Genomic DNA, 72,089 nt, shown 5'->3' on the forward strand with positions numbered 1-72,089 from the left:
ATGTGTTGTTCACAGGCTGAATTTATACTGCTGAAATGCTCGCTTCCCTGCTCTCTGGTTTAGATGCGTGTTCCCTGCCTTCTCTCCTCGTCCTACAGCCTTCCAATGAGCTCCACTAGATAGTGTTCAGAATGCTTTATAACCCCATTATTCAACATATAGCTGTAACCCGCTAGACGTATTGAAACGTGCTAAAAACTAGCAAAAATAGCTAGAAAATGTACTTCCCTCGCGTTTTTGTAAATGCGAATTCTGGTGGGTTCCCATGTTGTATGTACTGTGTCCGTGCGTTTGTGTCGAATCCTGACGTTTTTAACCACTGTTCTCCCATACTAGGGAGGGGGGGGGTCAACATCTGCTGTTCACAGGCTGAATGTATACGGCTGAAATCTTCAAGGCATTATCAGCTTTCCTGACTGTTTTGGAACGTGTATTTGCCATCTGTTAATGCAGTCGCCCTTTGTTCATCGTTCCTTCTAGTTTACAGGCTGCACTCCCCTAGTGATCACATTCTTCTCTCCTATGCAGGCTAATGAAGATTACCCCTGCTATCTGCGCAGGGAGTATTAATTCTATTAAAGACTAGGAGGCGAGCATTATGCTTCATCTTCCTTTATTCTACTCTTCAGCAGTTCAACAAACATATACAACCAAATCATGAAAAAGTGTCTTAAAACTAGCAACTTTTCTCTTGTCCCAAAACTACAAAATCCATGAGCCTCTGTAGTCCATGCTCACTCCACCAGTCACAATCCACTTCCTGTGCCTGGACTCCTCCTCTGCTTTTACTCGCTCTGAAAGTCTCTAACTGATCCTCGACAACTGTGCGAAGACTCTCTTGGACTTTTAACTTAATTGCTGAAACAACTCTGGACTCCTGATCCTCTCTGCTCTGTCCTCCCCTTCAGTTATTCTTCTGATCCTCTCCTATGAAAAGAGCAACAAAAGATTACGTTAGGGTGGTGCAAACGTCTCGTACTGATACATAATAAAGCATTGCCATCGTATACACAGTACCAGACCCGGGTGGGAATTTAATGCTCGCCTCCTAGTCTTTAATAGAATTAATACTCCCTGCGCAGATAGCAGGGGTAATCTTCATTCTATGACAAGACTGGAGGCGAGCATTATGCTTGTTCAAAGCTTACCCAACACCGTACTTGCTAAACTCTCCGCTGGCTTAAAGTAAAATTCTTTAAAAGTCCTATCACTTGACCAGTCTGCTGCCAGCATTATCTCATTCAAAGGCACTCCTGCTCTCACGGCGGAAGAAGCCATTGCTCCTCTCACCGAATGCGCTCCATATGTGCTCACATTCAGACCTGCTGCATGCATAACTTCCTTGACCCATCTTGCTATGGTAGCTGATGCAACTGCGTGATAGGGCTTCCTGCGCGCTATTAATAACTGAGTAGTACTTGCTGCTCTATACTCTGCAGTTCTATTCTCGTACTCCTTAATGCATCGTGCTACGCACCATTTCGAATTACTCGGGAAATACGGATAATGTACCGTAGACGTCCCTGTCTTGGTCCTTCTGACTATGGAGAATGTAACTCCCTCCGGACCGAAGGATCGTCTGTTAACATCTAGCGCTCTTACGTCCGATACTCTCTTGCAGGAGATCAAGCATAGCAACATAGCTAGCTTTCCAGATAATTGCTTAAGCGAGAGATATTTATTGGTCGGCCAACCCGCTAGAAGGCGCAGCACTGTAGTCACCTCCCATGTTGTGGTATACCTGGGCTCCGGCGGCGCTTTAAATCTAGCTCCTCTGATGAGCCTCACCACTGCCGGATGTTCCCCTGCCGGGACGCCCTCTATTGGCAGGTGACCCGCAGAAATCGCTGATCTGTACACTCCTATAGTACGAAAAGCTCTCCCGCTCTGTAATAAGTTCGCTAGAAAGTTCAGAATCTCCACTACAGGTGCAGAAACGGGATGAACACCTCTGTCCTTGCACCAGCTTGTCCATTTTGCCCAAGCTGCGTCATAGCTCCTCCTAGTGGATGGAGCCCAGGATTCCGCGATAAGCTGAGCAGCCTGCGCCGAAATTCCTGGCAAGGCCCACCGTTTCCGGATATCCTGCACGCGACTAGCGGGAGTGTCCCTCTCACTCTCAGAGGATGACACGACCCAGCTGGGTCCGTGAGTAGTCGCTCCTCGTCGGGGAGGACTCTGGGAATGTCCGACACTAGTTCCATTAGGGTGGGGAACCACACCTGAGACTTCCATAATGGTGCTACTAATACCAATTCTGCTTTCTCCCTCCGGCATTTCGCCAATACTCGGCTCAACATCACGAAGGGGGGAAAAGCGTAATGCGGACCTCCTATCCACTCTTGCAGAAACGCGTCTGTTCCTAGCGCTCCCGGATCCAGCCTCCAGCTGAAATAGCTGCTCCTCTGCGTATTGAGCCGGGAAGCAAATAGGTCTACTTGCAATGGTCCCCATCTCGTGTTCAGTCTCTGAAACACTGCTGGATCCAGCCTCCAATCGCTGGAATCCGTCAGGTACCGCGAGTTCCAATCTGCTACTACGTTCAGTGTCCCTGGCAGGTACTCTGCTGTCACCGACGTCCCTGATCGTAGGCAGAAATGCCACAGGTCCTTCGCTAACTCTGCCAGCATCTTGGATCTCGTACCACCCAAATGGTTGATGTAGCGCACTGCTGATATGTTGTCCATCTTCAGCAGGACACAAGATTTCACTCTCTCTTTCGTAAAGGCTTTGATCGCGAATGATCCTGCTAGGAGCTCTAGGCAGTTTATGTGTAGACGAAGCTCCTCTTCGCTCCACTTGCCTCCGGTCTGTAAAGACCCACATCTGGCTCCCCAGCCTTTCCGACTGGCATCCGACTCTATTATCAAATCCGGTTTGTCTCCGAATATGGCTCGCCCATTCCAGGCGTCCATATTCTTTAACCACCATTCTAGCTCTGTAATCGAGTCCTGATCCAGCGGCACTTGTTGATGGTATCTCAGACCTAGCTGCAGATGCTTTATTTTCAATCTCTGCAGTGCACGGTAGTGTAGTGGCCCCGGAAAAATGGCTTGGATAGATGCTGCTAGAAGCCCAACTATTCTCGCTAATGTCCTGAGAGATACTTGTCGCTTCTCTAAGCATACTCTGATCTCTCTCTTGATGTCTCTCATCTTCCGAGCTGGAAGTTCTAAGGTCGCCTTCTTGGTGTCTAGAATGAATCCCAGGAAGTCTAACCTTTGCGCTGGTACCGTATCTGATTTTTCTGTGTTCACTAGAAATCCTAGTGAGGTCAGAAGGTCCTGCACCCATCTCGTTTGGTATACTAACACCTCCCGATCTTCTGCAAGCAGCAGGAGATCGTCCAGGTAAATAATAAGCCTTACTCCTTTCTCCCTGATTGCTGCTGATACCGGCTTCATTAGCTTTGTGAATGCCCATGGTGCCGAAGCAAGACCGAATGGCATCGACTTGAATTGCCAGAATCGACTTTGCCAGCGAAAAGCTAGAAATGGTCTGTACTCCTCGCGAACAGGTACTGTGAGGTAAGCGTCCTTTAGATCTAGACGCGTCAACCAATCTCCTTCTCTTAGGGAGTCTCTGAGCTGATGGACGCCCTCCATCTTGAAGTGCCGATATATGATCCAGCCATTCAACTCTTTGAGATTTATCACCGGGCGTACCTTCTCCTTCCTGTGCACTAGGAACATATTGCTCACAAATTTCGGGGTTGTCTCGCATTTCTCTATCGCCTGCTTGGAGACTAGCTGCGCTATCTCGCTGTCTAGCCATGCTTGTTCCGCTTGCGCTAGCTTCTGACCCCGCGGTTCGTATCGCTGCACTGGGGTTTCTATGAAATCTAGTTGCAGACCGCTGACGGTCTGCAGTATCCAGGAATCGCTTGAAAGCTTGCGCCAATTCTCTAAATATCTGCGCGTCCTCCCCCCTACTGGGGGATACATAATCGCTCTCACCTGGCGTAAATCCTTGACCTCTTCCTGATCCTCTGGGCCTTCGGCCTCTTGGGAATCGCCCCCTGGACGGGAAAAAGGTGTCTTGGCTCTTGTTCTCCCAGTACTGTGCCCTGGTGTTCTGAGGTCTTCTCCCTCCTTGGTAACGACCGGCTGCGCGACCTCTGTAGCGGCCGGTCCCTCCAAAAACTCTGCTGGGGAATATCTTGCGAATAGATGCTTGGGCCTTCTCTAGCGATGCGAATGTTCCTACGAACCGGCCCATCTCCTTCCCAAAGGTCTCTCCGAACAGGAGGCCTTGTGCGCCTTCCCCTGCTTCATACGACGACAAATCGCTCAATTTCGAGTCTATCTTGAGCAATAGGCCCTTCCTTCTCTCTGACGCGATGGCACAATTCGCGTTTCCAAGCAGGCAGACGGCTCTCTGAGCCCACCCTGCGAGGGCTTCCGGATCGACCTCTTCTCCCGTGTCCTTCGCCCTCTCTGCGAGGTCCATAATTTTCGCGAGCGGACCTGCTAAATCTAGTAACTTCTCCTGACAGGATTTCCAGGATCTATCAATCCCCTTCCGGAAAGTACATGTTCTAGCTGTTTCTGCTCGTTTTTAGCACGTTTCAATACGTCTAGCGGGTTACAGCTATATGTTGAATAATGGGTGTTATAAAGCATTCTGAACACTGTATCTTGTGGAGCTCATTGGAAGGCTGTAGGAAGAGGAGAGAAGGCAGGGAACACGCATCTAAACCAGAGAGCTGGGAAGCGAGTACATGCAACGCGAAACGGTGCAGGGAGCAGGGACAGAAAGGATGAACGCCTATGAGGAGGAGCAGCTGGTAGTCAGCCTGCTCTGGAGAGGAGAATGTGATCACCAGGGGAGTGCAGCCTGTAAAGTAGAAGGGACTATGAACACAGGGCGACTGCATTAACAGATGGCAAATACACGTTCCAAAACAGTCAGGAAAGCTGATAATGCCTTGAAGATTTCAGCCGTATACATTCAGCCTATGAACAGCAGTAGACGTTGACCCCCCCCCCCTTGTATGGGAGAACAGTGGTTAAAAACTTCAGCATTCGACAACAAACGCACGGACAGTATACATGGGAACCCATCAGAATTAGCATTTACAAAAACGCGAGGAAAGTACATTTTCTAGCTGTTTTTGCTAGTTTACAGCACGTATCAATACGTCTAGCGGGTTACGGCTATATGTTGAATAATGGGTGTTATAGAGCATTCTGAGCACTGTGTATCTTTTGGAGCTCATTTTTTGATTTGAAGGCAGCGGGAAGAGGAGAGAAGGCAGGGAACACGCGTCTAAACCAGAGAGCTGGGAAGCGAGTACTTGCAACGCGAAAAGGGCAGAAAGCAAGAAGGCCTCTGAGAAGGAAAAGCGTCTAAACAAGAGAGCAGGGAAGCGAGTGTTTGCAACGCGAAACGGTGCTGGGAGCAGGGACAGAAAGGGAGAACTCCTCTGAGGAGGAACAGCTGGCAGTTAGCCTTCTTTGAAGATGAGAACTTGATCACCACGGGAGAGGATTGTTGAGAGGGTTACAGAGGGGGAGGTCTGAGATCAGAAAATCCCGAGTATTCCCTGCAGTGTGTAGGGCCAGCGACATGAAGAGTTGCAGATCTCGTAAAAGTCCAGGTCAGGAAGCATACAGGTTCATGTTGAATTCTCCAAGTAGGCGGAGTTGAGTGGTAGGAGGCTAGGACGGAGAAGTCCATCCACTGAGAGAGGAAGGGGGTAGGCAAATAGCCACGGTGAGAGAATGGCCAGGAGAGAATGCATGCAGACAAGGCATTCGTGACAGGAGTCGGCCTGCAAAGGAAATCAATTTACTACAGGAATCAAGGATAAGCATTGAGATATCACATCTCATGCTATAGGAAGGGTCTCAGGATTGGAATGGGAAGGACTTAGATATCACATATCATGCTATAGGGAGGGTCTCAGTTTAGATATTAGAAGCATTGAGATATCACATCTCATGCTATCAGAAGTGTCTCAGGATTGGAATGGGAAGGAGCTGGATATCACATCTCATGCTAAAGGAAGGGTCTCAGGTTTGGAACGGGAAGGAGTTGGATATCACATCTCATGTTATAGGAAGGGTCTCAGGTTTGGTATAAACATTGAGATATCACATCTCAGGCTATAGGAAGGGTCTCAGGATTGGAATGGGAAGGAGTTGGATATCACATCTCATGCTATAGGAAGGGTCTCAGGATTGGAATGGGAAGGAGTTGGATATCACATTGGATATTCCCATCTCATGTTATAGGAAGGATCTCAGGTTTGGTATTAGAAGCATTGAGATATCACATCTCATGCTATAGGAAGGGTCTCAGGATTGGAATGGGAAGGACTTGGATATCACATCTCATGCTATAAGGAGGGTCTCAAGTTTGATATTAGAAGCATTGAGATATCACATTTCATGATATCGGAAGGGTCTCAAGATTGGAATGGGAAGGAGTTGGATATCACATCTCATGATAAAGGAAGGGTCTAAGGTTTGGAAGGGGAAGGATTTGGATATCACATCTCATGTTATAGGACGGGTCTCAGGTTTGGTATTAGAAGCATTGAGATATCAAGTCTCATGGTATAGGAAGGGTCTCAGAATTGGAATGGGAAGGAGTTGGATATCACATCTCAAGCTATAGGAAGGGTCTCAGGATTAGAATGGGAAGGAGTTTGATATCACATCTCATGCCATAGTATGGGTCTCAGGTTTGGTAGAAGCATTGGGATATCACATCTCATGTTATAGGACGGGTCTCAGGATTGGAATGGGAAGGACTTGGATATCACATCTCATGCTATAGGAAGGCTCTCAGGTTTGCAAGGGGAAAGAGTTGGATATCACATTTCATGTTAGAGGTAGGATCTCCGGTTTGGTATTAGAAGTATTGAGATATCACATCTCATGCTATCAGAAGGATCTCAGGTTTGGTAAAGAAGCATTGAGATATCATATCTTATGCTATCAGAAGAGTCTCAGGATTGGAATGGGAAGGAGTTGGATATCACATCTCATGGTAAAGGAAGGGTCTCAGGTTTGGAAGATAAGGATTTGGATATCACATCTCATGTTATAGGAAGGATCTCAGGTTTGGTATTAGAAGTATTGAGATATCACATCTCATGCTATCGGAAGAATCTCAGGTTTGGTATAGAAGCATTGAGATATATCATGCTATCAGAAGGGTCTCAGGATTGGAATGGGAAGGAGTTGGATATCACATCTCATGCTAAAGGGAGGGTCTCAGGTTTGGAAGGGGAAGGATTTGGATATCACATCTCATGTTATAGGATGGATCTCAGGTTTGGTATTAGAAGTATTGAGATATCACATCTCATGTTATCGGAAGGATCTCAGGTTTGGTATTAGAAGTATTGAGATATCACATCTCATGCTATAGGAAGGGTCTCAGGATTGGAATGGGAAGGAGTTGGATATCACATCTCATGCTAAAGGAAGGGTCTCAGGTTTGGTAGAAGCATTGAGGTATCACATCTCATGCTATAGGAAGGCTCTCAGGATTGGAATGGGAAGGACTTAGATATCACATATCATGCTATAGGGAGGGTCTCGGTTTTGATATTAGAAGCATTGAGATATCACATCTCATGCTATCGGAAGTGTCTCAGGATTGGAATGGGAAGGAGCTGGATATAACATCTCATGCTAAAGGAAGGGTCTCAGGTTTGGAACGGGAAGGAGTTGGATATCACATCTCATGTTATAGGAAGGGTCTCAGTTTTGGTATAAACATTGAGATATCACATCTCTGCTATCGGAAGTGTCTCAGGATTGGAATGGGAAGTAGTTGAATATCCCATCTCATGTTATAGGACGGGTCTCAGGTTTTTTATTAGAATCATTGAGATATCATATTGCATGATGTAGGAAGGGTCTAAGGATTGGAATGGGAAGGACTTAGATCTCACATCTCATGCTATAGATAGGCTCTCAGGTTTGGAAAGTGAAGGAGTTGAATATCACATTTCATGTTAGAGGAAGGATCTCAGGTTTGGTATTAGGGGCATTGAGATATCACATCTCAGGCTATAGGAAGGGTCTCAGGATTGGAATGGGAAGGAGTTGGATATCACATCTCATGCTATAGGAAGGGTCTCAGGTTTGGTAGAACCATTGAGATATCACATCTCATGCTATAGGAAGGGTCTCAGGATTGGAATGGAAGGAGTTGGATATCACATCTCATGTTATAGGAAGGATATCAGGTTTGGAATAAACATTGAGATATCACATCTCTGCTATCAAAAGGGTCTCAGGATTGGAATGGGAAGGAGTTGGATTCCCCATCTCATGTTATAGGAAGGGTCTCAGGTTTGGTATAAGCAGTGAGATATCACATCTCATGCTATAGGAAGTGTCTCAGGACATCTCATGTTATAGGAAGGATCTCAGGTTTGGTATAAGCATTGAGATATCACATCTCTGCTATCGGAAGGGTCTCAGGATTGGAATGGGAAGGAGTTGGATATTCCCATCTCATGTTATAGGAAGGGTCTCAGGTTTGGTATTAGAAGCATTGAGATATCACATCTCATGCTATAGGAAGGGTCTCAGGATTGGAATGGGAAGGACTTGGATATCACATCTCACGCTATAGGGAGGGTCTCAAGTTTGATATTAGAAGCTTTGAGATATCACATCTCATGATATCGGAAGGGTCTCAGGATTGGAATGGGAAGGAGTTGGATATCACATCTCATGCTAAAGGGAGGGTCTCAGGTTTGGAAGGGGAAGGATTTGGATATCACATCTCATGTTATAGGAAGGATCTCAGGTTTGGTATTAGAAGCATTGAGATATCACATCTCATGCTATCGGAAGGATCTCAGGTTTGGTATTAGAAGCATTGAGATATCACATCTCATGCTATCAGAAGAGTCTCAGGATTGGAATAGGAAGGAGTTGGATATCACATCTCATGCTAAAGGGAGGGTCTCAGGTTTGGAAGGGGAAGGATTTGGATATCACATCTCATGTTATCGGAAGGATCTCACGTTTGGTATTAGAAGTATTGAGATATCATATCTCATGCTATAGGAAGGGTCTCAGGATTGGAATGGGAAGGAGTTGGATATCACATCTCATGCTATAGGGAGGGTCTCAGGATTGGAATGGGAAGGACTTAGATATCACATATCATGCTATAGGGAGGGTCTCAGTTTTGATATTAGAAGCATTGAGATATCACATCTCATGCTATCGGAAGTGTCTCAGGATTGGAATGGGAAGGAGCTGGATATCACATCTCATGCTAAAGGAAGGGTCTCGGGTTTGGAACGGGAAGGATTTGGATATCACATCTCATGTTATAGGAAGGGTCTCAGGTTTGGTATAAGCATTGAGATATCACATCTCTGCTATCGGAAGTGTCTCAGGATTGGAATGGGAAGGAGTTGGATATCCCATCTCATGTTATAGGACGGGTCTCAGGTTTGTTATTAGAATCATTGAGATATCATATTGCATGCTGTAGGAAGGGTCTAAGGGTTGGAATGTGAAGGACTTGGATATCACATCTCATGCTATAGATAGGCTCTTAGGTTTGGAAAGGGAAGGAATTGGATATCACATTTCATGTTAGAGGAAGGATCTCAGGTTTGGTATTAGAAGCATTGAGATATCACATCTCATGCTATAGGAAGGGTCTCAGGTTTGGTATAAGCATTGAGATATCACATCTCATGCTATAGGACGGGTCTCAGGATTGGAATGGAAGGAGTTGGATATCACATCTCATGTTATAAGGAAGGATCTCAGGTTTGGTATTAGAAGCATTGAGACATCACATCTCATGCTATAGGAAGGGTCTCAGGGTTGGAATGGGAAGGAGTTGGATATCACATCTCATCCAATAGGAAGGGTCTCAGGTTTGGAATGGGAAGGAATTGGATATCACATCTCATGTTATAGGAAGGATCTCAGGTTTGGTATTAGAAGCATTGAGATATCACATCTCATGCTATAGGAAGGGTCTCAGGATTGGAATGTGAAGGACTTGGATATCACATCTCATGCTAAAGGAAGGGTCTCATTTTTGGTAGAAGCATTGAGATATCACGTCTCTGCTATCGGAAGGGTCTCAGGATTGGATTGGGAAGGAGTTGGATATCCCTTCTCATGCTATAGGAAGAGTCTCAGGATTTGAATGGCAAGGAGTTGGATATCACATCTCATGCCATAGGAAGGGTCTCAGGTTTGTTATAAGCATTGAGATATCACATCTCTGCTATCGGAAGGGTCTCAGGATTGGATTGGGAAGGGGTTGGATATCCCTTCTCATGCTATAGGAAGTGTCTCAGGTTGGAATGGGAAGGAGTTGGATATCACATCTCATGTTATAGGAAGGGTCTCAGGATTGGAATGGGAAGGATTTGGATATCACATCCCTTGCTATAGGAAGGGTCTCAGGATTGGAATGGGTAGGAGTTGGATATTACTTTCTTGCTATTGGAAGGGTCTCATGTTTGGAATGGGAAGGAGTTGGATATCACATATGCTATAGTTAGTGTCTCAGGTTTGGAACGGGAAGGAGTTGGATATCACATCTCATGTTATAGGAAGGGTCTCAGGTTTGGTATAAGCATTGAGATATCACATCTCTGCTGTCGGAAGCGGCTCAGGATTGGAATGGGAAGGAGTTGGATATCCCATCTAATGTTATAGGAAGAGTCTCTGGTTTGGTATTAGAATCATTGAGATATCACATCGCATGCTGTAGGAAGGGTCTAAGGATTGGAATGGGATGGACTTGGATATCACATCTCATGCTATAGGTAGGCTCTCAGGTTTGGTATAAGCATTGAGATATCACATCTCATGCTATAGGAAGGGTCTCAGGATTGGAATGGGAAGGAATTGGATATCACATCATGCTATAGGAAGGGTCTCAGATTTGGTATAAGCATTGAGATATCACATCTCATGCTAAAGGAAGGGTCTCAGGATTGGAATGGGAAGGAGTTGTATATGACATCTCAGGCCATAGGAAGGTTCTCAGGTTTGGTATAAGCATTGAGATATCACATCTCTGCTATCGGAAGTGTCTCAGGATTGGAATGGGAAGGAGTTGGATATCCCATCTCATGTTATAGGACGGGTCTCAGGTTTGTTATTAGAATCATTGAGATATCATATTGCATGCTGTTGGAAGGGTCTAAGGGTTGGAATGGGAAGGACTTGGATATCACATCTCATGCTATAGATAGGCTCTTAGGTTTGGAAAGGGAAGGAGTTGGATATCACATTTCATGTTAGAGGAAGGATCTCAGGTTTGGTATTAGAAGCATTGAGATATCACATCTCATGCTATAGGAAGGGTCTCAGGATTGGAATGGGAAGCAATTGGATATCACATCTCATGCTATAGGAAGGGTCTCAGGTTTGGTATAAGCATTGAGATATCACATCTCATGCTATAGGACGGGTCTCAGGATTGGAATGGAAGGAGTTGGATATCACATCTCATGTTATAGGAAGGATCTCAGGTTTGGTATTAGAAGCATTGAGACATCACATCTCATGCTATAGGAAGGGTCTCAGGGTTGGAATGGGAAGGAGTTGGATATCACATCTCATCCAATAGGAAGGGCCTCAGGTTTGGAATGGGAAGGAATTGGATATCACATCACATGTTATAGGAAGGATCTCAGGTTTGGTATTAGAAGCATTGAGATATCACATCTCATGCTATAGGAAGGGTCTCAGGATTGGAATGTGAAGGATTTGGATATCACATCTCATGCTAAAGGAAGGGTCTCAGGTTTGGTAGAAGCATTGAGATATCACGCCTCTGCTATCGGAAGGGTCTCAGGATTGGATTGGGAAGGAGTTGGATATCACATCTCATGCCATAGGAAGGGTCTCAGGTTTGGTATAAGCATTGAGATATCACATCTCTGCTATCGGAAGGGTCTCAGGTTTGGATTGGGAAGGAGTTGGATATCCCTTCTCATGCTATAGGAAGTGTCTCAGGTTGGAATGGGAAGGAGTTGGATATCACATCTCATTCATGTTATAGGAAGGGTCTCAGGATTGGAATGGGAAGGATTTGGATATCACATCTCTTGCTATAGGAAGGGTCTCAGGATTGGAATGGGTAGGAGTTGGATATTACTTTCTTGCTATAGGAGGGGTCTCATGTTTGGAATGGGAAGGAGTTGGATATCACATATGATATAGTTAGTGTCTCAGGTTTGCAACGGGAAGGAGTTGGATATCACATCTCATGTTATAGGAAGGGTCTCAGGTTTGGTATAAGCATTGAGATATCACATCTCATGTTATAGGAAGGGTCTCAGGATTGGAATGGGAAGGATTTGGATATTACTTTCTTGCTATAGGAAGGGTCTCATGTTTGGAATGGGAAGGAGTTGGATATCACATATGCTATAGTTAGTGTCTCAGGTTTGGAACGGGAAGGAGTTGGATATCACATCTCATGTTATAGGAAGGGTCTCATGTTTGGTATAAGCATTGAGATATCACATCTCTGCTATCGGAAGCGGCTCAGGATTGGAATGGGAAGGAGTTGGATATCCCATCTCATGTTATAGTAAGAGTCTCTGGTTTGGTATTAGAATCATTGAGATATCACATCGCATGCTGTAGGAAGGGTCTAAGGATTGGAATGGGATGGACTTGGATATCACATCTCATGCTATAGGTAGGCTCTCAGGTGGTTTGGTATAAGCATTGAGATATCACATCTCATGCTATAGGAAGGGTCTCAGGATTGGAATGGGAAGGAATTGGATATCACATCTCATGCTATAGGAAGGGTCTCAGATTTGGTATAAGCATTGAGATATCACATCTCATGCTAAAGGAAGGGTCTCAGGATTGGAATGGGAAGGAGTTGTATATGACATCTCAGGCCATAGGAAGGTTCTCAGGTTTGGTATAAGCATTGAGATATCACATCTCTGCTATCGGAAGGGTCTCAGGATTGGAATGGGAAGGAGTTGGATATCCCATCTCATGTTATAGGAAGGGTCTCAGGTTTGGTATTAGAAGCATAGAGATATCACATCTCATGCTATAGGAAGGGTCTCAGGATTTGAATGGCAAGGAGTTGGATATCACATCTCATGCCATAGGAAGGGTCTCAGGTTTGGTATAAGCATTGAGATATCACATCTCTGCTATCGGAAGGGTCTCAGGATTGGATTGGGAAGGAGTTGGATATCCCTTCTCATGCTATAGGAAGTGTCTCAGGTTGGAATGGGAAGGAGTTGGATATCACATCTCATGTTATAGGAAGGGTCTCAGGATTGGAATGGGAAGGATTTGGATATCACATCTCTTGCTATAGGAAGGGTCTCAGGATTGGAATGGGTAGGAGTTGGATATTACTTTCTTGCTATAGGAAGGGTCTCATGTTTGGAATGGGAAGGAGTTGGATATCACATATGCTATAGTCAGTGTCTCAGGTTTGGAACGGGAAGGAGTTGGATATCACATCTCATGTTATAGGAAGGGTCTCAGGTTTGGTATAAGCATTGAGATATCATATCTCTGCTATCAGAAGCGGCTCAGGATTGGAATGGGAAGGAGTTGGATATCCCATCTTATGTTATAGGAAGAGTCTCTGGTTTGGTATTAGAATCATTGAGATATCACATCGCATGCTGTAGGAAGGGTCTAAGGATTGGAATGGGGTGGACTTGGATATCACATCTCATGCTATAGGTAGGCTCTCAGGTTTGGTATAAGCATTGAGATATCACATCTCATGCTATAGGAAGGGTCTCAGGATTGGAATGGGAAGGAATTGGATATCACATCTCATGCTATAGGAAGGGTCTCAGATTTGGTATAAGCATTGAGATATCACATCTCATGCTAAAGGAAGGGTCTCAGGATTGGAATGGGAAGGAGTTGTATATGACATCTCAGGCCATAGGAAGGTTCTCAGGTTTGGTATAAGCATTGAGATATCACATCTCTGCTATCGGAAGGGTCTCAGGATTGGAATGGGAAGGAGTTGGATATCCCATCTCATGTTATAGGAAGGGTCTCAGGTTTGGTATTAGAAGCATAGAGATATCACATCTCATGCTATAGGAAGGGTCTCAGGATTTGAATGGCAAGGAGTTGGATATCACATCTCATGCCATAGGAAGGGTCTCAGGTTTGGTATAAGCATTGAGATATCACATCTCTGCTATCGGAAGGGTCTCAGGATTGGATTGGGAAGGAGTTGGATATCCCTTCTCATGCTATAGGAAGTGTCTCAGGTTGGAATGGGAAGGAGTTGGATATCACATCTCATGTTATAGGAAGGGTCTCAGGATTGGAATGGGAAGGATTTGGATATCACATCTCTTGCTATAGGAAGGGTCTCAGGATTGGAATGGGTAGGAGTTGGATATTACTTTCTTGCTATAGGAAGGGTCTCATGTTTGGAATGGGAAGGAGTTGGATATCACATATGCTATAGTTAGTGTCTCAGGTTTGGAATGGGATGGACTTGGATATCACATCTCATGCTATAGGAAGGGTCTCAGATTTGGTATAAGCATTGAGATATCACATCTCATGCTAAAGGAAGGGTCTCATGATTGGAATGGGAAGGAGTTGTATATGACATCTCAGGCCATAGGAAGGTTCTCAGGTTTGGTATAAGCATTGAGATATCACATCTCTGCTATCGGAAGGGTCTCAGGATCGGAATGGGAAGGAGTTGGATATCCCATCTCATGTTATAGGAAGGGTCTCAGGTTTGGTATTAGAAGCATTGAGATATCACATCTCATGCTATAGGAAGGGTCTCAGGATTGGAATGTGAAGGATTTGGATATTACATCTCATGCTAAAGGAAGGGTCTCAGGATTGGAATGGGAAGGAGTTGTATATGACATCTCAGGCCATAGGAAGGTTCTCAGGTTTGGTATAAGCATTGAGATATCACATCTCTGCTATCGGAAGGGTCTCAGGATTGGAATGGGAAGGAGTTGGATATCCCATCTCATGTTATAGGAAGGGTCTCAGGTTTGGTATTAGAAGCATAGAGATATCACATCTCATGCTATAGGAAGGGTCTCAGGATTTGAATGGCAAGGAGTTGGATATCACATCTCATGCCATAGGAAGGGTCTCAGGTTTGGTATAAGCATTGAGATATCACATCTCTGCTATCGGAAGGGTCTCAGGATTGGATTGGGAAGGAGTTGGATATCCCTTCTCATGCTATAGGAAGTGTCTCAGGTTGGAATGGGAAGGAGTTGGATATCACATCTCATGTTATAGGAAGGGTCTCAGGATTGGAATGGGAAGGATTTGGATATCACATCTCTTGCTATAGGAAGGGTCTCAGGATTGGAATGGGTAGGAGTTGGATATTACTTTCTTGCTATAGGAAGGGTCTCATGTTTGGAATGGGAAGGAGTTGGATATCACATATGCTATAGTTAGTGTCTCAGGTTTGGAATGGGATGGACTTGGATATCACATCTCATGCTATAGGAAGGGTCTCAGATTTGGTATAAGCATTGAGATATCACATCTCATGCTAAAGGAAGGGTCTCATGATTGGAATGGGAAGGAGTTGTATATGACATCTCAGGCCATAGGAAGGTTCTCAGGTTTGGTATAAGCATTGAGATATCACATCTCTGCTATCGGAAGGGTCTCAGGATCGGAATGGGAAGGAGTTGGATATCCCATCTCATGTTATAGGAAGGGTCTCAGGTTTGGTATTAGAAGCATTGAGATATCACATCTCATGCTATAGGAAGGGTCTCAGGATTGGAATGTGAAGGATTTGGATATTACATCTCATGCTAAAGGAAGGGTCTCAGGTTTGGTAGAAGCATTGAGATATCACGTCTCTGCTATCGGAAGGGTCTCAGGATTGGATTGGGAAGGAGTTGGATATCCCTTCTCATGCTATAGGAAGGGTCTCAGGATTTGAATGGCAAGGAGTTGGATATCACATCTCATGCCATAGGAAGGGTCTCAGGTTTGGTATAAGCATTGAGATATCACATCTCTGCTATCGGAAGGGTCTCAGGATTGGATTGGGAAGGAGTTGGATATCCCTTCTCATGCTATAGGAAGTGTCTCAGGTTGGAATGGGAAGGAGTTGGATATCACATCTCATGTTATAGGAAGGGTCTCAGGATTGGAATGGGAAGGATTTGGATATCACATCTCTTGCTATAGGAAGGGTCTCAGGATTGGAATGGGTAGGAGTTGGATATTACTTTCTTGCTATAGGAAGGGTCTCATGTTTGGAATGGGAAGGATTTGGATATCACATATGCTATAGTTAGTGTCTCAGGTTTGGAACGGGAAGGAGTTGGATATCACATCTCATGTTATAGGAAGGGTCTCAGGTTTGGTATAAGCATTGAGATATCACATCTCTGCTATCGGAAGCGGCTCAGGATTGGAATGGGAAGGAGTTGGATATCCCATCTCATGTTATAGTAAGAGTCTCTGGTTTGGTATTAGAATCATTGAGATATCACATCGCATGCTGAAGGAAGGGTCTAAGGATTGGAATGGGATGGACTTGGATATCACATCTCATGCTATAGGAAGGGTCTCAGATTTGGTTTAAGCATTGAGATATCACATCTCATGCTAAAGGAAGGGTCTCAGGATTGTAGGCTCTCAGGTTTGGTATAAGCATTGAGATATCACATCTCATGCTATAGGAAGGGTCTCAGGATTGGAATGGGAAGGATTTGGATATCACATCTCATGCTATAGGAAGGGTCTCAGATTTGGTATAAGCATTGAGATATCACATCTCATGCTAAAGGAAGGGTCTCAGGATTGGAATGGGAAGGAGTTGTATATGACATCTCAGGCCATAGGAAGGGTCTCAGGTTTGGTATAAGCATTGAGATATCACATCTCTGCTATCGGAAGGGTCTCAGGATTGGAATGGGAAGGAGTTGGATATCCCATCTCATGTTATAGGAAGGGTCTCAGGTTTGGTATTAGAAGTATAGAGATATCACATCTCATGCTATAGGAAGGGTCTCAGGATTGGAATGGGAAGGACTTGGATGTCACATCTCATGCTATAGGGAGGGTCTCAAGTTTGATATTAGAAGCATTGAGATAACAAATCTCATGATATCGGAAGGGTCTCAGGATTGGAATGGGAAGGAGTTGGATACCACATCTCATGATAAAGGAAGGGTCTAAGGTTTGGAAGGGGAAGGATTTGGATATCACATCTCATGTTATAGGACGAGTCTCAGGTTTGGTATTAGAAGCATTGAGTTATCAAGTCTCATGGTATAAGAAGGGTCTCAGAATTGGAATGGGAAGGAGTTGGATATCACACCTCAAGCTATAGGAAGGGTCTCAGGATTGGAATGGGAAGGAGTTTGATATCACATCTCATGCCATAGTATGGGTCTCAGGTTTGGTAGAAGCATTGGGACATCACATCTCATGCTATCGGAAGGGTATCAGTATTGGATTTGGAAGAAGTTGGATATCCCATCTCATGCTATAGGAAGGGTCTCAGGTTGGAATGGGAAGGAGTTGGATATCACATTTCATGTTATAGGAAGGGTCTCAGGATTGGAATGGGAAGGACTTGGATATCATATCTCATGCTATAGGACGGGTCTCAGGTTTGTTATTAGAATCATTGAGATATCATATTGCATGCTGTAGGAAGGGTCTAAGGTTTGGAAAGGGAAGGAGTTGGATATCACATTTCATGTTAGAGGAAGGATCTCAGGTTTGGTATTAGAAGCATTGAGATATCACATCTCATGCTATAGGAAGGGTCTCAGGATTGGAATGGGAAGTAGTTGGATATCACATCTCATGCTATAGGAAGGGTCTCAGGTTTGGTATAAGCATTGAGATATCACATCTCATGCTATAGGACGGGTCTCAGGATTGGAATGGAAGGAGTTGGATATCACATCTCATGTTATAGGAAGGATCTCAGGTTTGCTATTAGAAGCATTGAGACATCACATCTCATGCTATAGGAAGGGTCTCAGGGTTGGAATGGGAAGGAGTTGGATATCGCATCTCATCCAATAGGAAGGGTCTCAGGTTTGGAATGGGAAGGAATTGGATATCACATCTCATGTTATAGGAAGGATCTCAGGTTTGGTATTAGAAGCATTGAGATATCACATCTCATGCTATAGGAAGGGTCTCAGGATTGGAATGTGAAGGATTTGGATATCACATCTCATGCTAAAGGAAGGGTCTCAGGTTTGGTAGAAGCATTGAGATATCAGATCTCTGCTATCGGAAGGGTCTCAGGATTGGATTGGGAAGGAGTTGGATATCCCTTCTCATGCTATAGGAAGGGTCTCAGGATTTGAATGGGAAGGAGTTGGATATCACATCTCATGTTATAGGAAGGGTCTCAGGATTGGAATGGGAAGGATTTGGATATTACTTTCTTGCTATAGGAAGGGTCTCATGTTTGGAATGGGAAGTAGTTGGATATCACATATGCTATAGTTAGTGTCTCAGGTTTGGAACGGGAAGGAGTTGGATATCACATCTCATGTTATAGGAAGGGTCTCATGTTTGGTATAAGCATTGAGATATCACATCTCTGCTATCGGAAGCGGCTCAGGATTGGAATGGGAAGGAGTTGGATATCCCATCTCATGTTATAGTAAGAGTCTCTGGTTTGGTATTAGAATCATTGAGATATCACATCGCATGCTGTAGGAAGGGTCTAAGGATTGGAATGGGATGGACTTGGATATCACATCTCATGCTATAGGTAGGCTCTCAGGTTTGATATAAGCATTGAGATATCACATCTCATGCTATAGGAAGGGTCTCAGGATTGGAATGGGAAGGATTTGGATATCACATCTCATGCTATAGGAAGGGTCTCAGATTTGGTATAAGCATTGAGATATCACATCTCATGCTAAAGGAAGGGTCTCAGGATTGGAATGGGAAGGAGTTGTATATGACATCTCAGGCCATAGGAAGGGTCTCATGTTTGGTATAAGCATTGAGATATCACATCTCTGCTATCGGAAGGGTCTCAGGATTGGAATGGGAAGGAGTTGGATATCCCATCTCATGTTATAGGAAGGGTCTCAGGTTTGGTATTAGAAGCATAGAGATATCACATCTCATGCTATAGGAAGGGTCTCAGGATTGGAATGGGAAGGACTTGGATGTCACATCTCATGCTATAGGGAGGGTCTCAAGTTTGATATTAGAAGCATTGAGATAACAAATCCCATGATATCGGAAGGGTCTCAGGATTGGAATGGGAAGGTGTTGGATACCACATCTCATGATAAAGGAAGGGTCTAAGGTTTGGAAGGGGAAGGATTTGGATATCACATCTCATGTTATAGGACGGGTCTCAGGTTTGGTATTAGAAGCATTGAGATATCAAGTCTCATGGTATAAGAAGGGTCTCAGAATTGGAATGGGAAGGAGTTGGATATCACACCTCAAGCTATAGGAAGGGTCTCAGGATTGGAATGGGAAGGAGTTTGATATCACATCTCATGCCATAGTATGGGTCTCAGGTTTGGTAGAAGCATTGGGATATCACATCTCATGCTATCGGAAGGGTATCAGTATTGGATTTGGAAGAAGTTGGATATCCCATCTCATGCTATAGGAAGGGTCTAAGGTTGGAATGGGAAGGAGTTGGATATCACATTTCATGTTATAGGAAGGGTCTCAGGATTGGAATGGGAAGGACTTGGATATCATATCTCATGCTATAGGACAGGTCTCAGGTTTGTTATTAGAATCATTGAGATATCATATTGCATGCTGTAGGAAGGGTCTAAGGATTGGAACGGGAAGGACTTGGATATCACATCTCATGCTATAGATAGGCTCTTAGGTTTGGAAAGGGAAGGAGTTGGATATCACATTTCATGTTAGAGGAAGGATCTCAGGTTTGGTATTAGAAGCATTGAGATATCACATCTCATGCTATAGGAAGGGTCTCAGGATTGGAATGGGAAGTAGTTGGATATCACATCTCATGCTATAGGAAGGGTCTCAGGTTTGGTATAAGCATTGAGATATCACATCTCATGCTATAGGACGGGTCTCAGGATTGGAATGGAAGGAGTTGGATATCACATCTCATGTTATAGGAAGGATCTCAGGTTTGGTATTAGAAGCATTGAGACATCACATCTCATGCTATAGGAAGGGTCTCAGGGTTGGAATGGGAAGGAGTTGGATATCACATCTCATCCAATAGGAAGGGTCTCAGGTTTGGAATGGGAAGGAATTGGATATCACATCTCATGTTATAGGAAGGATCTCAGGTTTGGTATTAGAAGCATTGAGATATCACATCTCATGCTATAGGAAGGGTCTCAGGATTGGAATGTGAAGGATTTGGATATCACATCTCATGCTAAAGGAAGGGTCTCAGGATTGGTAGAAGCATTGAGATATCACGTCTCTGCTATCGGAGGGGTCTCAGGATTGGATTGGGAAGGAGTTGGATATCCCTTCTCATGCTATAGGAAGGGTCTCAGGATTTGAATGGCAAGGAGTTGGATATCACATCTCATGCCATAGGAAGGGTCTCAGGTTTGGTATAAGCATTGAGATATCACATCTCTGCTATCGGAAGGGTCTCAGGATTGGAATGGGAAGGAGTTGGATATTCCCATCTCATGTTATAGGAAGGGTCTCATTTTGGTATTAGAAGCATTGAGATATCACATCTCATGCTATAGGAAGGGTCTCAGGATTGGAATGGGAAGGACTTGGATATCACATCTCATGCTATAGGGAGGGTCTCAAGTTTGATATTAGAAGCTTTGAGATATCACATCTCATGATATCGGAAGGGTCTCAGGATTGGAATGGGAAGGAGTTGGATATCACATCTCATGATAAAGGAAGGGTCTAAGGTTTGGAAGGGGAAGGATTTGGATATCACATCTCATGTTATATTACGGGTCTCAGGTTTGGTATTAGAAGCATTGAGATATCAAGTCTCAGAGTATAGGAAGGGTCTCAGAATTGGAATGGGAAGGAGTTGGATATCACATCTCAAGCTATAGGAAGGGTCTCAGGATTGGAATGGGAAGGACTTGGATATCACATCTCATGCTATAGGAAGGCTCTCAGGTTTGGAAGGGGAAAGAGTTGGATATCACATTTCATGTTAGAGGTAGGATCTCAGGTTTGGTATTAGAGGCATTGAGATATCACATCTCATGCTATCAGAAGGGTCTCAGGAATGGAATGGGAAGGAGTTGGATATCACATCTCATGCTAAAGGGAGGGTCTCAGGTTTGGAAGGGGAAGGATTTGGATATCACATCTCATGTTATAGGAAGGATCTCAGGTTTGGTATTAGAACCATTGAGATATCACATCTCATGCTATCGGAAGGATCTCAGGTTTGGTATTAGAAGCATTGAGATATCACATCTCATGCTATCAGAAAGGTCTCAGGATTGGAATGGGAAGGAGTTGGATATCAAATCTCATGCTAAAGGGAGGGTCTCAGGTTTGGAAGGGGAAGGATTTGGATATCACATCTCATGTTATCGGAAGGATCTCACGTTTGGTATTAGAAGTATTGAGATATCATATCTCATGCTATAGGAAGGGTCTCAGGATTGGAATGGGAAGGACTTAGATATCACATATCATGCTATAGGGAGGGTCTCAGTTTTGATATTAGAAGCATTGAGATATCACATCTCATGCTATCGGAAGTGTCTCAGGATTGGAATGGGAAGGAGCTGGATATCACATCTCATGCTAAAGGAAGGGTCTCAGGTTTGGAACGGGAAGGATTTGGATATCACATCTCATGTTATAGGAAGGGTCTCAGGTTTGGTATAAGCATTGAGATATCACATCTCTGCTATCGGAAGTGTCTCAGGATTGGAATGGGAAGGAGTTGGATATCCCATCTCATGTTATAGGACGGGTCTCAGGTTTGTTATTAGAATCATTGAGATATCATATTGCATGCTGTAGGAAGGGTCTAAGGGTTGGAATGGGAAGGACTTGGATATCACATCTCATGCTATAGATAGGCTCTTAGGTTTGGAAAGGGAAGGAGTTGGATATCACATTTCATGTTAGAGGAAGGATCTCAGGTTTGGTATTAGAAGCATTGAGATATCACATCTCATGCTATAGGAAGGGTCTCAGGATTGGAATGGGAAGGAGTTGGATATCACATCTCATGCTAAAGGGAGGGTCTCAGGTTTGGAAGGGGAAGGATTTGGATATCACATCTCATGTTATAGGAAGGATCTCAGGTTTGGTATTAGAACCATTGAGATATCACATCTCATGCTATCGGAAGGATCTCAGGTTTGGTATTAGAAGCATTGAGATATCACATCTCATGCTATCAGAAGGGTCTCAGGATTGGAATGGGAAGGAGTTGGATATCACATCTCATGCTAAAGGGAGGGTCTCAGGTTTGGAAGGGGAAGGATTTGGATATCACATCTCATGTTATCGGAAGGATCTCACGTTTGGTATTAGAAGTATTGAGATATCATATCTCATGCTATAGGAAGGGTCTCAGGATTGGAATGGGAAGGACTTAGATATCACATATCATGCTATAGGGAGGGTCTCAGTTTTGATATTAGAAGCATTGAGATATCACATCTCATGCTATCGGAAGTGTCTCAGGATTGGAATGGGAAGGAGCTGGATATCACATCTCATGCTAAAGGAAGGGTCTCAGGTTTGGAACGGGAAGGATTTGGATATCACATCTCATGTTATAGGAAGGGTCTCAGGTTTGGTATAAGCATTGAGATATCACATCTCTGCTATCGGAAGTGTCTCAGGATTTGAATGGGAAGGAGTTGGATATCCCATCTCATGTTATAGGACGGGTCTCAGGTTTGTTATTAGAATCATTGAGATATCATATTGCATGCTGTAGGAAGGGTCTAAGGGTTGGAATGGGAAGGACTTGGATATCACATCTCATGCTATAGATAGGCTCTTAGGTTTGGAAAGGGAAGGAGTTGGATATCACATTTCATGTTAGAGGAAGGATCTCAGGTTTGGTATTAGAAGCATTGAGACATCACATCTCATGCTATAGGAAGGGTCTCAGGATTGGAATGGGAAGTAGTTGGATATCACATCTCATGCTATAGGAAGTGTCTCAGGTTTGGTATAAGCATTGAGATATCACATCTCATGCTATAGGACGGGTCTCAGGATTGGAATGGAAGGAGTTGGATATCACATCTCATGTTATAGGAAGGATCTCAGGTTTGCTATTAGAAGCATTGAGACATCACATCTCATGCTATAGGAAGGGTCTCAGGGTTGGAATGGGAAGGAGTTGGATATCACATCTCATCCAATAGGAAGGGTCTCAGGTTTGGAATGGGAAGGAATTGGATATCACATCTCATGTTATAGGAAGGATCTCAGGTTTGGTATTAGAAGCATTGAGATATCACATCTCATGCTATAGGAAGGGTCTCAGGATTGGAATGTGAAGGATTTGGATATCACATCTCATGCTAAAGGAAGGGTCTCAGGTTTGGTAGAAGCATTGAGATATCATGTCTCTGCTATCGGAAGGGTCTCAGGATTGGATTGGGAAGGAGTTGGATATCCCTTCTCATGCTATAGGAAGGGTCTCAGGATTTGAATGGCAAGGAGTTGGATATCACATCTCATGCCATAGGAAGGGTCTCAGGTTTGGTATAAGCATTGAGATATCACATCTCTGCTATCGGAAGGGTCTCAGGATTGGATTGGGAAGGAGTTGGATATCCCTTCTCATGCTGTAGGAAGTGTCTCAGGTTGGAATGGGAAGGAGTTGGATATCACATCTCATGTTATAGGAAGGGTCTCAGGATTGGAATGGGAAGGATTTGGATATCACATCTCTTGCTATAGGAAGGGTCTCAGGATTGGAATGGGTAGGAGTTGGATATTACTTTCTTGCTATAGGAAGGGTCTCATGTTTGGAATGGGAATGAGTTGGATATCACATATGCTATAGTTAGTGTCTCAGGTTTGGAACGGGAAGGAGTTGGATATCACATCTCATGTTATAGGAAGGGTCTCAGGTTTGTTATAAGCATTGAGATATCACATCTCTGCTATCGGAAGCGGCTCAGGATTGGAATGGGAAGGAGTTGGATATCCCATCTCATGTTATAGTAAGAGTCTCTGGTTTGGTATTAGAATCATTGAGATATCACATCGCATGCTGTAGGAAGGGTCTAAGGATTGGAATGGGATGGACTTGGATATCACATCTCATGCTATAGGTAGGCTCTCAGGTTTGATATAAGCATTGAGATATCACATCTCATGCTATAGGAAGGGTCTCAGGATTGGAATGGGAAGGATTTGGATATCACATCTCATGCTATAGGAAGGGTCTCAGATTTGGTATAAGCATTGAGATATCACATCTCATGCTAAAGGAAGGGGCTCAGGATTGGAATGGGAAGGAGTTGTATATGACATCTCAGGCCATAGGAAGGGTCTCATGTTTGGTATAAGCATTGAGATATCACATCTCTGCTATCGGAAGGGTCTCAGGATTGGAATGGGAAGGAGTTGGATATCCCATCTCATGTTATAGGAAGGGTCTCAGGTTTGGTATTAGAAGCATAGAGATATCACATCTCATGCTATAGGAAGGGTCTCAGGATTGGAATGGGAAGGACTTGGATATCATATCTCATGCTATAGGACAGGTCTCAGGTTTGTTATTAGAATCATTGAGATATCATATTGCATGCTGTAGGAAGGGTCTAAGGATTGGAACGGGAAGGACTTGGATATCACATCTCATGCTATAGATAGGCTCTTAGGTTTGGAAAGGGAAGGAGTTGGATATCACATTTCATGTTAGAGGAAGGATCTCAGGTTTGGTATTAGAAGCATTGAGATATCACATCTCATGCTATAGGAAGGGTCTCAGGATTGGAATGGGAAGTAGTTGGATATCACATCTCATGCTATAGGAAGGGTCTCAGGTTTGGTATAAGCATTGAGATATCACATCTCATGCTATAGGACGGGTCTCAGGATTGGAATGGAAGGAGTTGGATATCACATCTCATGTTATAGGAAGGATCTCAGGTTTGGTATTAGAAGCATTGAGACATCACATCTCATGCTATAGGAAGGGTCTCAGGGTTGGAATGGGAAGGAGTTGGATATCACATCTCATCCAATAGGAAGGGTCTCAGGTTTGGAATGGGAAGGAATTGGATATCACATCTCATGTTATAGGAAGGATCTCAGGTTTGGTATTAGAAGCATTGAGATATCACATCTCATGCTATAGGAAGGGTCTCAGGATTGGAATGTGAAGGATTTGGATATCACATCTCATGCTAAAGGAAGGGTCTCAGGATTGGTAGAAGCATTGAGATATCACGTCTCTGCTATCGGAGGGGTCTCAGGATTGGATTGGGAAGGAGTTGGATATCCCTTCTCATGCTATAGGAAGGGTCTCAGGATTTGAATGGCAAGGAGTTGGATATCACATCTCATGCCATAGGAAGGGTCTCAGGTTTGGTATAAGCATTGAGATATCACATCTCTGCTATCGGAAGGGTCTCAGGATTGGAATGGGAAGGAGTTGGATATTCCCATCTCATGTTATAGGAAGGGTCTCATTTTGGTATTAGAAGCATTGAGATATCACATCTCATGCTATAGGAAGGGTCTCAGGATTGGAATGGGAAGGACTTGGATATCACATCTCATGCTATAGGGAGGGTCTCAAGTTTGATATTAGAAGCTTTGAGATATCACATCTCATGATATCGGAAGGGTCTCAGGATTGGAATGGGAAGGAGTTGGATATCACATCTCATGATAAAGGAAGGGTCTAAGGTTTGGAAGGGGAAGGATTTGGATATCACATCTCATGTTATATTACGGGTCTCAGGTTTGGTATTAGAAGCATTGAGATATCAAGTCTCAGAGTATAGGAAGGGTCTCAGAATTGGAATGGGAAGGAGTTGGATATCACATCTCAAGCTATAGGAAGGGTCTCAGGATTGGAATGGGAAGGACTTGGATATCACATCTCATGCTATAGGAAGGCTCTCAGGTTTGGAAGGGGAAAGAGTTGGATATCACATTTCATGTTAGAGGTAGGATCTCAGGTTTGGTATTAGAGGCATTGAGATATCACATCTCATGCTATCAGAAGGGTCTCAGGAATGGAATGGGAAGGAGTTGGATATCACATCTCATGCTAAAGGGAGGGTCTCAGGTTTGGAAGGGGAAGGATTTGGATATCACATCTCATGTTATAGGAAGGATCTCAGGTTTGGTATTAGAACCATTGAGATATCACATCTCATGCTATCGGAAGGATCTCAGGTTTGGTATTAGAAGCATTGAGATATCACATCTCATGCTATCAGAAGGGTCTCAGGATTGGAATGGGAAGGAGTTGGATATCACATCTCATGCTAAAGGGAGGGTCTCAGGTTTGGAAGGGGAAGGATTTGGATATCACATCTCATGTTATCGGAAGGATCTCACGTTTGGTATTAGAAGTATTGAGATATCATATCTCATGCTATAGGAAGGGTCTCAGGATTGGAATGGGAAGGACTTAGATATCACATATCATGCTATAGGGAGGGTCTCAGTTTTGATATTAGAAGCATTGAGATATCACATCTCATGCTATCGGAAGTGTCTCAGGATTGGAATGGGAAGGAGCTGGATATCACATCTCATGCTAAAGGAAGGGTCTCAGGTTTGGAACGGGAAGGATTTGGATATCACATCTCATGTTATAGGAAGGGTCTCAGGTTTGGTATAAGCATTGAGATATCACATCTCTGCTATCGGAAGTGTCTCAGGATTGGAATGGGAAGGAGTTGGATATCCCATCTCATGTTATAGGACGGGTCTCAGGTTTGTTATTAGAATCATTGAGATATCATATTGCATGCTGTAGGAAGGGTCTAAGGGTTGGAATGGGAAGGACTTGGATATCACATCTCATGCTATAGATAGGCTCTTAGGTTTGGAAAGGGAAGGAGTTGGATATCACATTTCATGTTAGAGGAAGGATCTCAGGTTTGGTATTAGAAGCATTGAGATATCACATCTCATGCTATAGGAAGGGTCTCAGGATTGGAATGGGAAGGAGTTGGATATCACATCTCATGCTAAAGGGAGGGTCTCAGGTTTGGAAGGGGAAGGATTTGGATATCACATCTCATGTTATAGGAAGGATCTCAGGTTTGGTATTAGAACCATTGAGATATCACATCTCATGCTATCGGAAGGATCTCAGGTTTGGTATTAGAAGCATTGAGATATCACATCTCATGCTATCAGAAGGGTCTCAGGATTGGAATGGAAAGGAGTTGGATATCACATCTCATGCTAAAGGGAGGGTCTCAGGTTTGGAAGGGGAAGGATTTGGATATCACATCTCATGTTATCGGAAGGATCTCACGTTTGGTATTAGAAGTATTGAGATATCATATCTCATGCTATAGGAAGGGTCTCAGGATTGGAATGGGAAGGACTTAGATATCACATATCATGCTATAGGGAGGGTCTCAGTTTTGATATTAGAAGCATTGAGATATCACATCTCATGCTATCGGAAGTGTCTCAGGATTGGAATGGGAAGGAGCTGGATATCACATCTCATGCTAAAGGAAGGGTCTCAGGTTTGGAACGGGAAGGATTTGGATATCACATCTCATGTTATAGGAAGGGTCTCAGGTTTGGTATAAGCATTGAGATATCACATCTCTGCTATCGGAAGTGTCTCAGGATTGGAATGGGAAGGAGTTGGATATCCCATCTCATGTTATAGGACGGGTCTCAGGTTTGTTATTAGAATCATTGAGATATCATATTGCATGCTGTAGGAAGGGTCTAAGGGTTGGAATGGGAAGGACTTGGATATCACATCTCATGCTATAGATAGGCTCTTAGGTTTGGAAAGGGAAGGAGTTGGATATCACATTTCATGTTAGAGGAAGGATCTCAGGTTTGGTATTAGAAGCATTGAGACATCACATCTCATGCTATAGGAAGGGTCTCAGGATTGGAATGGGAAGTAGTTGGATATCACATCTCATGCTATAGGAAGTGTCTCAGGTTTGGTATAAGCATTGAGATATCACATCTCATGCTATAGGACGGGTCTCAGGATTGGAATGGAAGGAGTTGGATATCACATCTCATGTTATAGGAAGGATCTCAGGTTTGCTATTAGAAGCATTGAGACATCACATCTCATGCTATAGGAAGGGTCTCAGGGTTGGAATGGGAAGGAATTGGATATCACATCTCATGTTATAGGAAGGATCTCAGGTTTGGTATTAGAAGCATTGAGATATCACATCTCATGCTATAGGAAGGGTCTCAGGATTGGAATGTGAAGGATTTGGATATCACATCTCATGCTAAAGGAAGGGTCTCAGGTTTGGTAGAAGCATTGAGATATCATGTCTCTGCTATCGGAAGGGTCTCAGGATTGGATTGGGAAGGAGTTGGATATCCCTTCTCATGCTATAGGAAGGGTCTCAGGATTTGAATGGCAAGGAGTTGGATATCACATCTCATGCCATAGGAAGGGTCTCAGGTTTGGTATAAGCATTGAGATATCACATCTCTGCTATCGGAAGGGTCTCAGTATTGGATTGGGAAGGAGTTGGATATCCCTTCTCATGCTGTAGGAAGTGTCTCAGGTTGGAATGGGAAGGAGTTGGATATCACATCTCATGTTATAGGAAGGGTCTCAGGATTGGAATGGGAAGGATTTGGATATCACATCTCTTGCTATAGGAAGGGTCTCAGGATTGGAATGGGTAGGAGTTGGATATTACTTTCTTGCTATAGGAAGGGTCTCATGTTTGGAATGGGAATGAGTTGGATATCACATATGCTATAGTTAGTGTCTCAGGTTTGGAACGGGAAGGAGTTGGATATCACATCTCATGTTATAGGAAGGGTCTCAGGTTTGTTATAAGCATTGAGATATCACATCTCTGCTATCGGAAGCGGCTCAGGATTGGAATGGGAAGGAGTTGGATATCCCATCTCATGTTATAGTAAGAGTCTCTGGTTTGGTATTAGAATCATTGAGATATCACATCGCATGCTGTAGGAAGGGTCTAAGGATTGGAATGGGATGGACTTGGATATCACAACTCATGCTATAGGTAGGCTCTCAGGTTTGATATAAGCATTGAGATATCACATCTCATGCTATAGGAAGGGTCTCAGGATTGGAATGGGAAGGATTTGGATATCACATCTCATGCTATAGGAAGGGTCTCAGATTTGGTATAAGCATTGAGATATCACATCTCATGCTAAAGGAAGGGTCTCAGGATTGGAATGGGAAGGAGTTGTATATGACATCTCAGGCCATAGGAAGGGTCTCATGTTTGGTATAAGCATTGAGATATCACATCTCTGCTATCGGAAGGGTCTCAGGATTGGAATGGGAAGGAGTTGGATATCCCATCTCATGTTATAGGAAGGGTCTCAGGTTTGGTATTAGAAGCATAGAGATATCACATCTCATGCTATAGGAAGGGTCTCAGGATTGGAATGGGAAGGACTTGGATGTCACATCTCATGCTATAGGGAGGGTCTCAAGTTTGATATTAGAAGCATTGAGATAACAAATCTCATGATATCGGAAGGGTCTCAGGATTGGAATGGGAAGGAGTTGGATACCACATCTCATGATAAAGGAAGGGTCTAAGGTTTGGAAGGGGAAGGATTTGGATATCACATCTCATGTTATAGGACGGGTCTCAGGTTTGGTATTAGAAGCATTGAGATATCAAGTCTCATGGTATAAGAAGGGTCTCAGAATTGGAATGGGAAGGAGTTGGATATCACACCTCAAGCTATAGGAAGGGTCTCAGGATTGGAATGGGAAGGAGTTTGATATCACATCTCATGCCATAGTATGGGTCTCAGGTTTGGTAGAAGCATTGGGATATCACATCTCATGCTATCGGAAGGGTATCAGTATTTATATTTGGAAGAAGTTGGATATCCCATCTCATGCTATAGGAAGGGTCTCAGGTTGGAATGGGAAGGAGTTGGATATCACATTTCATGTTATAGGAAGGGTCTCAGGATTGGAATGGGAAGGACTTGGATATCATATCTCATGCTATAGGACAGGTCTCAGGTTTGTTATTAGAATCATTGAGATATCATATTGCATGCTGTAGGAAGGGTCTAAGGATTGGAACGGGAAGGACTTGGATATCACATCTCATGCTATAGATAGGCTCTTAGGTTTGGAAAGGGAAGGAGTTGGATATCACATTTCATGTTAGAGGAAGGATCTCAGGTTTGGTATTAGAAGCATTGAGATATCACATCTCATGCTATAGGAAGGGTCTCAGGATTGGAATGGGAAGTAGTTGGATATCACATCTCATGCTATAGGAAGGGTCTCAGGTTTGGTATAAGCATTGAGATATCACATCTCATGCTATAGGACCGGTCTCAGGATTGGAATGGAAGGAGTTGGATATCACATCTCATGTTATAGGAAGGATCTCAGGTTTGGTATTAGAAGCATTGAGACATCACATCTCATGCTATAGGAAGGGTCTCAGGGTTGGAATGGGAAGGAGTTGGATATCACATCTCATCCAATAGGAAGGGTCTCAGGTTTGGAATGGGAAGGAATTGGATATCACATCTCATGTTATAGGAAGGATCTCAGGTTTGGTATTAGAAGCATTGAGATATCACATCTCATGCTATAGGAAGGGTCTCAGGATTGGAATGTGAAGGATTTGGATATCACATCTCATGCTAAAGGAAGGGTCTCAGGATTGGTAGAAGCATTGAGATATCAAGTCTCTGCTATCGGAGGGGTCTCAGGATTGGATTGGGAAGGAGTTGGATATCCCTTCTCATGCTATAGGAAGGGTCTCAGGATTTGAATGGCAAGGAGCTGGATATCACATCTCATGCCATAGGAAGGGTCTCAGGTTTGGTATAAGCATTGAGATATCACATCTCTGCTATCGGAAGGGTCTCAGGATTGGAATGGGAAGGAGTTGGATATTCCCATCTCATGTTATAGGAAGGGTCTCAGGTTTGGTATTAGAAGCATTGAGATATCACATCTCATGCTATAGGAAGGGTCTCAGGATTGGAATGGGAAGGACTTGGATATCACATCTCATGCTATAGGGAGGGTCTCAAGTTTGATATTAGAAGCTTTGAGATATCACATCTCATGATATCGGAAGGGTCTCAGGATTGGAATGGGAAGGAGTTGGATATCACATCTCATGATAAAGGAAGGGTCTAAGGTTTGGAAGGGGAAGGATTTGGATATCACATCTCATGTTATATTACGGGTCTCAGGTTTGGTATTAGAAGCATTGAGATATCAAGTCTCAGAGTATAGGAAGGGTCTCAGAATTGGAATGGGAAGGAGTTGGATATCACATCTCAAGCTATAGGAAGGGTCTCAGGATTGGAATGGGAAGGACTTGGATATCACATCTCATGCTATAGGAAGGCTCTCAGGTTTGGAAGGGGAAAGAGTTGGATATCACATTTCATGTTAGAGGTAGGATCTCAGGTTTGGTATTAGAGGCATTGAGATATCACATCTCATGCTATCAGAAGGGTCTCAGGAATGGAATGGGAAGGAGTTGGATATCACATCTCATGCTAAAGGGAGGGTCTCAGGTTTGGAAGGGGAAGGATTTGGATATCACATCTCATGTTATAGGAAGGATCTCAGGTTTGGTATTAGAACCATTGAGATATCGCATCTCATGCTATCGGAAGGATCTCAGGTTTGGTATTAGAAGCATTGAGATATCACATCTCATGCTATCAGAAGGGTCTCAGGATTGGAATGGGAAGGAGTTGGATATCACATCTCATGCTAAAGGGAGGGTCTCAGGTTTGGAAGGGGAAGGATTTGGATATCACATCTCATGTTATAGGAAGGATCTCAGGTTTGGTATTAGAACCATTGAGATATCGCATCTCATGTTATAGGAAGGGTCTCAGGTTTGGTATTAGAAGCATAGAGATATCACATCTCATGCTATAGGAAGGGTCTCAGGATTTGAATGGCAAGGAGTTGGATATCACATCTCATGCCATAGGAAGGGTCTCAGGTTTGGTATAAGCATTGAGATATCACATCTCTGCTATCGGAAGGGTCTCAGGATTGGATTGGGAAGGAGTTGGATATCCCTTCTCATGCTATAGGAAGTGTCTCAGGTTGGAATGGGAAGGAGTTGGATATCACATCTCATGTTATAGGAAGGGTCTCAGGATTGGAATGGGAAGGATTTGGATATCACATCTCTTGCTATAGGAAGGGTCTCAGGATTGGAATGGGTAGGAGTTGGATATTACTTTCTTGCTATAGGAAGGGTCTCATGTTTGGAATGGGAAGGAGTTGGATATCACATATGCTATAGTTAGTGTCTCAGGTTTGGAATGGGATGGACTTGGATATCACATCTCATGCTATAGGAAGGGTCTCAGATTTGGTATAAGCATTGAGATATCACATCTCATGCTAAAGGAAGGGTCTCATGATTGGAATGGGAAGGAGTTGTATATGACATCTCAGGCCATAGGAAGGTTCTCAGGTTTGGTATAAGCATTGAGATATCACATCTCTGCTATCGGAAGGGTCTCAGGATCGGAATGGGAAGGAGTTGGATATCCCATCTCATGTTATAGGAAGGGTCTCAGGTTTGGTATTAGAAGCATTGAGATATCACATCTCATGCTATAGGAAGGGTCTCAGGATTGGAATGTGAAGGATTTGGATATTACATCTCATGCTAAAGGAAGGGTCTCAGGTTTGGTAGAAGCATTGAGATATCACGTCTCTGCTATCGGAAGGGTCTCAGGATTGGATTGGGAAGGAGTTGGATATCCCTTCTCATGCTATATGAAGGGTCTCAGGATTTGAATGGCAAGGAGTTGGATATCACATCTCATGCCATAGGAAGGGTCTCAGGTTTGGTATAAGCATTGAGATATCACATCTCTGCTATCGGAAGGGTCTCAGGATTGGATTGGGAAGGAGTTGGATATCCCTTCTCATGCTATAGGAAGTGTCTCAGGTTGGAATGGGAAGGAGTTGGATATCACATCTCATGTTATAGGAAGGGTCTCAGGATTGGAATGGGAAGGATTTGGATATCACATCTCTTGCTATAGGAAGGGTCTCAGGATTGGAATGGGTAGGAGTTGGATATTACTTTCTTGCTATAGGAAGGGTCTCATGTTTGGAATGGGAAGGATTTGGATATCACATATGCTATAGTTAGTGTCTCAGGTTTGGAACGGGAAGGAGTTGGATATCACATCTCATGTTATAGGAAGGGTCTCAGGTTTGGTATAAGCATTGAGATATCACATCTCTGCTATCGGAAGCGGCTCAGGATTGGAATGGGAAGGAGTTGGATATCCCATCTCATGTTATAGTAAGAGTCTCTGGTTTGGTATTAGAATCATTGAGATATCACATCGCATGCTGAAGGAAGGGTCTAAGGATTGGAATGGGATGGACTTGGATATCACATCTCATGCTATAGGAAGGGTCTCAGATTTGGTTTAAGCATTGAGATATCACATCTCATGCTAAAGGAAGGGTCTCAGGATTGTAGGCTCTCAGGTTTGGTATAAGCATTGAGATATCACATCTCATGCTATAGGAAGGGTCTCAGGATTGGAATGGGAAGGATTTGGATATCACATCTCATGCTATAGGAAGGGTCTCAGATTTGGTATAAGCATTGAGATATCACATCTCATGCTAAAGGAAGGGTCTCAGGATTGGAATGGGAAGGAGTTGTATATGACATCTCAGGCCATAGGAAGGGTCTCAGGTTTGGTATAAGCATTGAGATATCACATCTCTGCTATCGGAAGGGTCTCAGGATTGGAATGGGAAGGAGTTGGATATCCCATCTCATGTTATAGGAAGGGTCTCAGGTTTGGTATTAGAAGTATAGAGATATCACATCTCATGCTATAGGAAGGGTCTCAGGATTGGAATGGGAAGGACTTGGATGTCACATCTCATGCTATAGGGAGGGTCTCAAGTTTGATATTAGAAGCATTGAGATAACAAATCTCATGATATCGGAAGGGTCTCAGGATTGGAATGGGAAGGAGTTGGATACCACATCTCATGATAAAGGAAGGGTCTAAGGTTTGGAAGGGGAAGGATTTGGATATCACATCTCATGTTATAGGACGAGTCTCAGGTTTGGTATTAGAAGCATTGAGTTATCAAGTCTCATGGTATAAGAAGGGTCTCAGAATTGGAATGGGAAGGAGTTGGATATCACACCTCAAGCTATAGGAAGGGTCTCAGGATTGGAATGGGAAGGAGTTTGATATCACATCTCATGCCATAGTATGGGTCTCAGGTTTGGTAGAAGCATTGGGACATCACATCTCATGCTATCGGAAGGGTATCAGTATTGGATTTGGAAGAAGTTGGATATCCCATCTCATGCTATAGGAAGGGTCTCAGGTTGGAATGGGAAGGAGTTGGATATCACATTTCATGTTATAGGAAGGGTCTCAGGATTGGAATGGGAAGGACTTGGATATCATATCTCATGCTATAGGACGGGTCTCAGGTTTGTTATCAGAATCATTGAGATATCATATTGCATGCTGTAGGAAGGGTCTAAGGTTTGGAAAGGGAAGGAGTTGGATATCACATTTCATGTTAGAGGAAGGATCTCAGGTTTGGTATTAGAAGCATTGAGATATCACATCTCATGCTATAGGAAGGGTCTCAGGATTGGAATGGGAAGTAGTTGGATATCACATCTCATGCTATAGGAAGGGTCTCAGGTTTGGTATAAGCATTGAGATATCACATCTCATGCTATAGGACGGGTCTCAGGATTGGAATGGAAGGAGTTGGATATCACATCTCATGTTATAGGAAGGATCTCAGGTTTGGTATTAGAAGCATTGAGACATCACATCTCATGCTATAGGAAGGGTCTCAGGGTTGGAATGGGAAGGAGTTGGATATCGCATCTCATCCAATAGGAAGTGTCTCAGGTTTGGAATGGGAAGGAATTGGATATCACATCTCATGTTATAGGAAGGATCTCAGGTTTGGTATTAGAAGCATTGAGATATCACATCTCATGCTATAGGAAGGGTCTCAGGATTGGAATGTGAAGGATTTGGATATCACATCTCATGCTAAAGGAAGGGTCTCAGGTTTGGTAGAAGCATTGAGATATCAGATCTCTGCTATCGGAAGGGTCTCAGGATTGGATTGGGAAGGAGTTGGATATCCCTTCTCATGCTATAGGAAGGGTCTCAGGATTTGAATGGGAAGGAGTTGGATATCACATCTCATGTTATAGGAAGGGTCTCAGGATTGGAATGGGAAGGATTTGGATATTACTTTCTTGCTATAGGAAGGGTCTCATGTTTGGAATGGGAAGTAGTTGGATATCACATATGCTATAGTTAGTGTCTCAGGTTTGGAACGGGAAGGAGTTGGATATCACATCTCATGTTATAGGAAGGGTCTCATGTTTGGTATAAGCATTGAGATATCACATCTCTGCTATCGGAAGCGGCTCAGGATTGGAATGGGAAGGAGTTGGATATCCCATCTCATGTTATAGTAAGAGTCTCTGGTTTGGTATTAGAATCATTGAGATATCACATCGCATGCTGTAGGAAGGGTCTAAGGATTGGAATGGGATGGACTTGGATATCACATCTCATGCTATAGGTAGGCTCTCAGGTTTGATATAAGCATTGAGATATCACATCTCATGCTATAGGAAGGGTCTCAGGATTGGAATGGGAAGGATTTGGATATCACATCTCATGCTATAGGAAGGGTCTCAGATTTGGTATAAGCATTGAGATATCACATCTCATGCTAAAGGAAGGGTCTCAGGATTGGAATGGGAAGGAGTTGTATATGACATCTCAGGCCATAGGAAGGGTCTCATGTTTGGTATAAGCATTGAGATATCACATCTCTGCTATCGGAAGGGTCTCAGGATTGGAATGGGAAGGAGTTGGATATCCCATCTCATGTTATAGGAAGGGTCTCAGGTTTGGTATTAGAAGCATAGAGATATCACATCTCATGCTATAGGAAGGGTCTCAGGATTGGAATGGGAAGGACTTGGATGTCACATCTCATGCTATAGGGAGGGTCTCAAGTTTGATATTAGAAGCATTGAGATAACAAATCTCATGATATCGGAAGGGTCTCAGGATTGGAATGGGAAGGTGTTGGATACCACATCTCATGATAAAGGAAGGGTCTAAGGTTTGGAAGGGGAAGGATTTGGATATCACATCTCATGTTATAGGACGGGTCTCAGGTTTGGTATTAGAAGCATTGAGATATCAAGTCTCATGGTATAAGAAGGGTCTCAGAATTGGAATGGGAAGGAGTTGGATATCACACCTCAAGCTATAGGAAGGGTCTCAGGATTGGAATGGGAAGGAGTTTGATATCACATCTCATGCCATAGTATGGGTCTCAGGTTTGGTAGAAGCATTGGGATATCACATCTCATGCTATCGGAAGGGTATCAGTATTGGATTTGGAAGAAGTTGGATATCCCATCTCATGCTATAGGAAGGGTCTAAGGTTGGAATGGGAAGGAGTTGGATATCACATTTCATGTTATAGGAAGGGTCTCAGGATTGGAATGGGAAGGACTTGGATATCATATCTCATGCTATAGGACAGGTCTCAGGTTTGTTATTAGAATCATTGAGATATCATATTGCATGCTGTAGGAAGGGTCTAAGGATTGGAACGGGAAGGACTTGGATATCACATCTCATGCTATAGATAGGCTCTTAGGTTTGGAAAGGGAAGGAGTTGGATATCACATTTCATGTTAGAGGAAGGATCTCAGGTTTGGTATTAGAAGCATTGAGATATCACATCTCATGCTATAGGAAGGGTCTCAGGATTGGAATGGGAAGTAGTTGGATATCACATCTCATGCTATAGGAAGGGTCTCAGGTTTGGTATAAGCATTGAGATATCACATCTCATGCTATAGGACGGGTCTCAGGATTGGAATGGAAGGAGTTGGATATCACATCTCATGTTATAGGAAGGATCTCAGGTTTGGTATTAGAAGCATTGAGACATCACATCTCATGCTATAGGAAGGGTCTCAGGGTTGGAATGGGAAGGAGTTGGATATCACATCTCATCCAATAGGAAGGGTCTCAGGTTTGGAATGGGAAGGAATTGGATATCACATCTCATGTTATAGGAAGGATCTCAGGTTTGGTATTAGAAGCATTGAGATATCACATCTCATGCTATAGGAAGGGTCTCAGGATTGGAATGTGAAGGATTTGGATATCACATCTCATGCTAAAGGAAGGGTCTCAGGATTGGTAGAAGCATTGAGATATCACGTCTCTGCTATCGGAGGGGTCTCAGGATTGGATTGGGAAGGAGTTGGATATCCCTTCTCATGCTATAGGAAGGGTCTCAGGATTTGAATGGCAAGGAGTTGGATATCACATCTCATGCCATAGGAAGGGTCTCAGGTTTGGTATAAGCATTGAGATATCACATCTCTGCTATCGGAAGGGTCTCAGGATTGGAATGGGAAGGAGTTGGATATTCCCATCTCATGTTATAGGAAGGGTCTCATTTTGGTATTAGAAGCATTGAGATATCACATCTCATGCTATAGGAAGGGTCTCAGGATTGGAATGGGAAGGACTTGGATATCACATCTCATGCTATAGGGAGGGTCTCAAGTTTGATATTAGAAGCTTTGAGATATCACATCTCATGATATCGGAAGGGTCTCAGGATTGGAATGGGAAGGAGTTGGATATCACATCTCATGATAAAGGAAGGGTCTAAGGTTTGGAAGGGGAAGGATTTGGATATCACATCTCATGTTATATTACGGGTCTCAGGTTTGGTATTAGAAGCATTGAGATATCAAGTCTCAGAGTATAGGAAGGGTCTCAGAATTGGAATGGGAAGGAGTTGGATATCACATCTCAAGCTATAGGAAGGGTCTCAGGATTGGAATGGGAAGGACTTGGATATCACATCTCATGCTATAGGAAGGCTCTCAGGTTTGGAAGGGGAAAGAGTTGGATATCACATTTCATGTTAGAGGTAGGATCTCAGGTTTGGTATTAGAGGCATTGAGATATCACATCTCATGCTATCGGAAGGATCTCAGGTTTGGTATTAGAAGCATTGAGATATCACATCTCATGCTATCAGAAAGGTCTCAGGATTGGAATGGGAAGGAGTTGGATATCACATCTCATGCTAAAGGGAGGGTCTCAGGTTTGGAAGGGGAAGGATTTGGATATCACATCTCATGTTATCGGAAGGATCTCACGTTTGGTATTAGACGTATTGAGATATCATATCTCATGCTATAGGAAGGGTCTCAGGATTGGAATGGGAAGGACTTAGATATCACATATCATGCTATAGGGAGGGTCTCAGTTTTGATATTAGAAGCATTGAGATATCACATCTCATGCTATCGGAAGTGTCTCAGGATTGGAATGGGAAGGAGCTGGATATCACATCTCATGCTAAAGGAAGGGTCTCAGGTTTGGAACGGGAAGGATTTGGATATCACATCTCATGTTATAGGAAGGGTCTCAGGTTTGGTATAAGCATTGAGATATCACATCTCTGCTATCGGAAGTGTCTCAGGATTGGAATGGGAAGGAGTTGGATATCCCATCTCATGTTATAGGACGGGTCTCAGGTTTGTTATTAGAATCATTGAGATATCATATTGCATGCTGTAGGAAGGGTCTAAGGGTTGGAATGGGAAGGACTTGGATATCACATCTCATGCTATAGATAGGCTCTTAGGTTTGGAAAGGGAAGGAGTTGGATATCACATTTCATGTTAGAGGAAGGATCTCAGGTTTGGTATTAGAAGCATTGAGATATCACATCTCATGCTATAGGAAGGGTCTCAGGATTGGAATGGGAAGGAGTTGGATAGCACATCTCATGCTAAAGGGAGGGTCTCAGGTTTGGAAGGGGAAGGATTTGGATATCACATCTCATGTTATAGGAAGGATCTCAGGTTTGGTATTAGAACCATTGAGATATCACATCTCATGCTATCGGAAGGATCTCAGGTTTGGTATTAGAAGCATTGAGATATCACATCTCATGCTATCAGAAGGGTCTCAGGATTGGAATGGGAAGGAGTTGGATATCACATCTCATGCTAAAGGGAGGGTCTCAGGTTTGGAAGGGGAAGGATTTGGATATCACATCTCATGTTATCGGAAGGATCTCACGTTTGGTATTAGAAGTATTGAGATATCATATCTCATGCTATAGGAAGGGTCTCAGGATTGGAATGGGAAGGACTTAGATATCACATATCATGCTATAGGGAGGGTCTCAGTTTTGATATTAGAAGCATTGAGATATCACATCTCATGCTATCGGAAGTGTCTCAGGATTGGAATGGGAAGGAGCTGGATATCACATCTCATGCTAAAGGAAGGGTCTCAGGTTTGGAACGGGAAGGATTTGGATATCACATCTCATGTTATAGGAAGGGTCTCAGGTTTGGTATAAGCATTGAGATATCACATCTCTGCTATCGGAAGTGTCTCAGGATTGGAATGGGAAGGAGTTGGATATCCCATCTCATGTTATAGGACGGGTCTCAGGTTTGTTATTAGAATCATTGAGATATCATATTGCATGCTGTAGGAAGGGTCTAAGGGTTGGAATGGGAAGGACTTGGATATCACATCTCATGCTATAGATAGGCTCTTAGGTTTGGAAAGGGAAGGAGTTGGATATCACATTTCATGTTAGAGGAAGGATCTCAGGTTTGGTATTAGAAGCATTGAGACATCACATCTCATGCTATAGGAAGGGTCTCAGGATTGGAATGGGAAGTAGTTGGATATCACATCTCATGCTATAGGAAGTGTCTCAGGTTTGGTATAAGCATTGAGATATCACACCTCATGCTATAGGACGGGTCTCAGGATTGGAATGGAAGGAGTTGGATATCACATCTCATGTTATAGGAAGGATCTCAGGTTTGCTATTAGAAGCATTGAGACATCACATCTCATGCTATAGGAAGGGTCTCAGGGTTGGAATGGGAAGGAGTTGGATATCACATCTCATCCAATAGGAAGGGTCTCAGGTTTGGAATGGGAAGGAATTGGATATCACATCTCATGTTATAGGAAGGATCTCAGGTTTGGTATTAGAAGCATTGAGATATCACATCTCATGCTATAGGAAGGGTCTCAGGATTGGAATGTGAAGGATTTGGATATCACATCTCATGCTAAAGGAAGGGTCTCAGGTTTGGTAGAAGCATTGAGATATCATGTCTCTGCTATCGGAAGGGTCTCAGGATTGGATTGGGAAGGAGTTGGATATCCCTTCTCATGCTATAGGAAGGGTCTCAGGATTTGAATGGCAAGGAGTTGGATATCACATCTCATGCCATAGGAAGGGTCTCAGGTTTGGTATAAGCATTGAGATATCACATCTCTGCTATCGGAAGGGTCTCAGGATTGGATTGGGAAGGAGTTGGATATCCCTTCTCATGCTGTAGGAAGTGTCTCAGGTTGGAATGGGAAGGAGTTGGATATCACATCTCATGTTATAGGAAGGGTCTCAGGATTGGAATGGGAAGGATTTGGATATCACATCTCTTGCTATAGGAAGGGTCTCAGGATTGGAATGGGTAGGAGCTGGATATTACTTTCTTGCTATAGGAAGGGTCTCATGTTTGGAATGGGAATGAGTTGGATATCACATATGCTATAGTTAGTGTCTCAGGTTTGGAACGGGAAGGAGTTGGATATCACATTTCATGTTATAGGAAGGGTCTCAGGTTTGTTATAAGCATTGAGATATCACATCTCTGCTATCGGAAGCGGCTCAGGATTGGAATGGGAAGGAGTTGGATATCCCATCTCATGTTATAGTAAGAGTCTCTGGTTTGGTATTAGAATCATTGAGATATCACATCGCATGCTGTAGGAAGGGTCTAAGGATTGGAATGGGATGGACTTGGATATCACATCTCATGCTATAGGTAGGCTCTCAGGTTTGATATAAGCATTGAGATATCACATCTCATGCTATAGGAAGGGTCTCAGGATTGGAATGGGAAGGATTTGGATATCACATCTCATGCTATAGGAAGGGTCTCAGATTTGGTATAAGCATTGAGATATCACATCTCATGCTAAAGGAAGGGTCTCAGGATTGGAATGGGAAGGAGTTGTATATGACATCTCAGGCCATAGGAAGGGTCTCATGTTTGGTATAAGCATTGAGATATCACATCTCTGCTATCGGAAGGGTCTCAGGATTGGAATGGGAAGGAGTTGGATATCCCATCTCATGTTATAGGAAGGGTCTCAGGTTTGGTATTAGAAGCATAGAGATATCACATCTCATGCTATAGGAAGGGTCTCAGGATTGGAATGGGAAGGACTTGGACGTCACATCTCATGCTATAGGGAGGGTCTCAAGTTTGATATTAGAAGCATTGAGATAACAAATCTCATGATATCGGAAGGGTCTCAGGATTGGAATGGGAAGGAGTTGGATACCACATCTCATGATAAAGGAAGGGTCTAAGGTTTGGAAGGGGAAGGATTTGGATATCACATCTCATGTTATAGGACGGGTCTCAGGTTTGGTATTAGAAGCATTGAGATATCAAGTCTCATGGTATAAGAAGGGTCTCAGAATTGGAATGGGAAGGAGTTGGATATCACACCTCAAGCTATAGGAAGGGTCTCAGGATTGGAATGGGAAGGAGTTTGATATCACATCTCATGCCATAGTATGGGTCTCAGGTTTGGTAGAAGCATTGGGATATCACATCTCATGCTATCGGAAGGGTATCAGTATTTATATTTGGAAGAAGTTGGATATCCCATCTCATGCTATAGGAAGGGTCTCAGGTTGGAATGGGAAGGAGTTGGATATCACATTTCATGTTATAGGAAGGGTCTCAGGATTGGAATGGGAAGGACTTGGATATCATATCTCATGCTATAGGACAGGTCTCAGGTTTGTTATTAGAATCATTGAGATATCATATTGCATGCTGTAGGAAGGGTCTAAGGATTGGAACGGGAAGGACTTGGATATCACATCTCATGCTATAGATAGGCTCTTAGGTTTGGAAAGGGAAGGAGTTGGATATCACATTTCATGTTAGAGGAAGGATCTCAGGTTTGGTATTAGAAGCATTGAGATATCACATCTCATGCTATAGGAAGGGTCTCAGGATTGGAATGGGAAGTAGTTGGATATCACATCTCATGCTATAGGAAGGGTCTCAGGTTTGGTATAAGCATTGAGATATCACATCTCATGCTATAGGACGGGTCTCAGGATTGGAATGGAAGGAGTTGGATATCACATCTCATGTTATAGGAAGGATCTCAGGTTTGGTATTAGAAGCATTGAGACATCACATCTCATGCTATAGGAAGGGTCTCAGGGTTGGAATGGGAAGGAGTTGGATATCACATCTCATCCAATAGGAAGGGTCTCAGGTTTGGAATGGGAAGGAATTGGATATCACATCTCATGTTATAGGAAGGATCTCAGGTTTGGTATTAGAAGCATTGAGATATCACATCTCATGCTATAGGAAGGGTCTCAGGATTGGAATGTGAAGGATTTGGATATCACATCTCATGCTAAAGGAAGGGTCTCAGGATTGGTAGAAGCATTGAGATATCAAGTCTCTGCTATCGGAGGGGTCTCAGGATTGGATTGGGAAGGAGTTGGATATCCCTTCTCATGCTATAGGAAGGGTCTCAGGATTTGAATGGCAAGGAGTTGGATATCACATCTCATGCCATAGGAAGGGTCTCAGGTTTGGTATAAGCATTGAGATATCACATCTCTGCTATCGGAAGGGTCTCAGGATTGGAATGGGAAGGAGTTGGATATTCCCATCTCATGTTATAGGAAGGGTCTCAGGTTTGGTATTAGAAGCATTGAGATATCACATCTCATGCTATAGGAAGGGTCTCAGGATTGGAATGGGAAGGACTTGGATATCACATCTCATGCTATAGGGAGGGTCTCAAGTTTGATATTAGAAGCTTTGAGATATCACATCTCATGATATCGGAAGGGTCTCAGGATTGGAATGGGAAGGAGTTGGATATCACATCTCATGATAAAGGAAGGGTCTAAGGTTTGGAAGGGGAAGGATTTGGATATCACATCTCATGTTATATTACGGGTCTCAGGTTTGGTATTAGAAGCATTGAGATATCAAGTCTCAGAGTATAGGAAGGGTCTCAGAATTGGAATGGGAAGGAGTTGGATATCACATCTCAAGCTATAGGAAGGGTCTCAGGATTGGAATGGGAAGGACTTGGATATCACATCTCATGCTATAGGAAGGCTCTCAGGTTTGGAAGGGGAAAGAGTTGGATATCACATTTCATGTTAGAGGTAGGATCTCAGGTTTGGTATTAGAGGCATTGAGATATCACATCTCATGCTATCAGAAGGGTCTCAGGAATGGAATGGGAAGGAGTTGGATATCACATCTCATGCTAAAGGGAGGGTCTCAGGTTTGGAAGGGGAAGGATTTGGATATCACATCTCATGTTATAGGAAGGATCTCAGGTTTGGTATTAGAACCATTGAGATATCGCATCTCATGCTATCGGAAGGATCTCAGGTTTGGTATTAGAAGCATTGAGATATCACATCTCATGCTATCAGAAGGGTCTCAGGATTGGAATGGGAAGGAGTTGGATATCACATCTCATGCTAAAGGGAGGGTCTCAGGTTTGGAAGGGGAAAGATTTGGATATCACATCTCATGTTATAGGAAGGGTCTCAGGATTGGAATGGAAAGGAGTTGGATATCACATATCATGCTATAGGGAGGGTCTCAGTTTTGATATTAGAAGCATTGAGATATCACATCTCATGCTATCGGAAGTGTCTCAGGATTGGAATGGGAAGGAGCTGGATATCACATCTCATGCTAAAGGAAGGGTCTCAGGTTTGGAACGGGAAGGATTTGGATATCACATCTCATGTTATAGGAAGGGTCTCAGGTTTGGTATAAGCATTGAGATATCACATCTCTGCTATCGGAAGTGTCTCAGGATTGGAATGGGACGGAGTTGGATATCCCATCTCATGTTATAGGACGGGTCTCAGGTTTGTTATTAGAATCATTGAGATATCATATTGCATGCTGTAGGAAGGGTCTAAGGGTTGGAATGGGAAGGACTTGGATATCACATCTCATGCTATAGATAGGCTCTTAGGTTTGGAAAGGGAAGGAGTTGGATATCACATTTCATGTTAGAGGAAGGATCTCAGGTTTGGTATTAGAAGCATTGAGATATCACATCTCATGCTATAGGAAGGGTCTCAGGATTGGAATGGGAAGGAGTTGGATATCACATCTCATGCTAAAGGGAGGGTCTCAGGTTTGGAAGGGGAAGGATTTGGATATCACATCTCATGTTATAGGAAGGAGCTCAGGTTTGGTATTAGAACCATTGAGATATCACATCTCATGCTATCGGAAGGATCTCAGGTTTGGTATTAGAAGCATTGAGATATCACATCTCATGCTATCAGAAGGGTCTCAGGATTGGAATGGGAAGGAGTTGGATATCACATCTCATGCTAAAGGGAGGGTCTAAGGTTTGGAAGGGGAAGGATTTGGATATCACATCTCATGTTATCGGAAGGATCTCACGTTTGGTATTAGAAGTATTGAGATATCATATCTCATGCTATAGGAAGGGTCTCAGGATTGGAATGGGAAGGACTTAGATATCACATATCATGCTATAGAGAGGGTCTCAGTTTTGATATTAGAAGCATTGAGATATCACATCTCATGCTATCGGAAGTGTCTCAGGATTGGAATGGGAAGGAGCTGGATATCACATCTCATGCTAAAGGAAGGGTCTCAGGTTTGGAACGGGAAGGATTTGGATATCACATCTCATGTTATAGGAAGGGTCTCAGGTTTGGTATAAGCATTGAGATATCACATCTCTGCTATCGGAAGTGTCTCAGGATTGGAATGGGAAGGAGTTGGATATCCCATCTCATGTTATAGGACGGGTCTCAGGTTTGTTATTAGAATCATTGAGATATCATATTGCATGCTGTAGGAAGGGTCTAAGGGTTGGAATGGGAAGGACTTGGATATCACATCTCATGCTATAGATAGGCTCTTAGGTTTGGAAAGGGAAGGAGTTGGATATCACATTTCATGTTAGAGGAAGGATTTCAGGTTTGGTATTAGAAGCATTGAGATATCACATCTCATGCTATAGGAAGGGTCTCAGGATTGGAATGGGAAGTAGTTGGATATCACATCTCATGCTATAGGAAGTGTCTCAGGTTTGGTATAAGCATTGAGATATCACATCTCATGCTATAGGACGGGTCTCAGGATTGGAATGGAAGGAGTTGGATATCACATCTCATGTTATAGGAAGGATCTCAGGTTTGCTATTAGAAGCATTGAGACATCACATCTCATGCTATAGGAAGGGTCTCAGGGTTGGAATGGGAAGGAGTTGGATATCACATCTCATCCAATAGGAAGGGTCTCAGGTTTGGAATGGGAAGGAATTGGATATCACATCTCATCTTATAGGAAGGATCTCAGGTTTGGTATTAGAAGCATTGAGATATCACATCTCATGCTATAGGAAGGGTCTCAGGATTGGAATGTGAAGGATTTGGATATCACATCTCATGCTAAAGGAAGGGTCTCAGGTTTGGTAGAAGCATTGAGATATCACGTCTCTGCTATCGGAAGGGTCTCAGGATTGGATTGGGAAGGAGTTGGATATCCCTTCTCATGCTATAGGAAGGGTCTCAGGATTTGAATGGCAAGGAGTTGGATATCACATCTCATGCCATAGGAAGGGTCTCAGGTTTGGTATAAGCATTGAGATATCACATCTCTGCTATCGGAAGGGTCTCAGGATTGGATTGGGAAGGAGTTGGATATCCCTTCTCATGCCATAGGAAGGGTCTCAGGTTGGAATGGGAAGGAGTTGGATATCACATCTCATGTTATAGGAAGGGTCTCAGGATTGGAATGGGAAGGATTTGGATATCACAACTCTTGCTATAGGAAGGGTCTCAGTATTGGAATGGGTAGGAGTTGGATATTACTTTCTTGCTATAGGAAGGGTCTCATGTTTGGAATGGGAATGAGTTGGATATCACATATGCTATAGTTAGTGTCTCAGGTTTGGAACGGGAAGGAGTTGGATATCACAACTCATGTTATAGGAAGGGTCTCAGGTTTGTTATAAGCATTGAGATATCACATCTCTGCTATCGGAAGCGGCTCAGGATTGGAATGGGAAGGAGTTGGATATCCCATCTCATGTTATAGTAAGAGTCTCTGGTTTGGTATTTGAATCATTGAGATATCACATCGCATGCTGTAGGAAGGGTCTAAGGATTGGAATGGGATGGACTTGGATATCACATCTCATGCTATAGGTAGGCTCTCAGGTTTGGTATAAGCATTGAGATATCACATCTCATGCTATAGGAAGGGTCTCAGATTTGGTATAAGCATTGAGATATCACATCTCATGCTAAAGGAAGGGTCTCAGGATTTGAATGGGAAGGAGTTGTATATGACATCTCAGGCCATAGGAAGGGTCTCAGGTTTGGTATAAGCATTGAGATATCACATCTCTGCTATCGGAAGGGTCTCGGGATTGGAATGGGAAGGAGTTGGATATCCCATCTCATGTTATAGGAAGGGTCTCAGGTTTGGTATTAGAAGCATAGAGATATCACATCTCATGCTATAGGAAGGGTCTCAGGATTGGAATGGGAAGGACTTGGATGTCACATCTCATGCTATAGGGAGGGTCTCAAGTTTGATATTAGAAGCATTGAGATAACAAATCTCATGATATCGGAAGGGTCTCAGGATTGGAATGGGAAGGAGTTGGATACCACATCTCATGATAAAGGAAGGGTCTAAGGTTTGGAAGGGGAAGGATTTGGATATCACATCTCATGTTATAGGACGGGTCTCAGGTTTGGTATTAGAAGCATTGAGATATCAAGTCTCATGGTATAAGAAGGGTCTCAGAATTGGAATGGGAAGGAGTTGGATATCACACCTCAAGCTATAGGAAGGGTCTCAGGATTGGAATGGGAAGGACTTGGATATCACATCTCATGCTATAGGAAGGCTCTCAGGTTTGGTATTAGAAGCATTGAGATATCACATCTCATGCTATAGGAAGGGTCTCAGGATTGGAATGGGAAGTAGTTGGATATCACATCTCATGCTATAGGAAGTGTCTCAGGTTTGGTATAAGCATTGAGATATCACATCTCATGCTATAGGACGGGTCTCAGGATTGGAATGGAAGGAGTTGGATATCACATCTCATGTTATAGGAAGGATCTCAGGTTTGCTATTAGAAGCATTGAGACATCACATCTCATGCTATAGGAAGGGTCTCAGGGTTGGAATGGGAAGGAGTTGGATATCACATCTCATCCAATAGGAAGGGTCTCAGGTTTGGAATGGGAAGGAATTGGATATCACATCTCATCTTATAGGAAGGATCTCAGGTTTGGTATTAGAAGCATTGAGATATCACATCTCATGCTATAGGAAGGGTCTCAGGATTGGAATGTGAAGGATTTGGATATCACATCTCATGCTAAAGGAAGGGTCTCAGGTTTGGTAGAAGCATTGAGATATCACGTCTCTGCTATCGGAAGGGTCTCAGGATTGGATTGGGAAGGAGTTGGATATCCCTTCTCATGCTATAGGAAGGGTCTCAGGATTTGAATGGCAAGGAGTTGGATATCACATCTCATGCCATAGGAAGGGTCTCAGGTTTGGTATAAGCATTGAGATATCACATCTCTGCTATCGGAAGGGTCTCAGGATTGGATTGGGAAGGAGTTGGATATCCCTTCTCATGCCATAGGAAGGGTCTCAGGTTGGAATGGGAAGGAGTTGGATATCACATCTCATGTTATAGGAAGGGTCTCAGGATTGGAATGGGAAGGATTTGGATATCACAACTCTTGCTATAGGAAGGGTCTCAGTATTGGAATGGGTAGGAGTTGGATATTACTTTCTTGCTATAGGAAGGGTCTCATGTTTGGAATGGGAATGAGTTGGATATCACATATGCTATAGTTAGTGTCTCAGGTTTGGAACGGGAAGGAGTTGGATATCACAACTCATGTTATAGGAAGGGTCTCAGGTTTGTTATAAGCATTGAGATATCACATCTCTGCTATCGGAAGCGGCTCAGGATTGGAATGGGAAGGAGTTGGATATCCCATCTCATGTTATAGTAAGAGTCTCTGGTTTGGTATTTGAATCATTGAGATATCACATCGCATGCTGTAGGAAGGGTCTAAGGATTGGAATGGGATGGACTTGGATATCACATCTCATGCTATAGGTAGGCTCTCAGGTTTGGTATAAGCATTGAGATATCACATCTCATGCTATAGGAAGGGTCTCAGATTTGGTATAAGCATTGAGATATCACATCTCATGCTAAAGGAAGGGTCTCAGGATTTGAATGGGAAGGAGTTGTATATGACATCTCAGGCCATAGGAAGGGTCTCAGGTTTGGTATAAGCATTGAGATATCACATCTCTGCTATCGGAAGGGTCTCGGGATTGGAATGGGAAGGAGTTGGATATCCCATCTCATGTTATAGGAAGGGTCTCAGGTTTGGTATTAGAAGCATAGAGATATCACATCTCATGCTATAGGAAGGGTCTCAGGATTGGAATGGGAAGGACTTGGATGTCACATCTCATGCTATAGGGAGGGTCTCAAGTTTGATATTAGAAGCATTGAGATAACAAATCTCATGATATCGGAAGGGTCTCAGGATTGGAATGGGAAGGAGTTGGATACCACATCTCATGATAAAGGAAGGGTCTAAGGTTTGGAAGGGGAAGGATTTGGATATCACATCTCATGTTATAGGACGGGTCTCAGGTTTGGTATTAGAAGCATTGAGATATCAAGTCTCATGGTATAAGAAGGGTCTCAGAATTGGAATGGGAAGGAGTTGGATATCACACCTCAAGCTATAGGAAGGGTCTCAGGATTGGAATGGGAAGGACTTGGATATCACATCTCATGCTATAGGAAGGCTCTCAGGTTTGGTATTAGAAGCATTGAGATATCACATCTCATGCTATAGGAAGGGTCTCAGGATTGGAATGGGAAGTAGTTGGATATCACATCTCATGCTATAGGAAGTGTCTCAGGTTTGGTATAAGCATTGAGATATCACATCTCATGCTATAGGACGGGTCTCAGGATTGGAATGGAAGGAGTTGGATATCACATCTCATGTTATAGGAAGGATCTCAGGTTTGCTATTAGAAGCATTGAGACATCACATCTCATGCTATAGGAAGGGTCTCAGGGTTGGAATGGGAAGGAGTTGGATATCACATCTCATCCAATAGGAAGGGTCTCAGGTTTGGAATGGGAAGGAATTGGATATCACATCTCATGTTATAGGAAGGATCTCAGGTTTGGTATTAGAAGCATTGAGATATCACATCTCATGCTATAGGAAGGGTCTCAGGATTGGAATGTGAAGGATTTGGATATCACATCTCATGCTAAAGGAAGGGTCTCAGGTTTGGTAGAAGCATTGAGATATCACGTCTCTGCTATCGGAAGGGTCTCAGGATTGGATTGGGAAGGAGTTGGATATCCCTTCTCATGCTATAGGAAGGGTCTCAGGATTTGAATGGCAAGGAGTTGGATATCACATCTCATGCCATAGGAAGGGTCTCAGGTTTGGTATAAGCATTGAGATATCACATCTCTGCTATCGGAAGGGTCTCAGGATTGGATTGGGAAGGAGTTGGATATCCCTTCTCATGCTATAGGAAGTGTCTCAGGTTGGAATGGGAAGGAGTTGGATATCACATCTCATGTTATAGGAAGGGTCTCAGGATTGGAATGGGAAGGATTTGGATATCACATCTCTTGCTATAGGAAGGGTCTCAGGATTGGAATGGGAAGGAGTTGGATATCACATATGCTATAGTTAGTGTCTCAGGTTTGGAACGGGAAGGAGTTGGATATCACATCTCATGTTATAGGAAGGGTCTCAGGTTTGTTATAAGCATTGAGATATCACATCTCTGCTATCGGAAGCGGCTCAGGATTGGAATGGGAAGGAGTTGGATATCCCATCTCATGTTATAGTAAGAGTCTCTGGTTTGGTATTAGAATCATTGAGATATCACATCGCATGCTGTAGGAAGGGTCTAAGGATTGGAATGGGATGGACTTGGATATCACATCTCATGCTATAGGTAGGCTCTCAGGTTTGATATAAGCATTGAGATATCACATCTCATGCTATAGGAAGGGTCTCAGGATTGGAATGGGAGGGATTTGGATATCCCATCTCATGCTATAGGAAGGCTCTCAGGTTTGGAAGGGGAAGGAGTTGGATATCACATTTTATGTTAGAGGACGGATCTCAGGTTTGGTATTAGAGGCCTTGAGATATCACATCTCATGCTATAGGAAGGGTCTCAGGATTGGAATGGGAAGGAGTTGGATATCACATCTCAAGCTTTAGGAAGGGTCTCAGGTTTGGTATAAGCATTGAGATAGCACATCTCATTCTATAGGAAGGGTCTCAGGATTGGAATGGGAAGGAGTTGGATATCACATCTCATGTTATAGGAAAGATCTCAGGTTTGGTATTAGAAGCATTGAGACATCACATCTCATGTTATAGGAAGGGTCTCAGGATTGGAATGGGAAGAAGTTGGATATCACAGCTCATGCTATAGGAAGGGTCTCAGGTTTGGAAGGGGAAGGAGTTGGATATCCAATCTCATGTTATAGGACTGGTCTCAGGTTTGGTATTAGAAGCATTGAGATATCACATCGCATGCTGTAGGAAGGTTCTCAGGTTTGGTATTAGAAGCATTGAGACATCACATCTCATGCTATAGGAAGGGTCTCAGGATTGGAATGGGAAGGAGTTGGATATGACATCTCATGTTATAGGAAGGATCTCAGGTTTGGTATTAGAAGCATTGAGACATCACATCTCATGCTATAGGAAGGGTCTCAGGATTGGATTGGGAAGGAGTTGGATATCACATCTCATGCTATAGGAAGGGTCTCAGATTTGGTATAAGCATTGAGATATCACATCTCATGCTATAGGAAGGGTCTCAGGATTGGATTGGGAAGGAGTTGTATATGACATCTCAGGCCATAGGAAGGGTCTCAGGATTGGTATAAGCATTGAGATATCACATCTCTGCTATCGGAAGGGTCTCAGGATTGGAATGGGAAGGAGTTGGATATCCCATCTCATGTTAAAGGAAGGGTCTCAGGTTTGGTATTAGAAGCATTGAGATATCACATCTCATGCTATAGGAAGGGTCTCAGGATTGGAATGGGGAGGACTTGGATGTCACATCTCATGCTATAGTGAGGGTCTCAAGTTTGATATTAGAAGCGCATCTCATGTTATAGGAAGGATCTCAGGTTTGGTATTAGAAGCATTGCGATATCACATCTCATGCTATCGGAAGGATCTCAGGTTTGGTATTAGAAGTATTGAGATATCACATCTCATGCTATAGGAAGGGTCTCAGGATTGGAATGGGAAGGAGTTGGATATCACATCTCATGCTAAAGGAAGGGTCTCAGGTTTGGTAGAAGCATTGAGATATCACATCTCATGCTATAGGAAGGGTCTCAGGATTGGAATGGGAAGGACTTAGATATCACATATCATGCTATAAGGAGGGTCTCAGTTTTGATATTAGAAGCATTGAGATATCACATCTCATGCTATCGGAAGTGTCTCAGGATTGGAATGGGAAGGAGCTGGATATCACATCTCATGCTAAAGGAAGGGTCTCAGGTTTGGAACGGGAAGGAGTTGGATATCACATCTCATGTTATAGGAAGGGTCTCAGGTTTGGTATAAACATTGAGATATCACATCTCTGCTAAACCAGAGACTCTTACTATAACATGAGATGGGATATCCAACTCCTTCCCATTCCAATCCTGAGCCGCTTCCGATAGCAGAGATGTGATATCTCAATGCTTATACCAAACCTGAGACCCTTCCTATAACATGAGATGTGATATCCAACTCCTTCCCGTTCCAAACCTGAGACACTAACTATAGCATATGTGATATCCAACTCCTTCCCATTCCAAACATGAGACCCTTCCTATAGCAAGAAAGTAATATCCAACTCCTACCCATTCCAATCCTGAGACCCTTCCTATAGCAAGAGATGTGATATCCAAATCCTTCCCATTCCAATCCTGAGACCCTTCCTATAACATGATATGTGATATCCAACTCCTTCCCATTCCAACCTGAGACACTTCCTATAGCATGAGAAGGGATATCCAACTCCTTCCCAATCCAATCCTGAGACCCTTCCGATAGCAGAGATGTGATATCTCAATGCTTATACCAAACCTGAGACCCTTCCTATGGCATGAGATGTGATATCCAACTCCTTGCCATTCAAATCCTGAGACCCTTCCTATAGCATGAGAAGGGATATCCAACTCCTGCCCAATCCAATCCTGAGACCCTTCCGATAGCAGAGACGTGATATCTCAATGCTTCTACCAAACCTGAGACCCTTCCTTTAGCATGAGATGTGATATCCAAATCCTTCACATTCGAATCCTGAGACCCTTCCTATAGCATGAGATGTGATATCTCAATGCTTCTAATACCAAACCTGAGATCCGTCCTATAACATAAGATGTGATATCCAATCCCTTCCCATTCCAAACCTGAGACCCTTCCTATTGGATGAGAGGTGATATCCAACTCCTTCCCATTCCAACCCTGAGACCCTTCCTATAGCATGAGATGTGATGTCTCAATGCTTCTAATACCAAACCTGAGATCCTTCCTATAACATGAGATGTGATATCCAACTCCTTCCATTCCAATCCTGAGACCCGTCCTATAGCATTAGATGTGATATCTCAATGCTTATACCAAACCTGAGACCCTTCCTATAGCATGAGATGTGATATCCAACTACTTCCCATTCCAATCCTGAGACCCTTCCTATAGCATGAGATGTGATATCTCAATGCTTCTAATACCAAACCTGAGATCCTTCCTCTAACATGAAATGTGATATCCAACTCCTTCCCTTTCCAAACCTAAGAGCATATCTATAGCATGAGATGTGATATCCAAGTCCTTCCCATTCCAACCCTTAGACCCTTCCTACAGCATGCAATATGATATCTCAATGATTCTAATAACAAACCTGAGACCCGTCCTATAACATGAGATGGGATATCCAACTCCTTCCCATTCCAATCCTGAGACACTTCCGATAGCAGAGATGTGATATCTCAATGCTTATACCAAACCTGAGACCCTTCCTATAACATGAGATGTGATATCCAAATCCTTCCCGTTCCAAACCTGAGACCCTTCCTTTAGCATGAGATGTGATATCCAGCTCCTTCCCATTCCAATCCTGAGACACTTCCGATAGCATGAGATGTGATATCTCAATGCTTCAATATCAAAACTGAGACCCTCCCTATAGCATGATATGTGATATCTAAGTCCTTCCCATTCCAATCCTGGACACTCCCTATAGCATGAGATGTGATATCCAACTCTTTCCCATTCCAATCCTGAGACCCTTCCTATAGCATGAGATATGATATCTCAATACTTCTAATACCAAACGTGAGATCCTTCCGATAACATGAGATGTGATATCCAAATCCTTCCCCTTCCAAACCTGAGACCCTCCCTTTAGCATGAGATGTGATATCCAACTCCTTCCCATTCCAATCCTGAGACCCTTCTGATAGCATGAGATGTGATATCTCAATGCTTCTAATACCAAACCTGAGATCCTTCCGATAGCATGAGATGTGATATCTCAATGCTTCTAATACCAAACCTGAGATCTTTCCTATAACATGAGATGTGATATCCAAATCCTTCCCCTTCCAAACCTGAGACCCTCCCTTTAGAATGAGATGTGATATCCAACTCCTTCCCATTCCATTCCTGAGACCCTTCTGATAGCATGAGATGTGATATCTCAATGCCTCTAATACCAAACCTGAGCTCCTACCTCTAACATGAAATGTGATATCCAAATCTTTCCCCTTCCAAACCTGAGAGCCTTCCTATAGCATGAGATGTGATATCCAAGTCCTTCCCATTCCAATCCTGAGACCCTTCCTATAGCTTGAGATGTGATATCCAACTCCTTCCCATTCCAATTCTGAGACCCTTCCTATACTCTGAGACTTGATATCTCAATGCTTCTAATACCAAACCTGAGACCCGTAATATAACATGAGATGTGATATCCAAATCCTTCCCCTTCCAAACCTTCGACCCTTCCTTTATCATGAGATGTGATATCCAACTCCTTCCCATTCCAATCCTGAGACCCTTCCGATATCATGAGATGTGATATCTCAAAGCTTCTAATATCAAACTTGAGACCCTCCCTATAGCATGAGATGTGATATCCAAGTCCTTCCCATTCCAATCCTGAGACCCTTCCTATAGCATGAGATGTGATATCTGAATGCTTCTAATACCAAACCTGAGACCCTTCCTATAACATGAGATGGGAATATCCAACTCCTTCCCATTCCAATCCTGAGACCCTTCCGATAGCAGAGATGTGATATCTCAATGCTTATACCAAACCTGAGACCCTTCCTATGGCATGAGATGTGATATCCAACACCTTGCCATTCAAATCCTGAGACCCTTCCTATAGCATGAGAAGGGATATCCAACTCCTTCCCAATCCAATCCTGAGACCCTTCCGATAGCAGAGACGTGATATCTCAATGCTTCTACCAAACCTGAGACCCTTCCTTTAGCATGAGATGTGATATCCAAATCCTTCACATTCCAATCCTGAGACCCTTCCTATAGCATGAGATGTGATATCTCAATGCTTCTAATACCAAACCTGAGATCCTTCCTATAACATGAGATGTGATATCCAATTCCTTCCCATTCCAAACCTGAGACCCTTCCTATTGGATGAGATGTGATATCCAACTCCTTCCCATTCCAACCCTGAGACCCTTCCTATAGCATGAGATGTGATGTCTCAATGCTTCTAATACCAAACCTGAGATCCTTCCTATAACATGAGATGTGATATCCAACTCCTTCCATTCCAATCCTGAGACCCGTCCTATAGCATGAGATGTGATATCTCAATGCTTATACCAAACCTGAGACCCTTCCTATAGCATGAGATGTGATATCCAACTACTTCCCATTCCAATCCTGAGACCCTTCCTATAGCATGAGATGTGATATCCAAGTCCTTCCCATTCCAACCCTGAGACCCTTCCTATAGCATGAGATGTGATGTCTCAATGCTTCTAATACCAAACCTGAGATCCTTCCTATAACATGAGATGTGATATCCAACTCCTTCCATTCCAATCCTGAGACCCGTCCTATAGCATTAGATGTGATATCTCAATGCTTATACCAAACCTGAGACCCTTCCTATAGCATGAGATGTGATATCCAACTACTTCCCATTCCAATCCTGAGACCCTTCCTATAGCATGAGATGTGATATCTCAATGCTTCTAATACCAAACCTGAGATCCTTCCTCTAACATGAAATGTGATATCCAACTCCTTCCCTTTCCAAACCTAAGAGCATATCTATAGCATGAGATGTGATATCCAGGTCCTTCCCATTCCAACCCTTAGACCCTTCCTACAGCATGCAATATGATATCTCAATGATTCTAATAACAAACCTGAGACCCGTCCTATAACATGAGATGGGATATCCAACTCCTTCCCATTCCAATCCTGAGACACTTCCGATAGCAGAGATGTGATATCTCAATGCTTATACCAAACCTGAGACCCTTCCTATAACATGAGATGTGATATCCAAATCCTTCCCGTTCCAAACCTGAGACCCTTCCTTTAGCATGAGATGTGATATCCAGCTCCTTCCCATTCCAATCCTGAGACACTTCCGATAGCATGAGATGTGATATCTCAATGCTTCTAATATCAAAACTGAGACCCCCCCTATAGCATGATATGTGATATCTAAGTCCTTCCCATTCCAATCCTGAGACACTCCCTATAGCATGAGATGTGATATCCAACTCTTTCCCATTCCAATCCTGAGACCCTTCCTATAGCATGAGATATGATATCTCAATACTTCTAATACCAAACGTGAGATCCTTCCGATAACATGAGATGTGATATCCAAATCCTTCCCCTTCCAAACCTGAGACCCTCCCTTTAGCATGAGATGTGATATCCAACTCCTTCCCATTCCAATCCTGAAACCCTTCTGATAGCATGAGATGTGATATCTCAATGCTTCTAATACCAAACCTGAGATCCTTCCGATAGCATGAGATGTGATATCTCAATGCTTCTAATACCAAACCTGAGATCCTTCCTATAACATGAGATGTGATATCCAAATCCTTCCCCTTCCAAACCTGAGACCCTCCCTTTAGCATGAGATGTGATATCCAACTCCTTCCCATTTCATTCCTGAGACCCTTCTGATAGCATGAGATGTGATATCTCAATGCCTCTAATACCAAACCTGAGACCTCTAACATGAAATGTGATATCCAACTCTTTCCCCTTCCAAACCTGAGACCCGTCCTATAGCATGAGATATGATATCCAAGTCCTTCCCATTCCAATCCTGAGACCCTTCCTATAACATGAAATGTGATATCCAACTCCTTCCCATTCCAACCTGAGACCCTTCCTATAGCATGAGATGGGATATCCAACTTCTTCCAAATCCAATACTGATACCCTTCCGATAGCATGAGATGTGATATCCCAATGCTTCTACCAAACCTGAGACCCATACTATGGCATGAGATGTGATATCAAACTCCTTTCCATTCCAATCCTGAGACCCTTCCTATAGCTTGAGGTGTGATATCCAACTCCTTCCCATTCCAATTCTGAGACCCTTCTTATACCATGAGACTTGATATCTCAATGCTTCTAATACCAAACCTGAGACCCGTCCTATAACATGAGATGTGATATCCAAATCCTTCCCCTTCCAAACCTTAGACCCTTCCTTTATCATGAGATGTGGTATCCAACTCTTTCCCATTCCAATCCTGAGACCCTTCTGATAGCATGAGATGTGATATCTCAATGCTTCTAATACCAAACCTGAGATCCTTCCGATAGCATGAGATGTGATATCTCAATGCTTCTAATACCAAACCTGAGATCCTTCCTATAACATGAGATGTGATATCCAAATCCTTCCCCTTCCAAACCTGAGACCCTCCCTTTAGCATGAGATGTGATATCCAACTCCTTCCCATTCCATTCCTGAGACCCTTCTGATAGCATGAGATGTGATATCTCAATGCCTCTAACACCAAACCTGAGATCCTACCTCTAACATGAAATGTGATATCCAACTCTTTCCCCTTCCAAACCTGAGAGCCTTCCTATAGCATGAGATGTGATATCCAGGTCCTTCCCATTCCAATCCAGAGACCCTTCCTATAGCTTGAGATGTGATATCCAACTCCTTCCCATTCCAATTCTGAGACCCTTCCTATACTCTGAGACTTGATATCTCAATGCTTCTAATACCAAACCTGAGACCCGTAATATAACATGAGATGTGATATCCAAATCCTTCCCCTTCCAAACCTTAGACCCTTCCTTTATCATGAGATGTGATATCCAACTCCTTCCCATTCCAATCCTGAGACCCTTCCGATATCATGAGATGTGATATCTCAAAGCTTCTAATATCAAACTTGAGACCCTCCCTATAGCATGAGATGTGATATCCAAGTCCTTCCCATTCCAATCCTGAGACCCTTCCTATAGCATGAGATGTGATATCTCAATGCTTCTAATACCAAACCTGAGACCCTTCCTATAACATGAGATGGGAATATCCAACTCCTTCCCATTCCAATCCTGAGACCCTTCCGATAGCAGAGATGTGATATCTCAATGCTTATACCAAACCTGAGACCCTTCCTATGGCATGAGATGTGATATCCAACTCCTTGCCATTCAAATCCTGAGACCCTTCCTATAGCATGAGAAGGGATATCCAACTCCTTCCCAATCCAATCCTGAGACCCTTCCGATAGCAGAGACGTGATATCTCAATGCTTCTACCAAACCTGAGACCCTTCCTTTAGCATGAGATGTGATATCCAAATCCTTCACATTCCAATCCTGAGACCCTTCCTATAGCATGAGATGTGATATCCAACTACTTCCCATTCCAATCCTGAGACCCTTCCTATAGCATGAGATGTGATATCTCAATGCTTCTAATACCAAACCTGAGATCCTTCCTCTAACATGAAATGTGATATCCAACTCCTTCCCTTTCCAAACCTAAGAGCCTATCTATAGCATGAGATGTGATATCCAAGTCCTTCCCATTCCAATCCTTAGACCCTTCCTACAGCATGCAATATGATATCTCAATGATTCTAATAACAAACCTGAGACCCGTCCTATAGCATGAGATATGATATCCAAGTCCTTCCCATTCCAATCCTGAGACCCTTCCTATAACATGAAATGTGATATCCAACTCCTTCCCATTCCAACCTGAGACCCTTCCTATAGCATGAGATGGGATATCCAACTTCTTCCAAATCCAATACTGATACCCTTCCGATAGCATGAGATGTGATATCCCAATGCTTCTACCAAACCTGAGACCTATACTATGGCATGAGATGTGATATCAAACTCCTTTCCATTCCAATCCTGAGACCCTTCCTATAGCTTGAGGTGTGATATCCAACTCCTTCCAATTCCAATTCTGAGACCCTTCTTATACCATGAGACTTGATATCTCAATGCTTCTAATACCAAACCTGAGATCCTTCCTATAACATGAGATGTGATATCCAAATCCTTCCCCTTCCAAACCTGAGACCCTCCCTTTAGCATGAGATGTGATATCCAACTCCTTCCCATTCCATTCCTGAGACCCTTCTGATAGCATGAGATGTGATATCTCAATGCCTCTAACACCAAACCTGAGATCCTACCTCTAACATGAAATGTGATATCCAACTCTTTCCCCTTCCAAACCTGAGAGCCTTCCTATAGCATGAGATGTGATATCCAGGTCCTTCCCATTCCAATCCAGAGACCCTTCCTATAGCTTGAGATGTGATATCCAACTCCTTCCCATTCCAATTCTGAGACCCTTCCTATACTCTGAGACTTGATATCTCAATGCTTCTAATACCAAACCTGAGACCCGTAATATAACATGAGATGTGATATCCAAATCCTTCCCCTTCCAAACCTTAGACCCTTCCTTTATCATGAGATGTGATATCCAACTCCTTCCCATTCCAATCCTGAGACCCTTCCGATATCATGAGATGTGATATCTCAAAGCTTCTAATATCAAACTTGAGACCCTCCCTATAGCATGAGATGTGATATCCAAGTCCTTCCCATTCCAATCCTGAGACCCTTCCTATAGCATGAGATGTGATATCTCAATGCTTCTAATACCAAACCTGAGACCCTTCCTATAACATGAGATGGGAATATCCAACTCCTTCCCATTCCAATCCTGAGACCCTTCCGATAGCAGAGATGTGATATCTCAATGCTTATACCAAACCTGAGACCCTTCCTATGGCATGAGATGTGATATCCAACTCCTTGCCATTCAAATCCTGAGACCCTTCCTATAGCATGAGAAGGGATATCCAACTCCTTCTCAATCCAATCCTGAGACCCTTCCGATAGCAGAGACGTGATATCTCAATGCTTCTACCAAACCTGAGACCCTTCCTTTAGCATGAGATGTGATATCCAAATCCTTCACATTCCAATCCTGAGACCCTTCCTATAGCATGAGATGTGATATCCAACTACTTCCCATTCCAATCCTGAGACCCTTCCTATAGCATGAGATGTGATATCTCAATGCTTCTAATACCAAACCTGAGATCCTTCCTCTAACATGAAATGTGATATCCAACTCCTTCCCTTTCCAAACCTAAGAGCCTATCTATAGCATGAGATGTGATATCCAAGTCCTTCCCATTCCAATCCTTAGACCCTTCCTACAGCATGCAATATGATATCTCAATGATTCTAATAACAAACCTGAGACCCGTCCTATAGCATGAGATATGATATCCAAGTCCTTCCCATTCCAATCCTGAGACCCTTCCTATAACATGAAATGTGATATCCAACTCCTTCCCATTCCAACCTGAGACCCTTCCTATAGCATGAGATGGGATATCCAACTTCTTCCAAATCCAATACTGATACCCTTCCGATAGCATGAGATGTGATATCCCAATGCTTCTACCAAACCTGAGACCTATACTATGGCATGAGATGTGATATCAAACTCCTTTCCATTCCAATCCTGAGACCCTTCCTATAGCTTGAGGTGTGATATCCAACTCCTTCCCATTCCAATTCTGAGACCCTTCTTATACCATGAGACTTGATATCTCAATGCTTCTAATACCAAACCTGAGACCCGTCCTATAACATGAGATGTGATATCCAAATCCTTCCCCTTCCAAACCTTAGACCCTTCCTTTATCATGAGATGTGGTATCCAACTCCTTCCCATTCCAATCCTGAGACCCTTCTGATAGCATGAGATGTGATATCTCAATGCTTCTAATACCAAACCTGAGATCCTTCCGATAGCATGAGATGTGATATCTCAATGCTTCTAATACCAAACCTGAGATCCTTCCTATAACATGAGATGTGATATCCAAATCCTTCCCCTTCCAAACCTGAGACCCTCCCTTTAGCATGAGATGTGATATCCAACTCCTTCCCATTCCATTCCTGAGACCATTCTGATAGCATGAGATGTGATATCTCAATGCCTCTAACACCAAACCTGAGATCCTACCTCTAACATGAAATGTGATATCCAACTCTTTCCCCTTCCAAACCTGAGAGCCTTCCTATAGCATGAGATGTGATATCCAGGTCCTTCCCATTCCAATCCAGAGACCCTTCCTATAGCTTGAGATGTGATATCCAACTCCTTCCCATTCCAATTCTGAGACCCTTCCTATACTCTGAGACTTGATATCTCAATGCTTCTAATACCAAACCTGAGACCCGTAATATAACATGAGATGTGATATCCAAATCCTTCCCCTTCCAAACCTTAGACCCTTCCTTTATCATGAGATGTGATATCCAACTCCTTCCCATTCCAATCCTGAGACCCTTCCGATATCATGAGATGTGATATCTCAAAGCTTCTAATATCAAACTTGAGACCCTCCCTATAGCATGAGATGTGATATCCAAGTCCTTCCCATTCCAATCCTGAGACCCTTCCTATAGCATGAGATGTGATATCTCAATGCTTCTAATACCAAACCTGAGACCCTTCCTATAACATGAGATGGGAATATCCAACTCCTTCCCATTCCAATCCTGAGACCCTTCCGATAGCAGAGATGTGATATCTCAATGCTTATACCAAACCTGAGACCCTTCCTATGGCATGAGATGTGATATCCAACTCCTTGCCATTCAAATCCTGAGACCCTTCCTATAGCATGAGAAGGGATATCCAACTCCTTCCCAATCCAATCCTGAGACCCTTCCGATAGCAGAGACGTGATATCTCAATGCTTCTACCAAACCTGAGACCCTTCCTTTAGCATAAGATGTGATATCCAAATCCTTCACATTCCAATCCTGAGACCCTTTCTATAGCATGAGATGTGATATCTCAATGCTTCTAATACCAAACCTGAGATCCTTCCTATAACATGAGATGTGATACCCAATTCCTTCCCATTCCAAACCTGAGACCCTTCCTATTGGATGAGATGTGATATCCAACTCCTTCCCATTCCAACCCTGAGACCCTTCCTATAGCATGAGATGCGATGTCTCAATGCTTCTAATACCAAACCTGAGATCCTTCCTATAACATGAGATGTGATATCCAACTCCTTCCATTCCAATCCTGAGACCCGTCCTATAGCATGAGATGTGATATCTCAATGCTTATACCAAACCTGAGACCCTTCCTATAGCATGAGATGTGATATCCAACTACTTCCCATTCCAATCCTGAGACCCTTCCTATAGCATGAGATGTGATATCTCAATGCTTCTAATACCAAACCTGAGATCCTTCCTCTAACATGAAATGTGATATCCAACTCCTTCCCTTTCCAAACCTAAGAGCCTATCTATAGCATGAGATGTGATATCCAAGTCCTTCCCATTCCAATCCTTAGACCCTTCCTACAGCATGCAATATGATATCTCAATGATTCTAATAACAAACCTGAGACCCGTCCTATAGCATGAGATATGATATCCAAGTCCTTCCCATTCCAATCCTGAGACCCTTCCTATAACATGAAATGTGATATCCAACTCCTTCCCATTCCAACCTGAGACCCTTCCTATAGCATGAGATGGGATATCCAACTTCTTCCAAATCCAATACTGATACCCTTCCGATAGCATGAGATGTGATATCCCAATGCTTCTACCAAACCTGAGACCCATACTATGGCATGAGATGTGATATCAAACTCCTTTCCATTCCAATCCTGAGACCCTTCCTATAGCTTGAGGTGTGATATCCAACTCCTTCCCATTCCAATTCTGAGACCCTTCTTATACCATGAGACTTGATATCTCAATGCTTCTAATACCAAACCTGAGACCCGTCCTATAACATGAGATGTGATATCCAAATCCTTCCCCTTCCAAACCTTAGACCCTTCCTTTATCATGAGATGTGGTATCCAACTCCTTCCCATTCCAATCCTGAGACCCTTCCGATATCATGAGATTTGTTATCTCAATGCTTCTAATATCAAACTTGAGACCCTCCCTATAGCATGAGATGTGACATCCAAGTCCTTCCCATTCCAATCCTGAGACCCTTCCTATAGCATGAGATGTGATATCTCTATGCTTCTAATACCAAACCTGAGACCCTTCCTATAACATGAGATGGGATATCCAACTCCTTCCCATTCCAATCCTGAGACCCTTCCGATAGCAGAGATGTGATATCTCAATGCTTATACCAAACCTGAGACCCTTCCTATGGCCTGAGATGTCATATACAACTCCTTCCCATTCCAATCCTGAGACCCTTCCTTTAGCATGAGATGTGATATCTCAATGCTTATACCAAATCTGAGACCCTTCCTATAGCATGAGATGTGATATCCAAATCCTTCCCATTCCAATCCTGAGACCCTTCCTATAGCATGAGATGTGATATCTCAATGCTTATACCAAACCTGAGAGCCTACCTATAGCATGAGATGTGATATCCAAGTCCATCCCATTCCAATCCTTAGACCCTTCCTACAGCATGCAATGTGATATCTCAATGATTCTAATACCAAACCAGAGACTCTTACTATAACATGAGATGGGATATCCAACTCCTTCCCATTCCAATCCTGAGCCGCTTCCGATAGCAGAGATGTGATATCTCAATGCTTATACCAAACCTGAGACCCTTCCTATAACATGAGATGTGATATCCAACTCCTTCCCGTTCCAAACCTGAGACACTAACTATAGCATATGTGATATCCAACTCCTTCCCATTCCAAACATGAGACCCTTCCTATAGCAAGAAAGTAACAACTCCTACCCATTCCAATCCTGAGACCCTTCCTATAGCAAGAGATGTGATATCCAAATCCTTCCCATTCCAATCCTGAGACCCTTCCTATAACATGAGATGTGATATCCAACTCCTTCCCATTCCAACCTGAGACACTTCCTATAGCATGAGAAGGGATATCCAACTCCTTCCCAATCCAATCCTGAGACCCTTCCGATAGCAGAGATGTGATATCTCAATGCTTATACCAAACCTGAGACCCTTCCTATGGCATGAGATGTGATATCCAACTCCTTGCCATTCAAATCCTGAGACCCTTCCTATAGCATGAGAAGGGATATCCAACTCCTTCCCAATCCAATCCTGAGACCCTTCTGTTAAGACAGATTTCTGAACTCTGTCCTGGTGGCGCAGAAGTTCAGAAGGCCAACCTAATTACTTGGAACAGGGTAACCTCTGGACAAGCCAGACCAATCAAGGTAGCGATCACGGCGGTCAAGACTAGGTCTCAAGAGGGGTGAGGGTGACTGAAAGCCCGCAATGAGCACACAAAGCAAGAGCGCTTACAAACTACTCCAAACAGTTGTTATATGAAAAATAGATGCACATTTATTTTAAGGCCTTTAAAATAATGACCGTAGCGAGAAAATCACAATATCACAATATTAAACCAACACATACCATATCAACACAATATATATACAAATACACAGTCGCAAGCGTTTAAAGCACGAAATATGTAGTCCCCCTGAAAGGAAAGGAAAACAGGCAGTGCGATAACGCTTTAGACTCAGTTCGCCTTCAGAGGCACCTAACTAGATGGAAGTCCGAGCCCTGCGAAGAGTGGAGCCTTGTGCTCAAAGTACCTGCCACGCCGGTGCCAACGGGCAAAAGGGGAAGCTCTTCGGAGGAAGTCAGGCAGTTCGGGTTAGTGCACAGCAGAAGGAGAACAGGTTCCGCAACTCAAGCGCAGCCTCCACAGCGGGCAGAAGCAGAGCGCGAGTACGGCCAAAAGGGGGCTGTTTTTACACAGCAGGGAAAAGCAATGGGATACTGCAGGAGGGCGACCAGATCCTAGCTAAACTACTCACCGGTCCCCGAAGCAAGCAGACCCAGGCTTCTCCACGTTAGTTTCAGCAGCTGGCAGGTTCAGAAGAGCAGGGAACGCCTCGTAGTCGTGTAGAGCAAAAAGACGTCCCAATCGACGAAACCAGCACAGTTTTGTTGCCGCAGCAGGACAACGGAGCGGCCGTGTGTATTCAAGCCAAATGTACACTCCTCCCTTCAGACTTGGGAACACCAAGTGTACGAAGCGTGGGAGAGTGACAAGGACTCGAAATACAACACAACCTGGCGGCAGTTACAGAGCAGGACTCCCTTGTAAGCTGGTCAGTCAACTGGATGGCCCAGAGACACTTCCGAAGGCTTACTTGGCAGGAGAGGATGAAGTCGCCGGGAATAGCTGTTCCTGCTATTCCAAAGGTCGAAGCACCAGTACAGGCCTTCTGGTTCGATCCAAGGAGGAAAGGGCTTCACAGGACGACCGCAGTGCAAAGGAGGATTCCTTCAGCGGGTCACCAGCGATTCCTCGGTCCAGCCTCTTGGTTGCAGGATACTTGGCTCCTGTATTCCTTCATTCGTGAGAACTCAGGAGATCGACATGGTAGTGGTGTTTCCAGCTCCCTCTTATCCACGGTTCCCTTCGCGCCAAAACGGAGGGGAGCCAATGGGAGATCCGCTCATCAACACACATACCATACGTGGGCCAATCACGGACCACGGTGGTCCCAGGCATTCACACCACCCTAGACTCTCTGGCACCCAGGATGTGTATTGGGACCAGACATCCCAGCCCACACCCTGGAGGCACACAAACGACAGGTAGAAGCCCGCGAAAGCAACCACGTTTCGCGGGAAAGTACATGCCCAAATAAGGAAGGCCCCGGGTCGCCCGACCTGGGGAAGGTGAAGGGAGCAAGACGGTCAGTGGACAAGACAAAGGAGCCTCGTGGTCTGGCCATTTTGGGAGCCAGGCCACCATTTTGGGTTCAGTGCGAAAAACGTGCTCAGAACGCCAAAAGGAGCTCAAAATAAACAAAACGATCGCTGCCACCATTCGAGTCCCTGAATGACTTGCACCGATCAAATACCATCCTAAAAGAGTATCTAGGGTCTGTAGAAGGCTAGAGACCCAAGAGAGCTGTAACTTAGCTTACAGTGCCCTCTTGTGTCATGTTGCACTAAAGCCGCAACACGATAGAAGAAACTACGGGAAACAGCGTTCCCCGGTACTGACTGTCTTAAGGGCATGTCAGTTTCCCCGTAAGAAAAGAGCGAAAGCCCAGAGGAGTGCGGCAGAAGGCTGCACTTCTCTGGCAAAGTCAATAACAAGGTGAAAACAACAGCAAAAAGTTTAGGGGTTGTCACATGGAAGGAAAATTACCTGCAATCATGAAATCTTTCCTAACACTCGCCCCTCCCAGACTATGGACAGGGGGAACTAATCCACCCCTGGATGAGTCTCTTGTTCAGGTCGGTTAAACATTCTGGACAACCCATCAGCATTGCTATGTTGGACACCTGGCCTATGCTCAATAGTGAAGTCGAAGCCTTGTAGACTTATGGACCACCTAAGCAACTTTGGATTCTCCCCCTTCATGTTCATTAGCCACTTTAACGGCTTATGGTCAGTCTGCACAGTGAAGTGGGTCCCATAGAGGTAGGGCCTCAGCTTCCTTAGGGCCCACACAACAGAGAAACATTCTTTCTCTACCGTGGACCATCTGAGCTCTCTGTCCTTAAGCTGGTGACTAATAAAACCAATAGGGTGTTCCTTACCCTTCTCATCTACTTGTGATAGTACAGCTCCTATCCCAGTGTCAGAGGCATCCGTCTGCACGATAAAAGGTCTTTGATAATCAGGAGCCCTAAGCACAGGCGCCTGGCACAAGGAGTCTTTTAAGCCATTGAAGGCCTTCTCACACTCGTCGGTCCAAGTTACCTTCTTGGGTTTCTTCGGAGTTGTGAGGGCAGTCAGAGGAGCAGCTATGGTGATATCCAACTCCTTCCCGTTCCAAACCTGAGACACTAACTATAGCATATGTGATATCCAACTGCTTCCCATTCCAAACATGAGACCCTTCCTATAGCAAGAAAGTAATATCCAACTCCTACCCATTCCAATCCTGAGACCCTTCCTATAGCAAGAGATGTGATATCCAACTCCTTCCCATTCAAATCCTGAGACCCTTCCTATAGCATGAGAAGGGATATCCAACTCCTTCCCAATCCAATCCTGAGACCCTTCCGATAGCAGAGACGTGATATCTCAATGCTTCTACCAAACCTGAGACCCTTCCTTTAGCATGAGATGTGATATCCAAATCCTTCACATTCCAATCCTGAGACCCTTCCTATAGCATGAGATGTGATATCTCAATGCTTCTAATACCAAACCTGAGATCCTTCCTATAACATGAGATGTGATATCCAATTCCTTCCCATTCCAATCCTGAGACCCTTCCTATTGGATGAGATGCGATATCCAACTCCTTCCCATTCCAACCCTGAGACCCTTCCTATAGCATGAGATGTGATGTCTCAATGCTTCTAATACCAAACCTGAGATCCTTCCTATAACATGAGATGTGATATCCAACTCCTTCCATTCCAATCCTGAGACCCGTCCTATAACATGAGATGTGATATCCAACTCCTTCCCATTCCAACCTGAGACACTTCCTATAGCATGAGAAGGGATATCCAACTCCTTCCCAATCCAATCCTGAGACCCTTCCGATAGTAGAGATGTGATATCTCAATGCTTATACCAAACCTGAGACCCTTCCTATGGCATGAGATGTGATATCCAACTCCTTGCCATTCAAATCCTGAGACCCTTCCTATAGCAAGAGATGTGATATCCAAATCCTTCCCATTCCAATTGTGAGACCCTTCCTATAACATGAGATGTGATATCCAACTCCTTCCCATTCCAACCTGAGACACTTCCTATAGCATGAGAAGGGATATCCAACTCCTTCCCAATCCAATCCTGAGACCCTTCCGATAGTAGAGATGTGATATCTCAATGCTTATACCAAACCTGAGACCCTTCCTATGGCATGAGATGTGATATCCAACTCCTTGCCATTCAAATCCTGAGACCCTTCCTATAGCATGAGAAGGGATATCCAACTCCTTCCCAATCCAATCCTGAGACCCTTCTGATAGCAGAGACGTGATATTTCAATGCTTCTACCAAACCTGAGACCCTTCCTTTAGCATGAGATGTGATATCCAAATCCTTCACATTCCAATCCTGAGACCCTTCCTATAGCATGAGATGTGATATCTCAATGCTTCTAATACCAAACCTGAGATCCTTCCTATAACATGAAATGTGATATCCAATTCCTTCCCATTCCAAACCTGAGACCCTTCCTATTGGATGAGATGTGATATCCAACTCCTTCCCATTCCAACCCTGAGACCCTTCCTATAGCATGAGATGTGATGTCTCAATGCTTCTAATACCAAACCTGAGATCCTTCCTATAAAATGAGATGTGATATCCAACTCCTTCCATTCCAATCCTGAGACCCGTCCTATAGCATGAGATGTGATATCTCAATGCTTATACCAAACCTGAGACCCTTCCTATAGCATGAGATGTGATATTCAACTACTTCCCATTCCAATCCTGAGACCCTTCCTATAGCATGAGATGTGATATCTCAATGCTTCTAATACCAAACCTGAGATCCTTCCTCTAACATGAAATGTGATATCCAACTCCTTCCCTTTCCAAACCTAAGAGCCTATCTATAGCATGAGATGTGATATCCAAGTCCTTCCCATTCCAACCCTTAGACCATTCCTACAGCATGCAATATGATATCTCAATGATTCTAATAACAAACCTGAGACCCGTCCTATAACATGAGATGGGATATCCAACTCCTTCCCATTCCAATCCTGAGACACTTCCGATAGCAGAGATGTGATATCTCAATGCTTATACCAAACCTGAGACCCTTCCTATAACATAGAGATGTGATATCCAAATCCTTCCCGTTCCAAACCTGAGACCCTTCCTATAACATGAGATGTGATATCCAGCTCCTTCCCATTCCAATCCTGAGACATTTCCGATAGCATGAGATGTGATATCTCAATGCTTCTAATATCAAAACTGAGACCATCCCTATAGCATGATATGTGATATCTAAGTCCTTCCCATTCCAATCCTGAGACACTCCCTATAGCATGAGATGTGATATCCAACTCTTTCCCATTCCAATCCTGAGACCCTTCCTATAGCATGAGATATGATATCTCAATACTTCTAATACCAAACGTGAGATCCTTCCGATAACATGAGATGTGATATCCAAATATTTCCCCTTCCAAACCTGAGACCCTCCCTTTAGCATGAGATGTGATATCCAACTCCTTCCCATTCCAATCCTGAGACCCTTCTGATAGCATGAGATGTGATATCTCAATGCTTCTAATACCAAACCTGAGATTCTTCCGATAGCATGAGATGAGATATCTCAATGCTTCTAATACCAAACCTGAGATCCTTCCTATAACATGAGATGTGATATCCAAATCCTTCCCCTTCCAAACCTGAGACCCTCCCTTTAGCATGAGATGTGATATCCAACTCCTTCCCATTCCATTCCTGAGACCCTTCTGATAGCATGAGATGTGATATCTCAATGCCTCTAATACCAAACCTGAGATCCTACCTCTAATATGAAATGTGATATCCAACTCTTTCCCCTTCCAAACCTGAGAGCCTTCCTATAGCATGAGATGTGATATCCAAGTCCTTCCCATTCCAATCCTGAGACCCTTCCTATAGCTTGAGTTGTGATATCCAACTCCTTCCCATTCCAATTCTGAGACCCTTCCTATACTCTGAGACTTGATATCTCAATGCTTCTAATACCAAACCTGAGACCCGTAATATAACATGAGATGTGATATCCAAATCCTTCCCCTTCCAAACCTTAGACCCTTCCTTTATCATGAGATGTGATATCCAACTCCTTCCCATTCCAATCCTGAGACCCTTCCGATATCATGAGATGTGATATCTCAAAGCTTCTAATATCAAACTTGAGACCCTCCCTATAGCATGAGATGTGATATCCAAGTCCTTCCCATTCCAATCCTGAGACCCTTCCTATAGCATGAGATGTGATATCTCAATGCTTCTAATACCAAACCTGAGACCCTTCCTATAACATGAGATGGGAATATCCAACTCCTTCCCATTCCAATCCTGAGACCCTTCCGATAGCAGAGATGTGATATCTCAATGCTTATACCAAACCTGAGACCCTTCCTATGGCATGAGATGTGATATCCAACTCCTTGCCATTCAAATCCTGAGACCCTTCCTATAGCATGAGAAGGGATATCCAACTCCTTCCCAATCCAATCCTGAGACCCTTCCGATAGCAGAGACGTGATATCTCAATGCTTCTACCAAACCTGAGACCCTTCCTTTAGCATGAGATGTGATATCCAAATCCTTCACATTCCAATCCTGAGACCCTTCCTATAGCATGAGATGTGATATCTCAATGCTTCTAATACCAAACCTGAGATCCTTCCTATAACATGAGATGTGAAATCCAATTCCTTCCCATTCCAAACCTGAGACCCTTCCTATTGGATGAGATGTGATATCCAACTCCTTCCCATTCCAACCCTGAGACCCTTCCTATAGCATGAGATGTGATGTCTCAATGCTTCTAATACCAAACCTGAGATCCTTCCTATAACATGAGATGTGATATCCAACTCCTTCCATTCCAATCCTGAGACCCGTCCTATAGCATGAGATGTGATATCTCAATGCTTATACCAAACCTGAGACCCTTCCTATAGCATGAGATTTGATATCCAACTACTTCCCATTCCAATCCTGAGACCCTTCCTATAGCATGAGATGTGATATCTCAATGCTTCTAATACCAAACCTGAGATCCTTCCTCTAACATGAAATGTGATATCCAACTCCTTCCCTTTCCAAACCTAAGAGCCTATCTATAGCATGAGATGTGATATCCAAGTCCTTCCCATTCCAATCCTTAGACCCTTCCTACAGCATGCATTATGATATCTCAATGATTCTAATAACAAACCTGAGACCCGTCCTATAGCATGAGATATGATATCCATGTCCTTCCCATTCCAATCCTAAGACCCTTCCTATAACATGAAATGTGATATCCAACTCCTTCCCATTCCAACCTGAGACCCTTCCTATATCATGAGATGGGATATCCAACTTCTTCCAAATCCAATACTGATACCCTTCCGATAGCATGAGATGTGATATCCCAATGCTTCTACCAAACCTGAGACCCATACTATGGCATGAGATGTGATATCAAACTCCTTCCCATTCCAATCCTGAGACCCTTCCTATAGCTTGAGGTGTGATATCCAACTTCTTCCCATTCCAATTCTGAGACCCTTCTTATACCATGAGACTTGATATCTCAATGCTTCTAATACCAAACCTGAGACCCGTCCTATAACATGAGATGTGATATCCAAATCCTTCCCCTTCCAAACCTTAGACCCTTCCTTTATCATGAGATGTGGTATCCAACTCCTTCCCATTCCAATCCTGAGACCCTTCCGATATCATGAGATTTTTTATCTCAATGCTTCTAATATCAAACTTGAGACCCTCCCTATAGCATGAGATGCGACATCCAAGTCCTTCCCATTCCAATCCTGAGACCCTTCCTATAGCATGAGATGTGATATCTCTATGCTTCTAATACCAAACCTGAGACCCTTCCCATAACATGAGATGGGATATCCAACTCCTTCCCATTCCAATCCTGAGACCCTTCCGATAGCAGAGATGTGATATCTCAATGCTTATACCAAACCTGAGACCCTTCCTATGGCCTGAGATGTCATATACAACTCCTTCCCATTCCAATCCTGAGACCCTTCCTTTAGCATGAGATGTGATATCTCAATGCTTATACCAAATCTGAGACCCTTCCTATAGCATGAGATGTGATATCCAAATCCTTCCCATTCCAATCCTGAGACCCTTCCTATAGCATGAGATGTGATATCTCAATGCTTATACCAAACCTGAGAGCCTACCTATAGCATGAGATGTGATATCCAAATCCATCCCATTCCAATCCTTAGACCCTTCCTACAGCATGCGATGTGATATCTCAATGATTCTAATACCAAACCAGAGACTCTTACTATAACATGAGATGGGATATCCAACTCCTTCCCATTCCAATCCTGAGCCGCTTCCGATAGCAGAGATGTGATATCTCAATGCTTATGCCAAACCTGAGACCCTTCCTATAACATGAGATGTGATATCCAACTCCTTCCCGTTCCAAACCTG

This window comes from Ambystoma mexicanum, chromosome 1q, assembly GCF_040938575.1.
Source record: "Ambystoma mexicanum isolate Mex_15411 chromosome 1q, UKY_AmexF1_1, whole genome shotgun sequence".
NCBI classification, from domain to species: domain Eukaryota; kingdom Metazoa; phylum Chordata; class Amphibia; order Caudata; family Ambystomatidae; genus Ambystoma; species Ambystoma mexicanum.